The sequence below is a fragment of the Equus caballus genome, chromosome 5 (assembly GCF_041296265.1).
Source record: "Equus caballus isolate H_3958 breed thoroughbred chromosome 5, TB-T2T, whole genome shotgun sequence".
NCBI classification, from domain to species: Eukaryota; Metazoa; Chordata; class Mammalia; order Perissodactyla; family Equidae; genus Equus; species Equus caballus.
The window spans coordinates 42,127,501-42,185,343 of record NC_091688.1 but is presented as its reverse complement, the minus strand read 5'-3'; the positions used below and the strand labels follow the sequence as shown (position 1 = coordinate 42,185,343).

The window sequence follows — 57,843 nt, the reverse complement described above, 5'->3', positions numbered from 1 at the left end:
TAAGGGGTGCGGGGGGGCCGCTTTGAAAGTCAATGAGAGGAAAAGGGGGGTAGCTCCAAATTCTTTCTTCCTTCTCAACACCCTTCCCTAGATTTCCCTTGCTCTCTTACAAAGTCGTTATCCTGCTGGTTGCAGAGCCTGCCTAGAAGTGAAAGAATCCGTCATGGTTGGGACAAACTCCTTAGTTGCTGGAGAGGAAGTTAAGTCCGTGCGTCCCCGTGTCTTTATCTCCACTCAACTCTGGGGAATTCAATACTAGAAGGAGCTTGATAAAACATTTTGTCCATCCTTCTAATGTTAGATCAGTCAAGAAACAAGCAGGACCGAGGAAGGGGCGAGGTGACTTTCAGAGGGCAGTACTGGTAGTCCACGTCTGAACCAGCGGTGACGGAGTGTCTCGTACTGGTTCGCTTGTGCGCATGGGCTGCCCTCTGGCGACTTTATCGGTGCCATACAGCATCAAACTCTCGAGATGCCTTATTGGACTGCGTTGGTCCAATCAGGAGAATCGGCTTAGGAGGCAGGTGATCACTGGAAAATGGAAATTTGGCCCGCCCACTACCCGCACAGGAAACAGGTGGGGTAAAGAGAAAGCCTGTCGAATTTGGGAGGACTGTCCGCCCCGCCTCCCGGCCGCCGCACGTCTTGCTTACCGTCATTTTACGACAGTGTCCGGATCACAGGCTTGCTTTCCGGCGGCGGGGTCTGATCGTCTGCTTAGTTTCCGACAACGCCGTGCAGGCCTGCCCCCAGGTGTGAATGGGCCTCAGGTGGGGTTCAAAGGTTCGAGTCCCAATACGGGAATGAGCCTCTTTGACCTCTTTCGGGGATTTTTCGGCTTTTCTCGACCTCGGAGGTGAGAGTGCGCCCGGGTCGGACAAGGAGGGTGGTCTTTTGAGGGGAGTTTGACCCCTAACACACAATTTTTGGAAAAACATCCTCTTTCCCACTCCTTCAACTCCTGCGGAGAAGACACGACATTGAGCACTCACCCTGCGACAGTAGCCAAGGCGGTCGTTAAGAGGAGGAGAAAGGGCAGCTTAAGCCTTTCTCCGATCTGGGGTGATGCAACAGGGGCCCAGGCGGGGAAGACAATGGGGCTCTGGGGAAGACGACAGTGAGTAAGTGAGCAGGACCTTGGGAGAGAGGGGAGGGCCTGGGGAACACTGAAGAAAAGCCGAGGGAAGGTGTTTAGGGGAGCTGCAAGCTGAGGACTGACTGATAAAAACAAACAAAACAAAAACCCGATGGCCAGTCCTCTAACCCTCGCCTCAGCTTCCCAGCCTCCTACTCGTGTCCCACTTTGCCACCCATGAGTTGATTTTATGGTTTAAGTAGTTCTGAAATCTTGGTGGCCAATCTGCCTCCACCCCTAGCTACAGAGATCCCTTTTTTGGAGGGATGACTCGAGATGAAGATGAAGAGGATGAGGAAGAGGAAGAAGAAGGAGCCACGTGGGGCTCGAGGTTTGAGGGTCCCCAGCCCCCCGAGGAATTTGGCTTCGGTTTCAGCTTCAGCCCAGGAGGAGGGATGCGGTTCCATGACAACTTCGGCTTTGATGACCTAGTACGGGATTTCAATAACATCTTCAGCGAGATGGGGGCCTGGACCTTGCCTTCGCGCCCTCCTGGTGTGTTGCTGCCCCTGAGGGAGAACTTAAGGTTTCTGCTGGGTTGGTGGTTGAAATAAGGAGCCTGCAGAGAGTAGATGGGGGATGGGAAGTGTGAGAAGACTAATAATTTCAGGAGGTTTAAAAGAGCCCAAGTCCTTTCCCACCCCCAGCATCCACCTGCCACCTTTCTGCAGAACTTCCAGGTCCTGAGTCAGAGACACCTGGTGAGAGACGGCAGGAGGGACGGACACTTCGAGACTCAATGCTTAAGTATCCAGATAGCCACCAGCCCAGGATCTTTGGGGGGGTCTTGGAGAGTGATGTAAGAACTGAATCTGCCAAACCAGCACCAGACTGGGGCTCCCAGAGACCTCCCCGTAGGGTGAGTACATCTGAGTCTGAAGTGAGAGCCTATGGGAGACAACTAACGGAGTCCAAAGACTGGCATCCTTGTTGGAATCTAATGGACTTGGGTTGGAAACCTAGGCCCCCTGCTTAGTGTATTTATTTGTTTTCTTTTTTTTAATTAATTAATTAATTTTTTTTTTCCCTTTTTCTCCCCAAAGCTCCCTGGTACATAGTTGTATATTTTTAGTTGTGGGTCCTTCTAGTTGTGGAATGTGGGATGCCGCTTCAGCATGGCTTGATGAGCAGTGCTAGGTCTGTGCCCAGGATCCGAACCGGCGAAACCCTGGGCTGCCTAAGGGGAACATGCAAACTTAACCACTTGGCCATGGGACCAGTCCTATTTGTGTTCTGTTTTGTTTTTGTTTTTGTTTTTGTTTTTCGAGGAAGATTAGCCTACTGCCAATCCTCCTCTTTTTGCTGAGGAAAACTGGCCCTGAGCTAACATCTATGCCCATCTTCCTCTACTTTATATGTGGGACGCCTACCACAGCATGGCTTTTGTCAAGCGGTGCCGTGTCCGCCCCTGGGATCCGAACTGGCGAACCCCAGGGCGCCGGCAAGCGGAACGTGTGAACTTAACCCTGTGCTACCGGGCCGGCCCATTTTTTATATTAAGCTTGTTGCAGGGTTTTCTTTGGGAGAAAATGGGAATTCTGTTTTTTCTAAAACAAAAAAAAAAAAGGACAAAAACACTAGTCTATATGCTTGTGTGACAAGGCAGGATTGTTGGGGGAGGACAGAAAAGCATCAGTTCAGGTAGAAGGACATAAACAGCTAGGAAGGAAGAAGGAACGAGTAAATAAAGCTATCCTGAATGGGATTCTCTGTCCTGAGGAAAGGTAGTTTTGGAACTTGGCAGTAGTTTTGGTTCTTTGACCCCTCAAGTTTCAGATTGAAAGGAGTCATTTTACCTACTTTGGGTTCTTCTGCAGTTTGATGATATGTGGCCTGTGACCCCCCACTCTAGAGCCAAAGAGGACAATGGTGAGTCTGGAGGGAGTGGGCATTCACCAGACCTCTGGTCTCCTGAAGTTCCCTCTGTGCTTCCTCCCTGAAGTTTCTTCCTTGTCCTCTTCTTTCTCTTGGACTCTTCTTTCCTGTGTCCTCTCTCTGCACTTCTAGATCTTGATTCCCAGGTTTCCCAGGAGGGCCTTGGCCCAGTTCTGCAGCCCCAGCCTAAATCTTATTTCAAGAGCATCTCTGTGACCAAGATCACTAAGCCAGATGGGGTGAGTTGGGAGAGAGGGGTAAAGGGAACTGTGGCCAGACGATGCTCTGGAAAGAGGGATCTATATAAAGAAACCAGTGAACTCACTTTTAGTGATGTTAGGGATATGGTGGGGGCTTCTCCTTGTAGACAGTGGAGGAGCGCCGGACTGTGGTGGACAGTGAAGGCCGGACAGAGACCACAGTAACCCATCAAGAAGCAGATGGCAATCCTAGAGATGGTAAGTGTAGAGTGAGAATGAAAGGGGTTCATCCTTTAATTCCTTGGGAAAGGGAAACTTTTACTCTTCTGCCCTTTAATATTATTTCTCTCCTTTGCCTCTGCCCAGTCTCTCTTGTTTAGCCTACATGTATCACTTTCTTCCTTAGATCCAGAATCACCAACACCTCCAGCCCTGGATGATACCTTTTCCTTCCTGGATTTATTCCTAGGACGTTGGTTCCGGTCCCGGTAGCCTTGTTAAATCTCAGAGACCTTCAGGTTCTTTCACCTCCCACCCTTTGCTCACCATCAATGAGCTTAGCTTCTCCTCCTGCCACCTCAGGACCTTGGATGTGTGGAACAGTGAATTGGGGGTATGTCAGTATGTCACTCACCCAAACTGACCAATAAAACCTTTATTTATGCTAATTCCTTAGTCTTGGTTTTGTTAAGGCTGTTCCACTTTCTGGCACCATCCAGGGCTTCCCAAATTAGCTAGGCCCACAACTTTCTCCTTATTTCTGAATTTTTTGTTCCACTTTCAAAACCTGGTTTGATAAGTACAGGTCAGGTACCCAAAGAAAATGATTTTCCTAATATCCTGAGGAGATGATAGAGCTAGAGATAATTCCAGGAAAATTTCTAGACAGGTATGCATCATATTACAAAAAAAAAGGATGCGTGTGAAAGCGTAGGAGATGACTATTTCCCTAGATGTGGGATCACTGTGATTGATAGTTCATGAGATCATTTGAGAAAGTAGATGGGCAAATATTTCTTCCTTTATTGGCTATGTTTTTAATTTATTTATTTTTTAAGATGTTATTTTTCCTTTTTCTCCCCAAAGCCCCCCAGTACATACTTGTGTTATTTTAGTTGTGGGTCCTTCTAGTTGTGGCATGTGGTATGCCGCCTCAGCATGGCTTCACGAGCAGTGCCATCTCACGCCCAGGATCCGAACTGGCAAAACCCTGGGCTGCCAAAGCGGAGTGCACAAACTTAACCACTCGGCCACGGGGCTGGCCCCTGTTTTTATTTTTTTATGTAAGAAAATATAACTAGCACAAACATTTCTGGGTCTTTTTCTCATTAAAGTTTAGCACTGTGGTTTATAGTGGCAGATCTTACAAGTTTATTTACCTCTGTTCCCTCCGGAAACTCCAGAAAAATAACAATAAAGAGATTTTTCTAAAGGGGCATCTCACAAGAACAAAGGAGAGGAGATACAGTAATGATGTTTTGTCTTTTTATTCTCTTTTATGTTTTGATGAACAGGAGATGATTTATTATAGCCAAATTTATCTTTTCCTTTGTGGTTAGTGCTCTTTATATCTTTTAGAAATCTCCCCTAACCCAAGGTTAAAAGGATACTCCCTTTTATTATCCTCTGTGAGTTTTATAGTTTTGCTTTTACATTTAGGTTTCTTAATCCACCTGGAATTTATCTTCCTTTATGGTGTGAATCAGGGGACTTGTTTCATTTTTTTCCATTTGGAAAAAATGCATATATATACAAAGACACATACATGTACATATACACACACACACACATATCTCACACATATAATATATATATGCAAATATGTATATGTGCCTGTACTGGGTCTTTCTACTGTCTTTTGTTAATCTATTTGTCTGTCTTTGTGCCCATATTACACTTTTTTTTTTTTATGGTGAGGAAGATTGCCCCTGAGCTAACCTCTATTGCCAATCTTCCTCTTTTACCTTGAGGAAGATTGTCACTGAGCCAACATCTGTGCCAATCTTCCTCTATTTTGTATGTGGGATGCCACCACGGCATGGCTTGATGAACAGTGTATAGGTCCATGCCCAGGATCCAAAAATGCGAACCCTGGGCTGCCAAAGTGGAGCATGCAAACTTAACCACTACACTGGGCCAGCCCCCCCATATTACACTTTTAAATGCTATAGTTGTATTTAGTAGAACAAGTCCTCCCACCTGTTTTTTTGTTCTCTAACTCTTCTACTATAAAGAATACAATTGAGTTTTCCAGTCAACTTTTTTCAGTCAGCGCTGGTGGTCTAATGGTTAAGATTTGGCATTCTCACCACTGTGGCTCAGATGTTTCCTGGTCAGGAAGACACATCACCCATCTGTTGGTTGTCATACTGTGGCTGCTGTATGTTGTGATGCTCAAAGCTATGCCACCAGTCAAATACCACTTGGGTCACTCATGGTGGACAGGTTTCAGCAGAGTTTCCAAACTAAGACAGACTAGGAAGAAGGACCTGGCTGCCCACTTCTGAAAAAATTGGCCATGAAAACCCTATGAATAGCAGCGGAGCATCATCTGATACAATGCCAGAAGGTGAGTGAATGGTGCAAAAAGACCAGGCAGGGTTCCACTCTGCTGTACACAGGGTTGCTAGGAGTTGGAATTGACTTGATGGTGCTAACAACAAAATCAGCTTTTTAGAGTACCATCATAAACACAGATGGAGCCAGAGATTACCAGACATCTCTGGACAGCATCCAACATGAAGGATGATGACTGATACAAACAAAAGAAGCAACTTGGAAGAAAGAGACTATACAGAAAGATGGAAATTTAGCAAGAAAACAATATCCTTAGAAATATGAGATGATATATCCATAAAACCAGAACAGTATGCTACAAAAGAGGAATAAACAAAATAAGAATGAACTTTGGGGAGTTAAAAAAATGCAATGGCAGAAATGAAAAGATATAAAAAGGTTTGGATGACAAAGTTGAGGAAATCTCCAAAGAAGTAGACCAAATAACAGAGATAGAAAATAGAAGGAAAAAAGATGAGAAAACTGGAGTAGTAGAAATCATCAATGAAATGTCAAGAAAAGAGCCCAGAAGTGAAGAATGCTGCTTTGTAACGTGAAAGGACCCACTACATGCTTGACAGCAAGGATGAAAATAAACCCACTCCAAGGCACATCATATGAAATTTCAGAACCATAGGGACAAAGGAGAATCTAATTGATTCAGAGAAAGAGAAAAAACAAAAATCACATACAGAGGATCAGGAATCAGAATGTTCTCCACTTTAACAGCAACACTGGAATTAAAAGACAATGGAGAACCAGCCCTGATGGCCTAGTAGTTAAAGTCTGGCATTCTCACTGCTTCAGTGGCCTGGGTTCTGATCCTGGGCATGGAACCACACCGCTCATCTGTCAGTAGCCATGTTGTGGCAGTGGCTCACATAGAAGAACTAGAAGGACCTACAACTAGAATATACAACTGTGCACTGGGGCTTTGGGGAGGAAAATATGGGGAAGATGGGCAGCAGATGTTAGCTCAGGGTGAATCTTCCCAAGAGAAAAAAAAAGACAATGGAGCATTACTTTTAAAATACTGAAGGAGGGGCTGGCCCCATGGCCGAGTGGTTGGGTTCGCACGCTCTGCTGCAGGCAGCCCGGTGTTTCGTCAGCTCGAATCCTGGGCTTGGACATGGCACTGCTCATTGAGCCACGCTGAGGCAACATCCCACATGCCACAACTAGAAGGACCCACAACTAAGAATATACAACTATGTACCAGGGGGCTTTGGGGAGAAAAAGGAAAAAAAATAAAGTCTTTAAAATACTGAAGGAAAATTATTTCCAACCTAGAATTGTCTGCCCAATTAAACTATTATTAAATGTAGGAGTATAATAGACACTTTCAGACATGAAATGAGTCCAAAAAAGAGGTATCTATAAAAACCTATACCAAATGTCATATTTAATGCTGAAAGACTGATGCTTTCCCTCTAAGATTAGGAACAAAGCCAGGTTATCTGCTCTTACCACTTCTATTCAACATTGTACTGAAGGTTCTAGATAATCCAATAAGGCCAGAAAATGGAATGGAAAGGAAAAAGTAAAACTGTATTTACAGATGCCATGATCTTGTATGTAGGAAAAAATCCTTAGGAATCAACAACAAAAAATTACTTTTTGTGTGTTCTTGGGAGATCTACCTGTAGGGAAGTGAAGAAAGCAGGATTGAACAGAGGGAGTGGCTGACACAATGTGGTTGCACCTGAGTCCTCAACTGATCTTAGGATTCTAGAGAGTTCTGTGAGTATAGCAAGGTTTCAAGATATTAGATCAATATGCAAAAAAAAAAAAAAAAAAAAAAAAAATTTATTTCTACATATTGGCAACAAACAGACTGAAAATGAAATTAAGAATTCCATTCATAATAGCATAATAAAGAATAAAATACTTAATTTTGACAGAAGAAGTGCAAGAGCTGAACATTTTTGAAAACTACAAAAATTGCTGGGATAATTTAAATAAAAGGAGATATACCATGTTCATGAATTGGAACATTTAATATTGTTAAGATAGTAATTCTACCCAAATTTATCTATAGATTTAATGCAATTCCTATCAAAATTCTAGTAATTTTTTTTTTTTTTTTTGGTAAAAATTGACATGCAGTTTCTCCTCAGTGTGGAACCCTGTTCTGGAAGGTAGACCAGATAGATCAATTTTAAAAGTTTATTGGGACCTGACTGCTATGGCCCCTTCAGACTCTTCTGTAGGCCTCATGAAATCACCCACTATTGAAGGAGTAAAATCCATGCCAGTTTCAGCTGTTCTGAAATTGACCTGCAGAACTTCCAGAGAATGCTCGAGGGCCATTTGGGGGTTCTCCTGTTCTTGGGTTTATCATATAACGTGTTGCTTTTCTCTACTCTCTGCTTCTTGCAGAAACACTGATGCTGTACAGGTCTTAGGGCTTTTCATGTCCCTACCCACTGTACTACAGGGTTTGAAAGTATACTTTGTCACCTAGCTTTATTGTAAGTGTTTTTAATGTTTTTCATTTTGCTATCTGTTCTGTCTTTTTATGTGGAAATTCAAGAAAATCCAAAAACTGGGTTTTCATTGCTGCTGCTGTCTTCCCAGAATTCCCACCAACACTACCTTTTTTACACACACAAAATTGTAACGCTACGTAATATCCTGTAGTTAAATTTATTGATAATATATACACGTAATAATTACATATATGTACATATACTCAAACTTTCTTTTTTTTTTTTTTTGAGGAAGATTAGCCCTGAGTTAACTGCTGCCAAGCCTCCTCTTTTTGCTCAGGAAGACTGGCCCTGAGCTAACATCCATGCCCATCTTCCTCTACTTTATATGTGGGATGCCTACCACAGCATGGCTTTTGCCAAGCGGTGCCATGTCAGAACCCAGGATCCGAACCGGTGAACCCTGGGCTGCTGAGAAGTGGAACGTGCTAACTTAACCGCTGTGCCACTGGGCTGGCACCCTCAAACTTTCTATAAAGGAGAAATAAAAGGAAAGTAATAAAATAGTATATTTTTTAATATGTGCTCAGGCACAACTAGAATCCATAATGAAATATCCTGACCGATATAGATATGTCCCATAGCCTCCCAAATTTCATGAAAATGAAGTTAGTTAACATGTTTTTCTGAAATAGTGAATGGCCCTGAAAGTTCCAAACAAAATAAGGTACTGCCTTCTCTCATTTACATGATGGTTGCATGCCTAGAAAATTCAAGATACATTAAAACTGCTAAAAAGTACTTGTGTTTATGTATAAAACAGAGATTCTGAGCTCACATCATTATAAAGTTTTTCACCAATGTACACATCTGGTAGGACATTCTAAAGTCACATAAGACAGAACAAGTCTTTGTTGTGTGTCTTGCGAGATATTTGACATATCTAGCCCCTGGCCACTAAATATTGAGAACTTCCCCTACCATGATTGTGGAACAATAACAAAAATCCTGCCTCCAAAAATTTTCAAAATGCTCTCTAGGGGATAGTACCATTCCTGGTTGATGACCTCTGGTCTAATAGAAGTCCTTCCACCTAGAAACATGACTGTATGGTATAAGGATGATGACCACATATTTCTTTAGAAACTATAAAAATAAAACTAACCGTTCTTTACAGTAATAGAAGAAAGAGAGAGAGAGAGGAGGGATATGGTGACTTTTGATATTCAGCCTGAAAGGCTCAAGGAGGGTGGCTAATGAGAGGAAGTGTGTAGGGTTGGGAAAACTGTCTTAGATTGGGTCCCCTTGGAAACAGACTCTGATAAAGAGAGTTTCATGCAGAAGGTTTATTTGGGAGTGTTCTTGAGAGAGCTACCTGTAGGGAAATGAAGAAAGCAGGATTGAACAGAGGGAGTGGCTGACACAATGTGGTTGCACCTGAGTACTCAACTGATCCTAGGATTCTAGAAAGTTTTGGAATGGAGATCATTCTTTCAAGTTGTCCCAAATTAAGGCAAAGGGGCCAGGACTTGTATCCCTGAACCAACCGATCATTGATAGTTTGACGTGGCTGAGGTAATTTCCAGTCAGGGAGGCAGCTGTAAGCCATCAGCAACTGCTCTTCCTAGCAGCTGGGAAATAGGCTCATGACCCGAAAGAGAGGATCTGGGTGAAGCACTGTGGTGTCTACTATAGTTTACCACTTGCACTGTTCAAATCCATACTTCTTATGGCTAGTTTACCTAGTTGGGGGAAAGCTTCTATAGGATTCTGATTGGTATTATTTCTTGGGGGAACTGTAAGAGAAGGTTTAGTGGTTTACTGTTTAGAAGGTTTACTGCTGCAATTGGTTTTGAGGCTCTGATGGATTCTTACCCGCTCCTGCACCACTAGTTCTAGATTGTCCTCGCCTTTGGAGAGCACCTCTACTGGTCTAGGCAACTGGATACTAGGATGACCCAGACCTCGACCTGACTGTCCCCTTGGTTACCGTGCCTTTCTCAGGCTGTGGCTGCTATACTTTTCTGTTTACTGTTAAAACTGAACATGGGAGCAGCAATAGTAAATGAATGCAAAAATAGTCTTCCTGCCTCCCATGTATAGCTACAGTCCTTCCCCCTCCATCACAGTCAATTACTCCTGCCAGTATGACAACATTTTCTTGCCTACTTGTCTCTTGCTACACAGACTCCAAAGTTCAAGGGGAATTCTTTTTTTTTTTTTTTTTTTTTTTTGAGGAAGATTAGCCCTGAGCTAACTGCTGCCAACCCTCCTCTTTTTGCTGAGGAAGACTGGCTCTGAGCTAACATCCCTGCCCATCTTGCTCTACTTTATACGTGAGATGCCTCCACAACGTGGCGTGCCAAGCGGTGCCATGTCTGCACCCAGGATCCAAACCGGCGAACCCCATGCCGCCGAAGCGGAACGTGCGCACTTAACTGCTGCACCACTGGGCCGGCCCTCAAGGAGAATTCTTACTGTGACCCCTGGAGGAAGCATTACACCTCTTGTTTCCAGGACCCCTAGACCTTAAAACCAAGTTCCCCACGTAGGGGCTGGCCCCATGGCTGAGCGGTTAAGTTGGTGTGCTCTGCTTCGGCGGCTCAGGGTTTCACTGGTTTGGACCCTGGGCACGGACATGGCACCACTCATCAGGCCATGCTGAGGTGGCGTCCCACTAGCACAACCAGAAGGACCTACAACTAGAATATACAACCATGTCCTGGGGGGCTTTGGGGAGAAGAAGGGGAAAAAAAAGAAGAAGAAGATTGGCAACAGATGTTAGGTCAGGTGCCAATCTTTCAAAAAAAAAAAAAAAATTCCCCATGTAGTTCACTAGGAGTGAAGATAAGTGATGGCTACTTGATTTCTATCCTAGATGTGTATAATTAATTCCTAGATCCATATAATCTACCTGTTGGGAACACAGAATCATACAGTGGTCATTGATTTAGGGTATATATGATGTTCTGAAGGGTAGTGCCCCATCCTGGGTTTCATCTTGAAGCTGGCACCTCATCTGTGAAGCCACAGAACTGCTCTATGAGACTGGTGGCCTCTGAGTAGGGCAGTATAAGACCAGTGGATCCTTTGGTCATGTGCCACCTGTCACTCCCCCTTTAATGTGGATCCCTTGTTGATGGATCAAGTACTCTGTAAGTCCTTGGAGAATGGTATTAGCGAAGACCCTATGGTCAGGAAAGGCAAACGTATACTCAGAGTATGTGTCAATCCCAGTTAAAAGTGATGGAATCTAGTGTTCCCCAACTTGACCCTAAGTGACTGCTTGTTTTCCTCAAGGGATAGCACCATATCAGGGACTTAGTATTTGTTAATGGCAGTTGGCCATTGGCAGCAGCAGTAGCTAGTTCAGCCTTACTGAGTAGGAGCTCCTGTTGTGGGGCCCATGAATAGCCTCTATTCCTACCACCAGTTACTCCATTCAGTATATCCATTGTTCAGAACTGGGGTGGCTGATGACAGGCAGTGGCTGAGTCATTCTGCCTCCTTGGTTGTTCACTACCTCATCTGTGATGAATCCTTTCTGGTGGGCAGTAATGTATGATACAAAGATCTTTACACTTCAAGACTACCCACAAAGGTCCATCCACATCTCATCCTCGGACCTTCTTGTCCCTGATCTCCCACTCTTTGTCTTTTCAAGCCCCTGACCAACCAGCTAGGCCATTTGCCACTGCCCATATGATTGTATAGTCTCACCTTCTCTTTCCGCACAAAGTGGTTGACCAGATGTACTGTTCAAATCTGTCCACTGGGAGGATTTCCTCTCACCACTGTCTTTCAGGGCCTCTCCTGACTGGGACTGTAAAGCATCAGCAATTTTTGGCTTTTACTCACATACCATGCAAATCATCTGTGAACCAAGCTTAGACTTTTTCCTTCTCTGATCTCTCATCACAAGAGATCCCTTCCATAGACTGAATGCATCCCTCCAAATTCCTATGTTGAAACCTAATCTCCAATGTGATGATATTTGGAGGGTGGGGCCTTTGGGAGGTGATTAGGTCATGAGGCAAGAGCCCTCATGAATCAGATTAGTTTCCTTATAAAAGAGACCTCAGATCCCCCTTGTCCCCTTTGCCATATGAAGATGCAACTGTCTATGAACCAGCAAGTGGGCCCTCACCAGACACTGAATCTGCCGGCAACTTGGTCTTGGACTTCCCAGCCTGCAGAGCTGTGAGAGAGAAATTTCTGATGTTTATAAGCCACCCAGTCTATGGTATTTTGCTATAGCAGTCTGAATGGACTAAGACAATCCCCAATAGCGTCATAGGTGTGAGCTGAGAGAGATGCAAATACAACACTGCCGAATGATATGAGAGTCTGTACCACTTGCTTTTCAGCTTGCTTGTGCCCTCTGACCTTGCATATGCCTGATCCCAAAGATGCCACTTCCATTTTACAATGTGTTCTTGCTGGGCTCACCCTTCCTAATGGCATGGAGGATCTGATAGAGTCCACCTTGTGATGGGAAGTTGTGGTTACTTGGTCACTTGGACTGTAGTCAGGTTCTCTGTCTCTGTTTGAATCCAGTAGCACTCCAGGAGCTGTTTTTCAAATGGTATGTATTTCTCTGCTGCAGATAGCTTGGCCTTGCTCCAGGGTCCTAGGGGTCTATCTTAGGATTCTCCTCTTAGAGCTTGCCAAACCACACACAGCATCTTTTCCTACCTAACACAGATATGCTAGTCCCATAGGGTCTGCTGGGTCATGTGGCTGCAGAGGCCTCTTCTCTCTCCTTTTGGATCCACTCAAAGTTGACAGACCTCTGTGTCAGCTGGTAAATTGGTTAGAGTTGTATTCTAAAATGTGAAATGTATTGCTCTAGAATCCTAAGAAGATTGGTACTGTACTTCTTTGTTAGTGGTGGGAAGTGTGAGAAGCAGTAATTGGTCATTTACTTTGGAGAGGATATCCCAGCATGTCCCAGACCACTGGACCTCTAAAAACTTCACCACTGTGGCAGTTTCCTGAGTCTTTGTAGGGTTTATTTCCCACTCTCTGAATACATGTATCTTTCCAGGGTCTCCAATGTACTTGCCACTTCTTGCTCTTCTGGTCTGATTAGCACGATGTTATGGATGTAGTGGACCAATGTAATGTTCTTCAAAATGTCCAGATAGTCAAGGTCCCTTCAGATTTTATTATGATAGAGGGCCAGAGAGTTAACATAGTCCTGGGGCAAGACCATAAGTATATATTGTCCGTCCCATGTGGATGCAAACTGCTTCTGATCCTCCTTTCCTCTCTGATTGGGATGGAAAATAAAGTGTTTACCAGATTAATGGCTGCATATCATCAATCAGAGGCTATATTAAACTACTCTACAAAGTTACCTTTTGGGACACAGTAACTGCAATCAGAGTTACAATTTGGTTAAGTTTATGGTAGACCACTGCCATCTGCCATCATCTATCCAGTTGGTTTTTTTTTTTTTTTGAGGAAGATTAGCCCTGAGCTAACTGCTGCCAATCCTCCTCTTTTTGCTGAGGAAGACTGGCCCTGAGCTAACATCCATGCCCATCTTCCTGTACTTTATATGTGGAACGCCTACCACAGCATGGCTTGACAAGTGGTGCCATGTCTGCACCTGGGATCCGAACTGGTGAACCCCGGGCTGCCGAGAAGTGGAACGTGCGAACTTAACCGCTGCACCACTGGACCGGCCCCCTATCCAGTTTTTGTAGGAGCCAAACTGGTGGTATGACAGGGGCCACATCTGTATATTTTTTAAAAAATGATTATTATTTTTTTATTGATTTATAACATTGTGTAATTTCAGGTGTACATTGTTATATATCAGATTCTGGATAGACTGCATTGTGCTCACCACCAATAGTCTAGTTTTTATCCATCACTGTACATATGTGCCCTTTTACCCCTTTTGCCCAACCCCCAAGCCCTTTGCCCTCTGGTAACCACTAATTTGTTCTCTTTATCCATGCATTTGTTTATCTTCCACATATGAGTGAAATCATACAGTGTTTGTCTTTCTCTGTATGGCTTATTTCACTTAGCATAATACCCTCATGGTCCATCCATGTTGTTGCAAATGGGACAATTTTGTCTTTTTTTATGGCTGAGTAGTATTCCATGGTATATTTATACTACATCTTCTTTATCCATTCATCAGTTGACGGGCACTTGGGTTGCTTCCACATCTTGTCTAATGTGAATAATGCTGCAAGGAACATAGAGGTGCATAAATCTCTTTGTATTGTTGATTTCATGTTCTTTGGATAAATGCCCAGTAGTGGGATAGCTGGGAGTATGGTATTACTATTTTTAATTTTTGAGAAACCTCCGTATTGTTTTCCATAGTGGCTGCACCAGTTTGCATTCTTGTCAGCACTGTTTGAGTGTTCCCTTTTCTCTACATCCTCTCCAACACTTGTTTTTTTTTTTTTGAGGAAGATTAGCCCTGAGCTAACGTCTGCTGCCAATCCTCCTCTTTTTGCTGAGGAAGACTGGCCCTGAGCTAACATCCATGCCCATCTTCCTCTACTTTATACACAGGACGCCTACCACAGCAGGGCTGGCCAAGCGGTACCATGTCTGCACCCTGGATCCGAACCGGTGAACCCAGGGCTGCTGAGAAGTGGAACGTGCGAACTTAACTGCTGCACCACTGGGCCAGCCCCTCTCCTGTGTTCTTTAAGTCTTTGGGGGTAGCACTAATCTCTTCCATTTTCCTAGGGTATGGTAATATTTTTATTTATTATCTTGGTGCGGGGAAGTTTCAGGCCTACAGTTGGCCTTCATCACTTACTCCCCCTATCAAGAAACTAGTGTGAGTGTTCTGCAACTTCAAAGTGTTAACCTGGAAGAAAACACTTAACAGTAAGAGGTTCAAGGAAAGGTGAAGTTTATTTCATCCAGTTATAGCCTGCAGGCTGGGGAAGCACCAACCCAAGGAGGTCTTAAATGGGTGTTCCAAAGGGGAAGGGTAGGGGTAATATTATATAGGCTGAAACCACAGGATGTTGGCGTCAGTCCAAATTCTATAGTAACCATTGATGAAAAACAGGGTCTGCAGACATAGTCTGGTGGTCTAACCATTGGCGTCATTCTATCTCTGTCTTTATCTTTTTTTTTTTTTTTTTTTAGATTTTATTTTTTTCTTTTTCTCCCCAAAGCCCTCCGGTACATAGTTGTGTATTCTTCGTTGTGGGTTCTTCTAGTTGTGGCATGTGGGACGCTGCCTCAGCGTGGTCTGATGAGCAGTGCCATGTCCGCGCCCAGGATTCGAACCAACGAAACACTGGGCCGCCTGCAGCAGAGCGCGCGAACTTAACCACTCGGCCACGGGGCCAGCCCTCTGTCTTTATCTTAATCAGCATAACAGGGACATTAGTAAAAGGTCAGTAGCAAAACAAAATATTACAAATTAGGGATCAATGGTTATATATCCATTGCTCAAGTTTCCATTTCTCCTGAGAAACTGACGTGGGTCAACAGAAAAGAATTTAGGCCTCAGTTAGCAAGAGAGAGTCCATTGTCTTTTGTAACATTTAGGAAAAGGATGTCCATATCAGTTATATGATAGAGTATTGGGTGGATCACTGGGTGGATCCATGGTCTCAGTGAATATACTTTGAAACAGACCTGAGCCAGGAATCAATTTATTATCTGGACCCCATATGATCCTACTCTTTTTTTTTTTTTTTTTTTTTTTTTGAGGAAGATTAGCCCTGAGCTAACTACTGCCAATCCTCCTCTTTTTGCTCAGGAAGACTGGCCCTGAGCTAACATCCATGCCCATCTTCCTCTACTTTATATGTGGGATGCCTACCACAGCATGGCTTGCCAAGCGGTGCCATGTCTGCACCTGGGATCCGAATCGGCGAACCCCGGGCCACTGAGAAGCAGAATGTGCAAACTTAACAGCTGCGCCACCGGGCCGGCCCCTAAATATATTCTTTTTATTTTTATTTTATTTTTTTGAGGAAGATTAGCCCTGAGCTAACATCTGCTGCCAATCTTCCTCTTTCTGTTGAGGAAGACTGGCCCTGAGCTAACATCCGTGCCCATCTTCCTCTACTTTATATGTGGGATGCCTACCACAGCATGGCTTGCCAAGTGGTGCCATGTCCGCACCCAGGATCCGAACTGGCGAACCCCGGGCTGCCAAAGCGGGCTCCTACTTTTAACAAGAGGCTGTGGTAAACTTTGGGTTGTCAGCTATCAATGTTAATTTAGATCCTTTGTCCAAAAATCCTCAAAAGTTCTGAGTATTCTCCCTTTTCTTCATAATGGTTATCAACATAAATGACTTGTTTTGGCATTTTTACTTTCCTAAGAGTGGGCCATTATTTTCCCCAAGCCTCTTAGAACCATCCTATAAGTGTATTCACCCCATATCCCAGGCATCTTGCCAAGAGGTTAAATCCTGTATCACAGGAGAGTGCTCCCATATCAATAAATTCTTCCATATCTAACTTTTTGTTGCACCTCCCTTAATGCAGAGCTCTCAGTATCCAGTTCTATGTATAATGCTACCAAATTCTGCAGGTACGCATGAGCCAGATCCCTGAAGCTCCTTTAGCATATATTCCCTCTCTTTTCTTAGTAGGCCAACATCCTTTTTGGGACTCTGCCAGAATTCGTTCCCTATTGGTCCTGTTGCTAGGAAAGCAGGTGGAGATAGATCCTTTAGGGGTGAGTGCTGTCTTGTAAAGCACCTGCCTCCTTTGAAGCCTTTGTGTGATCTTTATGCAAGCCGGGAATGGGCCAATTCTGCAGGCTCAGAGGGTTCAGAGGAATCTGGGGATTCAAGATTCTCAGTTTCATCTAACCAGATCTCCCTAACTCAAGTGTCAGGATCCTACCCTTGTTGTTTCAGGACCCTAAACTTGGCATAGGAAATCTACTGGGGTTGAGAATTCAACCTTCTCTAAAACTCTGCTACTCATACAATTAAGATTTGAGCTGGTCCTCCTCTCTGATGCCCGCTGGATGCAAGAGATTAAAGGTTTCCTTAAATGCTGTCAAGGGGGCCTGATGGCTTTCAGAGTCTGACTTGATTTGGTGATCAGTTCTATGGAGCTTATAGTTAGCATTTCCCGCACACCTCTCAAGCGCCAGAGATATTGCACTAGTGCGTATCCTTTCAAACACTAACCCCTTCCAATTGATCCCTGCTGACAACTTTAATAATTGTATCACTTCAGCAAGCTAGAGACTATCCATACTCCACCTACTACCATGATAGTGTTCTTTTTGTCAGCTAGCAGGCAAATAATCTATCACCCAAATCCCATTTTAGAGTTTGCTTGCTAGAACCACTCCTGACACCAAGTGTCTTAAATTGAATTCCCTGGAAAAAGACTAAGATGAAATGATACATGAACAAGGCTTATTGGGGAGTGTTAGTGCTTTCAGGAGATACACATGTAAGGAAGTGAGGAAGACAGGACTGGGCAGAGGAGGAAACTGACACACAAGATATAACAGAGGCCTCAGCTGATTCTATGGGGAAATTTGGAGCTGGAATGGCCCTTGAGAGTTGTCTCAAACTGAGGCAAAGAGGCCAGGTCTTCATATCTCTGCATCAGCCAGTCGCTGACATGGGCCCTAGGGTAGGGCACGTAACCTTGGGTGAGGCAGTTTCCTGCCATGGAAGGCATTGCCTTGAGGGAAACAGCTGTGTGCTATCAGCGTCTGATATTCCCAGCAGCTGGGGAATGGGTACATTGGCCCCAAGGAGGGGATCTGGGTAGAGCACTATAGTATCCACTAAACCCAGTAAAGAAGTATCGTTGCACATAGATATGCCCAGGACTGTGCTAGAGCCCATGGGGTTACATGGCCCAACCCTTGAGACAGTATAACTATAAACTATAGACAGTATGTTAAAAATGTGTATATTGTCTGTTTCCACCTACTAGAATATAAGTTCTAAGAGGGCAGGGACCGTGTTTTGTTTACCACTGTTTCCCCAGCATCTAGCACTTGATTCATAGTTGAATGAATCTAACTGGAGGCCTGAGATATGAAGAAGTAAGAAGTGGCTACGTGTTACGCAGAATAAGAGCAGCAAGCATCCAGAGGCGGGGAGATGGGGCTCAGCATGAGTGTGAAGCTCTCATCTGGAGCCATGGCAAGAGACACAAAGACTCTAATCAAGGTGAGACTCTGCATGAGGGAAGTATAACCATTCAAAGTGTGGGTTTTATTCTTGTAGTCTATGGTTTCCAGCCCAGTCTCTTTGGATGCCTATTGAGTTTTCCAAGCATCGGAATGGTTTGAGGAAAGGTTTCACATTCCATATGAGGGGCACTGTGGAGTATCAGATGGAGAGTCAGAAGACCTGGATTTGAGTTCAGACTCAGCCATTAACTAGCTGTGTGGCCTTGGGGAGTTCTAAGGCTCTTTCAATACCCTCAACGTTTAGAGTAGGGAGCAGTAATACTACTTTACGCAATTGTCTTGAGGACCAAGAGAACTAATGTATCTGGAGCAGGGTACTTCCCTCAATCTGTCAGCATAGGGGGAGGCTATTCCTAGGAAGGACAGTGATGAAAGAAAAAGGAGACAGAGCCTGGGCAAACTCCAGGCTCTGGTCATGTACAGAGCCTGCCCTTGGACATTCTCCAATTATCTCTATCCTCCCTAGCGCACATACGTGCACAAACCCTGCACCAATTAGCTGCTCTTCAGGAGCTGAGCTAATTGGTTTTAAAGTCTTTTCCTTATCTTTTTCCCTGGCAGGCAACAGCAGTGTACTAGCAGTGTGCCTGTTCAGACGGAGGGAGCAGTGACCAGACACAGGTTGTCTTCACCATGGCCCACACTCAGCCTCTGGCCGAAGTCAAGGACTGGTTCCGGATCCGCAACCTCCTAGCCCGACAGTGCCTTGCAGAGTTTCTGGGTGTGTTTGTGCTTATGGTAAGCAGGGTAATTGGGGCAAGGAAAGGAGAGGTGGGCAAAAGTTTTGGCTCTTCTGGTGTCCTTTTCTCTTCCTCCCAGTGTCCTGCTTCTATTCAACTATCTGTCATTTCTCTTGTCCCAGCTCTTTTTTATTCCTCTCATACTCCCTCATTTTTATTCCTGTCCCTTTCCATCTCTCACCCTCCTTCTCTTTCTTTACTTTTCCTCCACTTTTCCCATTTCTTTTCCTTTCTCTCTTTCTGCTTTTCTCCCTTCTCTGCTCATCCCTGATGTCCATTCATCTCTCTTGGCTGCTCTCCTCGCCTTCCCATCTCTCTTTCCTGTTGGTCCACCGGGCTCCCTATCCCTGATTCCCTGTTCCTCATCTTCTCTCTCCCCAGCTCCTTACCCTGGGGGCTTCGGCCCAAACTGTCACCACTGGAGAAACCAAAGGCAACTTCTTCACTTTGTTTCTGGCTGCCTCTCTGGCTGTCGTAATAGCCATCTACGTGGGTGGAAATGTCTCAGGTGAGGAGAGTGGGGTCTGGTCATCAGAGCGGGTAGGATGTGCATGTGAGTGTGGGTATATGATAATGGGGAAAAGGCATATCTTTGGTGACTCACGGACATTATCTCCTTGAGTTTGACCAGTGCCCTGGACTGAGATATGCCGTTGTCCCTATCCAGCCCCTCCCCATTTGTATCTCTCCATCTCCCTTGTCACATTAATCCTCTGCTCACCTAGACAGATTTATGTGGCGAGGCATTAGGGTAAGTGCGAACTTCTGTGTCCCCCACCTGAAATCCTCTGGGGTTCATCTTTTCTCAGGACCTCAGCTGCTTGTCTCTCAGACACATACTGAATCAGTGTGCCTGGCTGGAGCCTTGAGATACAAACACTGTAGTGGAAAGAGCAGACAGACCCAGGCTCAAACCTTGGCCTCTCTGTGTGACCTTGACAAATTGCTTAACCTCCTTGAGCCTCAACTTCCTAGTCTATATGATGGGAATAGTAATATCTGCCTTAAGAGTTGCAAGGAGGAGTAGCAGTGTTATCTGATGAGAGTGCCTGGCAGTGACACTTAATGCATGTTGGTCTTCTTTTCTTGATCCTTGAAGGGGCCCACCTGAATCCAGCTTTCTCCCTGGCCATGTGTCTCCTGGGACGACTCCCCTGGGCCAAGCTCCCCATTTACTCCTTGGTGCAGCTGCTGTCTGCTTTCTGTGCCTCTGGAGTCACGTATGCTCTCTACTACGGTAACAGAGGGAACAGGATGGGGGGCACCAGTATGTGGGCAGGGGTGCCTCAGAACAGTTTTGAATGACCAAAGATGGAAATCCTGGGTGGCCCTCTACCCCACAGATGCCCTACAGAACTATACAGGTGGGAATCTGACAGTGACTGGCCCCAAGGAGACAGCCTCCATCTTTGCCACCTACCCTGCCCCCTATCTGTCCCTGAACAATGGCTTTTTGGATCAGGTAGGTGTGAGGGGGAGAGCTGCGAGAGCCCCAATCTTTCCCTTGTTCCCTGGGACCCCAGCCAATGGTTCAGGCTCTGGGTGCAATGTGGGGTTGTGTCCATCTTTGCACCACCACCCACCTCAGCCGTCTGTGTTGGACAGTCAGATGACATGGGGTGGTGGCCTGGAGTCTTTGGGTGAGAGAGGGCAGATGGAGTATCCGGCAGCTAATGGGAGCCCCTCTGCCTCTGTCAACTCCAAGGTTCTGGGCACCGGGATCCTGATTGTGGGGCTGTTGGCCATCCTGGACAAACGGAACAAGGGAGTGCCTGCAGGTCTGGAGCCCATAGCAGTGGGGCTGCTGGTCCTGGTCATTACGCTAACCATGGGCGCCAACTGTGGGTCCCCACTCAATCCTGCCCGGGACCTGGGCCCACGGCTTTTCACCTACGTGGCTGGCTGGGGCCCTGAAGTCTTCAGGTGGGAGATGGCTTCCTCTGGTGCTGTCCTTCTACTCACCTCTCTCTGCTAAGGGCTCTGTCCCTGGCTCCCCAGCTCTCTCCTCCTAAATAGGTCTCTTGGCTTCTTAGGACAGTGTCCCTCTTCTAAGCCCCAGTTCTCTCTTTCTCTTTTGCCTCCTTTTCTCCTTCCCCCCTTTTCACTGAAACCTAAGTAAGATTTCACTAAAGTAAGATTTGGAGGTTGTGTTCATCATCTTACCTCTTTGGGGTATTAATGACCTCGTCGGCAAAATGGGTATTCAGATAATTTCCTAAGACAAGCTCTCTGGGGTCTCCTTCTCTCTAAGTGCTATGGTTTAGTGCCAAGACACCCTAGCTCTTCCTGGTGTCTATCACCCTGGGCATTGCTTTGGGGAATGCTCTTGTTACTGCGCCCAGTCCTTTGGGGGAAGGCTAGGGGAGTCACCCCTGATATCTTTTTGTGCTTCTTTTGCAGTGCTGGTAATGGCTGGTGGTGGGTGCCTGTGGTGGCCCCTCTGGTGGGGGCAACACTTGGCACAGCCACATACCATCTGCTGGTGGCTCTGCACCACCCTGAGGACTCAGAGCCAGTTCAGGATCTAGAGTTTGCCCAACATAAAACTTCAGACTTGGAAACTCCTGCCTCAGCTCAGATGCCGGAGTGTAAGCTATGATTCTGACATGACAGCCCTCATCTCCCTCATGGATACTGGACCAGGCCAGAGACCCAGGCCTGGTGACAAGACATTCTTTCTCTTTATCAATACACGAGGCTCTAGGCAGCTTTTCTGTTCTTAGCTAGGTATCGCTTCCTCCTAACCTGAGGAGGATGCCTAGACAGGGAGAACTGGAGGAGGATAAGGTCCCGGGACCCAGGCTCTTCCTCCTCTTACCCCACAAAGCAGGTTTTCGGACCCTGAGGGCTTCCCGGGACGTAGTTCCTCAAAATAACCGCCAGAGGGTGCGCAGCCTGGAAGCCGGATTGGGAAGGCTAAGGGAATCCGCAGGGTAGTGGGGGCCTATCATCCAGTGGAGGGCATAACCTTGGGGGTTCCTCCAAAGCTTGCTTCCCACTGCCTGACTCCTAGCTCTCGTAACCTCAGCGCCGCCCGCCTTTACCCTCACTGGGGCGCCTCTCCTAGATTCAGCCATCCCCGGATAGTAGTTAGGAGTGGGGAAACTGTGTCCTCCAAGGGGGCGTGGTGGGTGGGGGAAGAAGAGAGTGCCGGCAGGGGAACGCAGCCATGGAAGCGCCTAGAGACATAGAGAGCGAGGCGGAGAAACTGAGGCATAACCCAATACTTAGACGTTTCAGGCTGTGTCATTCACGGAGAGGGTGAAATACAAGGAGATGAGCCAGGGCGAGGAGGGAAGGCGAAGAAACAGAGGGCTCCGAGGGGAATGAGTGTATGGTTAAGGGAAAGCTGGCGCTGAGGAAAATTCTCCTTGTTCACCGCTTCCTCAGCTCTCACGCCCCTCCCTTAAGGAGTCGCTCTTTTAGCAGAGGAGGCAGCGTTCTCCTGTTTCCTTTCTTCCAAATAAAAAAACATCTCGGAGCTATCTAGCCTCCTATTTTTTTTTTTTTTTTATGCGGGATGGATGTGGGAGTGGGTGGGGCGGGGGACAAGGCCTCGCAGCGCTAAACCTCGGAAGGGTTAAGACCCTCCCCCTGCCCCGCACAAAGATGGCGCTCCCGCCTTCCCTCCCCTCATCCTTCCCCAAAACCCCCTCCCGCCCCCCGCCCTCTCCCGCCACCTCCGTCACTTCCGCCCCGCCGTGGCCGAAACTGACACAAAGTAGCGAGCCGAGGCCCCGGGGGGAGCGGGGCTGCAGCTGGGGGGGCGGGAGCCCGTGGGGAGCCGAGCAGAGCGCCCCCCGCCCCAGCCCCCGGCATGGGCAGGACAGGGCCGCCGGGGCGGGCGCCGAGCGCTGAGCGCTGAGGTGAGGCGAGACGAGGCGGGGGCAGCCCCGGGGCGCGGGCCGGGAGGGCAGAGGGAGATGCCGCTGCGGACGCGGACTCGGGGCTGGCGGGGCCGGGGCCGGGGGTGAGGGTGTGGGCAGGAGAGGACACGGGACAGAGTTGGGAGGTGCGGTGAGACCGAGGAGGAGGAGGAGTGATGATTGGAGAAGAGAGGGCGTCGGGGTGCCTGAGGATGGGGGAGGTCGGGAGGTCGTCCGCAGGATGGGAGGGCGGGTTGCTGAAGGGGCGCGGGAATGTCGAGGAGAAGCTTATGGAGCAGCGGAGAGGGGAGAACCGGCTAGAGAGTTGTCGGGGTGAGACGAGTAACCGGGGTCCGAGGGTTTGGGTAATTGGAGGAGGGAGTCTGGGGCCGGTAGGATTTGTCTCTGTAGGGTGGAGGTCTGCGTGCGTAAGGAGAAGCAAGGGTGGAAGGAGAGGTGGTGGCTCTGGGAGCTCAGAGCTGGGGAGTGAGTCCTGTGTTCTGTCCTTAGCGATGGAAGGCGGCCAGGAGTGGTCTTGGTGGCAAGTGAGCTGGGGGCCTTGGATTCCATTCCCTTATGTTTCCCTGACCTGCCCACAAATATCCCTGCCAGCCTCCTCTGAAAGAAGGGGTCCGTCTTCCCCGGTGGGAAGGTAGCAGGACCAGGCCTAGAGGAGGAGCCGTTTTCTTCCATGGAGCATTGCCTTCTTCCCAGAGCTGGCTATTTTTATCCCAAATGTGGCTGCAGAGGGGGCTGGGGCAGGGTGACGGGGCAGGGCGACGTGGCTGATGGGCCTGACGGCTCAGAAAACCTAGGCTCTCTGAAACTGTGAAGAAGTGAGAGAGGGTCCCTGTTCCCAGGTCTCCCCCTCACTTTCTCTCCCTGTTGGGGGCCCCCAGAGGGGCTGAGGTCTGCGGCCAAGCCAGCTTTCTGTCTCCCCAGGGTCTTAGAGGTAAAACAACTTTCCTGGTTGGTGTCCAGACTCCTGACTCCTAAAAGCATGTGTGGCTCCTTCATTAACTCTTTCGTAGGACTCAAATCTAGATCTTCAGGCTGATAGTGTTTCTTGATTTGACTCCCTGCTGAGGGCGGGGTTGGCTATGGAACTTGTGATGCCCACCCTTGCATCCTCTCCTTTAACCTCTCCCTTCACACCCCACCCTCTCATGACTCATACTCTAGACTGGGTGGAGACCCTGGCTGGGGGCCCTGGAGGAGGGCTTGGCGTCTCTAAAATGTGGATGAGGTTTTTCTTCCTGAGCCAGGCACCCTTGGCTGCCAGGTTGGGGAGGGTCAGGGAGGAAAAGGACTTCTGGATATCAGTTTTGTCTGATCTGGGGTTTGGGAAGGGAGTCTGAGTTAGTGAAGGGAGCACTGGTGTGGGTGACAGGGCCGTGGCCAGAGTCTGTAATTATAGAGGTTGGGCAGACAGGCAATTAGTATCTCTTGGGACTGACAGGCTGGCGGGGTGTGCCCAGTAGGTCGGAGACAGGGGAACCAAGGAGGAGGAAGGCTTTCCACCCAGACAAAGAAAGAGGAGGTAACAAGAGGACCCAGGACCTAGCTGACAGTTTCCTTTGAGCCATACTGGGGAATAGAGATGAGGCTCTATGACCCTGTCTCAGAGGCCAGACCTTTTTTACCTTTTTAGGTGAAAGGAAGGACATGGGAAGAAGGAAGGAAGCAGAGGCCCATCTGACTGATGCTCCCTGAGCCTGCACCTAGTACCACACTGACTGAACTAGGCTTGGGGTGGGAGAGAGAGAATAGTTCAGAGGAGGGTAGGGAAGACCCCTCTGCTGGCCCTTACGGGTTGCTGACCCAGACTGAGAGGAAGTGGTCTGGGGACTGTCTCTGCAGGAAGTGAAGGCCATGCCTCTAATGTGAGCTCCCCTGGAGGAGGTGATAATGGAAGTCCCAGTAATGAGGGGATGGGAGGATTATCAGCATTTTGAGAAGGGTAGAGCCTGCCCACCCTGTTTCCTGATGCTCTGCCAGGTGTTTCCTGGCTCATGTTCCCTCAACCCAACCCTTTGGTGGAAATTCTGCTTTCCAGTAAACACAGACACCACTCATTGCCACCAGGAGGGCACATGAGGGCAGCCATTGTCCCTGGGATGGGTACCTTGAGAGCTGTGCCCCTCCTGTCAATAACAGGCCTCTTCTCTCTGCCTCCTTCCTTTCCCTGCAGTTCTTGGCTTCTGTAAACTGTCAGTCCCCTGTCCCCTTGTTATCCAAGGCAGAGGCATGGGGGGAGGTGGTAGAGAAGTCCCCTCTTCTTTCTCAGGGACCCATCAGGGCAGTAAGAGCAGAGTGTTGGTGTGGAGTTGGTGGGGAATGCTGGGGGCAGGGCAGAGTCAGAACTGGAGAAGAGAACCTTCAGGAGGAGTCTGAAGAGGGGAATGAGGGGCCGGCCCCATGGCTGAGTGGTTAAGTTTGCACGCTCCAGGGTTCACTGGTTTGGATGCTGGGCGCAGACCTAGCACTGCTCATCAGGCCGTACTGAGGTGGCATCCCATATAGCAGAACCAGAAGGACCTACAACTAGAATATACAACTATGTACTGGGGGGCTTTGGGGAGAAGAAAAAAAAAAGGAAGATGGGCAACAGATGTTAGCTCAGGTGCCAATCTTTAATTTAAAAAAAAGCGGGGGGGGGGGGGTGAAGGCTTACCCTCAGCTTCCTGACCTCATGCATATGTCACCTTCCTGCAGGGTCTCCCATGGGATTGCTGGGACCTTACTGGGTGAGATGGCACTGTGTGCAAAAAAGCGCCCCCCAGGTAAGACAGGCAGGAGGGGGGATCCCTGGGACCATCAAGAGTGGGTGTTGCTATAGCTCAGGGAGCAAAGGGAAGAGGGACGACTAGTAATGATTCTGAAGGAGGGCAGATTGCAACCCGTACCCATCCTGAGGGGAGCCTAGGAAACCGAATTATTCCCCTGATCCCTGAGCTGGGTTCTCCTCCGGCAGGGTGCTGAGTACCTGCCCCCACCCCAAACACATGGACTCTTATCTTGGGGCACCTGGAGCTCCTAGTCTCTGGTCTGGGGAGCTGTTCCCATCTTCTCCCCTCCGTCCTCACACCTCGTCTCTTCTCCTTTCTCCCCTCATTTTTCCATCCAGCCAAGTCCTCCTCGTTTTTCCTGAGGGCGGGGTGGGGGTGGAGGTGGGGGGTGGGATGAAAGCGGTTGCCCCCGACAACGCTGGCAGTCCCCTCACCCGCATTGGCCGGGCCGGGGGAGGCGGGGCTCCGCGCTGGCTTTCGCCTACGCGGCGCGCTGGCAGGCGGCTGCCCCTGCAGTCCGGGGAGCGGGCGGGGGCGGAGCCCCGGGCGTGCGCACCGCGTTCGGGGCCACTCAGCGCGTGCCGGCGTCCGTGGGGGGCGTTGGGGGCGGCGGCGGCGGCGCAGCTGAGCGCGCGGCGTCCCTGGCTGCGGGCGGCCGCGAGGATGGCCCGGGCTGCAGGTGGGGCGCGCGCCCGACGGCCGGGGCTCCCCTCTGAGCGGCCGCAGCTCCTGCGCCTCCCACGGGGGCCGCCCCATCGGCGCCACTGAGGCAAAGGACAGACAGACAGTCCACCCTCTCCCGCTCAAACCGGGATCATGACGGTCCCCAAGGAGATGCCCGAGAAGTGGGCCCGGGCCGGGGCACCTCCTTCCTGGAGCCGAAAGAAGCCCTCTTGGGGGACAGGTAACGGGAGACAGCTCCTGGCAGCTCTCCCGAGCCCATAATTTCGCCCCCTCCCACCTTCACGCTCGCTTGTCCTCAGCCTCCCCCACCTTCCCTGATTCTCTCCTTTCCGGACCCAGAGATCCTGGCTCCGAAGGGTCCGGTCCTACCTTTCCCTTTGCATGGTCTTTGGTGACTGCGCAGGGGGCTCAACCTCAGGGGTCCCCTCTGGGGAAGTTTCTGGGAGTAAAGTGACCACACAGGGAAGGAGCGCTCTAGGTAGTCAGAGGATGCTGTGATCTGAGGTTTTGTTACTGCAGTGTGCTCTGCAGGGGTCTTGGAGGGGATGGTGAGGGAAGGGGTCTGGCATGCTGCCTTTGGCTCCCGGACAGGTTTAAGGCATGTTTACAGCCTAATCAAGATACCCGTTTTTCAGCCTGAGGTCATCGTGACCCCTGGAGATGGGCTGAAGAACCCTTCATAGGTCACCCTCGTGTTCTGGGACCTGAACTTGGTACCTACAGTCCCAGACCTGCAGAGGTTCAGTATAGATGTAGCTTATTTGTCACTCAGCAACAAATGTGTTGTTCAGGGAGAATGTGTGCAGATGGCACAAGAAATGTTACAGTTAGAGAGCAACTGTTTCAATTACATCCCATTCCTCTTTCCTGCGTCTCTGTCTCAGTCTGCATGACCCATATGCATGACCCCATCCCCCCTTCTACTTGAAGACCAGCTTTGAAATAAGGTGATGTCATTGTGAGCCAGTAAGAAGCTGCTGCTGGTGACATGTGACAAGCAGAGGCTCCTGTAGGGTGGACTGCACGTGGGGCTGCGATGTTGCAGCAGAGCAGTTTCAGGGCACCATGATCCTCTGTCTTGCCACCCACCCCACCCCCCAGGTTAGGGGGAGGGCAGTACCATGGCTAGATCTGCAGGAGTTCCCAGGGGGAGGAAGCTTTGTGTCTTCAGCTGCTGTTCCTTGGGGGATTCCCAGGACCATTAATGCCTGAGGCATTAATTAAAGAGATAGGAGAGAGGAGCTGAGTGCCCCCAGTGGAACACCTTGATGGTGTTTGGTGAGGAAAGTAGAATGCGTCCTGTCCTGTGAACATAATGCCTGCAGAGCCGAGTGGTCAGGCTGGTGGTGAGAGGTGGACCAGAGGGAAGAATTTAGTGAGACCTCAAGGTGTGGCACTAACTCCTTAAAACTGTACACTGTGGAAAGAACCAAGGCCCCCAGTGGAAATTCCACAAGGTGGGGTGGACTTGACAAGGTGTTGGGCCAGCCCTCAGTTTGCTCCTCCTGACTGCAGCATCATTCTATTGCAGAAGAAGAAAGGAGGGCGCGGGCCAATGACCGAGAATACAATGAGAAATTCCAGTATGCGGTAAGTGGCTCTAAACTACCTATTCCCTCCTCCTGAGTCAGAAAGGAGAAAGGTGCAGAAACGTCCTAGGTTGGGACTGAAGGCTGACTGGGAGAGGGTTTGGGGGAGGGGAGGGCAGCCTCCTCACCACTCTCCATCTGCCACTGTGCTGAATTTTTCATGCCTTCACCTGTCAGTGAAGCAGGATACATTGACCCCATGAGACTCCCTTCTCTCCTCCTTTTTCCCCCCCTCACCTGTAGTTGCTGGCTTTTGGGGGGCAGAGGTTTAGGGAAGTGGAGATGGAGGAGGCGGCCTCAATCTGATTCTGGGTTGGAGTTGGAGGCTGCCTCATTATCTTCTCTCCCACTGCCATAGAGTAACTGCATCAAGACCTCCAAGTACAATATTCTCACCTTCCTGCCTGTCAACCTCTTTGAGCAGTTCCAGGAAGTTGCCAATACCTACTTCCTGTTCCTTCTCATTCTGCAGGTAAGTGACCTGGAGCAGACCCTTTGCAACTCACAAAGCTGAATAAAGTCAAGGAAGAGAAAGATCGAGGGGAAAAGAGGGCATAGGATGGGGCCTCAGAGGCATGCCTTTCTCTTTCCTCTTTTCAGTTGATCCCACAGATCTCGTCCCTGTCCTGGTTCACCACCATTGTGCCTTTGGTTCTTGTCCTCACCATCACAGCTGTTAAAGATGCCACTGATGACTACGTGAGTTGTTTTCATTCTTCTACCTTTTCCCCACCCCCAACTTGCCCACTTCCACTCAGCACAATTCCTTGGAGACTTTACCATCCCTTACCTGGTCCAGCTAGATCTGTGATATCTTGGCTGGAAGTAGAAAGGGGGTGTCAGGGAGAGAGTAGATTTGTGAACAAGTGTATACAAGGTGGTACCCAGCATGCTGTGCATTCCACTGATCATCTAAGTCCCTTGGGGTGGCAGAAGGTGCCTTACCTTTCTTAGTTCTCTTCTTTTCAGTTCCGCCACAAGAGTGATAACCAGGTGAATAACCGTCAGTCTCAGGTGCTGATCAATGGAATGTGAGTGCCTGTTGGAGACTGAGGGCCTTGGAGAGGAAAGGGGTCCCCTGGGAACTTCTAGCTACTGACAGCCTCTTTTCTGTCTTCTCGTTGCCTCAGCCTCCAGCAAGAGCAGTGGATGAATGTCTGTGTTGGTGATATCATCAAGCTCGAAAATAACCAATTTGTGGCGGTAAGGGACATGATACCCCCTAGACCCGCAGGGCTCTTCCTTTTCTTGGGCAGAAAGGGATCAGTCTTTTCCTGATTCATTACTGCCTCTTAAGCACCCGTGGAAGGAAACTTTCTTGAGTGGAGGGCTTCTTTGTCATCTTAATGTACCTGGGACTAACTCCTTTCTAGCCATTCACATGCTTGGGATTAAGCAAATCCGGAATGCTTAGTGGAAGGAGGCATAATCAGAATCCATCGGGGGTGGAGGATTGGTCTTTGGGCTTCTCATTAGTTTTCTCTCCAGGCGGATCTCCTCCTCCTTTCCAGCAGTGAACCCCATGGGCTGTGTTACATAGAGACGGCAGAACTCGATGGGTAAGTTGCATGCTCAGTGTCACACCTCTCCTTCTGCCTCCTTAGAGGTAAAAAGCATGTTTCTGAAAGAGGTTCCCAGGTCTGGGATCTATACCTTTTGGAAACTTTAGGAGTAAGAAAGGCTTTGGGTGTGTAGAAGTATTACCTACCCAGTAATGCATGGGAGCAGTGGTGCCCCATGGTCAGGTGCCCCCAGATAGAATCTAGAGGAAAGAAAGGGAACTAGGACTCAGGGACACTGTTCTTCCAGAGAGACCAACATGAAAGTGCGTCAGGCGATTCCAGTCACCTCGGAATTGGGAGACATCAGTAAGCTTGCCAAGTTTGATGGTGAGTAATTTTGGAGAGGAAACTTTCAGATAGAGGAGGTGGGTTGGGTTTTGGGGTTTAAACTGCACCTTTTCCTTTTGGCTTCTTGCTGCTGTGATTATGCAGCTCCCTGGACTTTTTTGGGGCCTGGGGGTGGGGGGTTGCTCCTGGCATCAGGAATGCCAGGTGGCTACCACTTAACTTTTGAATTGATGATTGTCATTTGAAGAGATCGTCATAGCTGATCACTCTCTCCTTGCTTTGCATGTGAGAGAAATTCAGCTTTTTCTTATTTCTTAGGCTTATTCAGCTCAGAATAATAATATATGGTCCTTCTAACAAGACAAACTGTATAGTGTGTATAAGGAGAAGCCCTCCTGCCCTCCAATTCTACCCTCCTTAGGTAGCCAGGCTGTCTGTTTAGTGTGTATTCATCCACACTTTTTTTTATGTTTTGTTTTAAAGATTTTATTTTTTTTCCTTTTTCTCCCCAAAGCCCCCTGGTACATAGTTGTATATTCTTCGTTGTGGGTCCTTCTAGTTGTGGCATGTGGGACGCTGCCTCAGCATGGCTTGATGAGGAGTGCCATGTCCGCGTACAGGATTCGAACCAATGAAACACTGGGCCGCCTGCAGCAGAGCGCGTGAACTTAACCACTTGGCCACAGGGCCAGCCCCTCTTTATGTTTATAAACAGATGTGAAATCAGTCAATGGGATTATACTGTACCAAAATCTCTGCAACCTGCCTTTCTTTACCTATTAAATTCATCATATCACATCACTGTACAGTCATGCGCTGCACAACAATGTTTTGTTCAATGACAGACCGCATATATGACAGTGGTCCCCTAAGCTGAGCACCACATAGCCAGGTGTGTAGTAGACTATACCATCTAGGTTTGTGTAAGTACACTCTATGATGTTCACTCAATGATGAAATCACCTAATGACACATTTCTTGGAATTTATCCCTGTTGTTAAGCAATGCATGACTGTATAAAGAAATTTTACCTCATTAATAACTGCGTGATGTTTCTTAAAATTGATGTATCATGATTTATTCAACTATTCCCTGACCATTCAGTTGTTTCCAGTCTCTTGCTATTCAAATAATGCTTCAGTAAAAATTGTTGTGACCTATGCTCGTATTTTTGTAGAATAGAGTCCCAAAAGTGGGATTGCTGGCTCCAAGGATATGTCCACTTTTAATATTAATTCATGCTGCCTCATTCCTTTCAGTTCACACTCCCACCAGTAGTGTGTGGATGGGCCCATGTCCTAACACCATCCCCCTCAGTTGCTGTCTCATGGTCAAGCTATAGACTGGACCTTGAGCAATGACACTCTTGTCTTCCATTCAGGTGAAGTGATCTGCGAACCTCCCAACAACAAGCTGGACAAATTCAGTGGAACTCTCTACTGGAAGGAGAACAAGTTCCCCCTGAGCAACCAGAACATGCTGCTGCGGGGCTGCGTGCTGCGAAACACCGAGTGGTGCTTCGGGCTAGTCATCTTTGCAGGTGAGCCTCCTAGGGTCCAAAGAAAGGAGGATGAGAGTTGGTGACTCAGCCCTCCCTCGGGAATGTAGGGGGAGGCTGAGTGGGCTGGTACAATATGGAAGATAAAAACCCTCCAGCCCTGAATACAGGCCTCTTGTCCAGCCACTGTCTCTATTTCAACCCAGTGTCCTGTAGTCTGGAGACCAGGGTAAAAGCCCAGAGGCAGATTTTTTTACTTGACTTTCCCAGCCTTTCCTATCCTTTTCTAGGTCCTGACACTAAGCTGATGCAGAACAGTGGCAGGACAAAGTTCAAGAGAACAAGTATTGATCGCCTAATGAATACACTGGTGCTCTGGGTAAGGCTTCCCACATGTGGTTCCCTGTCCCCACCCTCTGGTTCTCCCTGGGCGGCTCCTTTGTTCTCCCCTTGTCTCCTCCCTGGTCAGTAGTCAGGCTTCAGGTTTTGTCTTTAAAGCTGCTGGCAGGTCAGCCACTCAGAGACAGTGTTTATGTCAGGCTCCTTTTAGACTTGGGATATGTTATTTAAAAAACCTTAGGAACGTGCATGTATCAACAACTTAAGAAGGCTGAAACAAGTCTTCCCTTCTCTGGATTCCAGTTATGATGATGACTTAGTGCAGCATGTGACCTTCTGTTTGCTTTTGCCAGGGACAAGGAGGCCTTCATGGGGATGGTGCAGGAATTAAAAGAAAAATTTCCATTTGGAGGATGGATAACGGGGTCTTTTCCCTTGACTTCTAAGAGTGAAGGATCCCAGAGGAGAAGTTTCTGTTTTGGTTTTTGGCAATTCCTGAATCCTTCTCTTGTTTGGCTAGAAATTTGAGCTCCTTGTCGGGTTCTCCTCCCCTTCTTGTGCCCCCACTGCCTGCTGCCCGCCCCCCACACGCCAGCTTGGGTAGGCTGGGGCCAGCCTCTGGTGAGAGTTTCCGCCCTGGCCTTAAAGGGTTTGTAGAAACCCAGCCTAAGGGAGAGAGGTTAAGTCTATCACGCAAGCTCACATCGCCCCCTGGTGGTCCTTGAGCACCAGGCTAGTTCCTGTTTTGTTTCAAAGCATCAAGAGTGGCGGCAGCTTTGGAAATAGATGTCTGAGATGAGACGATGGTCTCAAATTTTTTCTTTTCACCACCAAAACTTTCTTATGAACCTTCTTCAAGGACTCCAAGCTTTGTAAGTTTTTTAACTACCAAGAAATCTACATTTATAAAGATACAATTTGTTTCCCTAGTTAAAATTTTTCTTTGGCCATCTGTAGGAGATAATGAACATTACAGAAACTTGGCGTTTTTGTTAGCTTGTGGAGGCTTAGCTCAGGTAAATGGGTGATTTCCAGTAAGTTGCTTTGGTATGTTGAAAGTAGCTCACTCCATTCTTACCTCTTCTAAGGGTTCTAGCATGTCATATTGGGAGCTACGCAACTACTTCAGCTTCCCCGTCATACAGATGAGAAAAATGTTCAGAGAGAAAGCCACATGATGGTTGATGGCAGGCTACAACTTGTCACCAGTTCCACGTACTTCCCACTAGAACATGCCACCATCTTAAAGATGCCTGAGCTTTTGAGGGCTCGGGGTACAAGTGGTGACCTTCAGGGATGCACTTGATTTTGAGGGGCTCCTAAGTGGCAGCCTAGCCTCTGCTTTTTTTTTTTTTTTTAAAGATTTTATTTTTTCCTTTTTCTCCCCAAAGCCCCCTGGTACATAGTTGTATATTCTTCATTGTGGGTCCTTCTAGTTGTGGCACGTGGGACATCGCCTCAGCGTGGTTTGATGAGCAGTGCCATGTCCACGCCCAGGATTTGAACCAACGAAACACTGGGCCGCCTGCAGCGGAGCGCGCCAACTTAACCACTCAGCCACGGGGCCAGCTCCTAGCCTCTGCTTCTTATTCCTCCTCAGATTTTTGGATTCCTGGTCTGCATGGGGGTGATCCTGGCCATTGGCAATGCCATCTGGGAGCACGAGGTTGGGATGCGCTTCCAGGTCTACTTGCCTTGGGATGAGGCAGTGGACAGTGCCTTTTTCTCTGGCTTCCTCTCCTTCTGGTCCTACATCATCATCCTCAACACCGTCGTGCCCATATCTCTCTATGTCAGGTATGCGCTTTCTCTGCCCCAGGGTCTCTCCAGGGAGCTTGGGTGGTCCCTTGGCAAACTTTTCTATGATGATGAAGTCCCTGAGAAAGAACTTGAAGTCCTCTTCTTCCTGTACTCTGAACATATCTGTTTATCTCTGTGTGCAGACGAAACTTCACCACAGTTTCCTGGCACTTTGGACTGTATCAGAACAAAGACTGTATTGATTTATTCAGCATATATTTATTGCCTGCTGACTTTGTGCAGAGAAGCATGCCAGGTGCTGTGGCACATACAAAGATATATTAGGAATGGATCTCCTTCCCTCTAGGAGCTTCATTCTAGTAGAAGAAGAAAAATCTAAAGACGTTATGAAACAAAAAGGGAACAAATGCTGTAGGAGTCATTCTCCTCCAGTCTTACGTGTGAAGCAAGGGGACAGAGATGTGTAATATGGTCTCTGCCTTCAAAAGCAGCAGACTGGTAGGGAAGGGGAGATACAAACAGTGTAAGATGCTGAGATACCATGTGGGAGGCACAAAGTGCCGTGAGAGAAGAGCATTGCACTTCATGCACTTAATTAGGGAGGACATCTCTGAAGAGGTGGCTGTTGAACTGGGCTTTGAGCGGTTGCTGGGATGGGTGAAGGTGAGCCTGGAGGTGAGGGCTGGAACAAAGGCGTGGAGATAGGAACCTCGGAAAGGTCATGGGACAGTTTGTCAGGAGCTTGGACCATGAGTGGGGGGCTATAAGACAGAGAGCTGGAAACATAAGCTTGTTCCTGATGAAGAGTCTTGGATCTTTGCCTATGGACTTTATACTAGTAAACCATTAAAAGAGTCTTTAAAAAATTCTAAAGAATGCTTTAGGATGTGTTGACTGGAAGTGGTGTGCAACATGAATAGGATCAAGGATACGTCTAGGATGTTTGAGGTAAAGAGAATGTTAACAAGGACTGGGCCAGTGAGAATGGACAGGAAGAGGGGGATGCTAGAGAAGGAAGGAAGAACGCCCAGAAGAAAGAAATTTTCTTTTGTATTCAGTGCCTTGCACTTGAGATAAGGGAACCTGTGACATTTTTAAGGAAATGCTTTATGGAGATGCTCAGAACTCTTCCCTATGCCATTTTTTGTACACACGGATTCCCCAGCTAGTCTTCTAAGTCTCTCCCCTAGCCCCTGAATCTTAGTGCTAATGGCAGTGAGTAGAAGATAGTTTCTGTACTGAGGGCATACAGTTTGGGTTTTCATAGAGCACTGAGAGGAGACTCAGGCCAGCCCTGGTGGCCTAGTGGTTAAGTTTGGCAAGCTCCATTTTGGTGGCCCAGGTTCATTTCCTGGATGTGGACCTATATACCACTCGTCTGTCAGTGGTCATGCTGTAGCAGTGGCTTACGTGCAAAAAGAGAAGATAGGCAACAGATGTTAGCTCAGGGCGAATATTCCTCAGCAAAAAAACATGGAGACTCAGAAGGTTCATGATTTAGTTCTGTCTACTCATTAGCACATGACCTCAGACAACTCCACAATCACTTGGGGTCTCAGTTTTCTCATGTAAAATGGGAATAATAATACCTGTTCCACCTTCTTCATAGGGACATCTTGATGTAAGATACTAGATTGGAAAATACATTTTAAAAATTAAATTACTATGCCAATATTGGGTGGTAGCATGTCCATCATTATCATTGCAACTCTGTTCTTCATTAGTATTTAAATAATTTCTTGTTTACAGTCTGATTGTTTTTCCATCTTTGAGCTTTACTGTCCATGTTTTGTATCCAAGATCACTCGAAGCCCATGGTAGCTGCCTAAGAAAGTTGTTTTTCTCAGTCTCAATAGTGTGTGTGTTTGGGGGAAGGTGGGAGGAGGTGTTTGATCAGTTGAGCGGGGAGAAGGCTATGAAGACATTTCCAGTCAACACATTTTTACCTGATAAATGGATCCTGCTAGCAGCCTCAGTCGAGCTGGAGGCAGGGTTCCAGATGTGGCCCCATTGCTTGGCCCTACTGGACCTAAATACAAAGCGCTTTCTGGAAACGCTGAGAGATCCCAAAGGTCACGCCTAGCAAAAAAGAGATGTGGACAGACTTCAGGATGTAGAAAGCACTGTGTCGTTATAAACTCGCATTATTTCCCAGGTTCTGGAGGCCCCACTCTGTCTGGAGTCTGCATCTCGGTTTGCCTCGTGTGCTTCCTGAAAGCGTCAAGTCAGGGTTGTGGAGCCCTGAGCCCAGGTGGAAGGAGGGTGCTCTGCCTGGGTTAGGGCAGGGAGGAGTAGGCTTCAGAGCCTTCTGGTTTCCTTCCCCACAGCCCCTCTCTGAGGTGGCATCTGTGTTGCTGTGGCATACGCAGCACCCTCATTATTTCTCTTTTTTTTTCTCTCTTTCTCTCTTATACTTTCTCTTGTTTTCTCTGCATGGTTTCTGTATTATTAGTCTTGAGGTAAGAACTGGCTGAGTGCCTTGTCTGCAGTCTTTCTTCCTCCTCTGCCCGTGCTGTCTGCCCCGCCTGCCCAGGCCCTGTGCACCTTTTTGTCTGGAGAGCATCAGAGGGTCGGGTCGGGGAGTTCCGTTGCCGGCTATGCGTGGCTGGCTCCACCTTCAGGTTCTCCTTGCCCTTCTCCACCCAGATGTCTGCTCTGTTCTCGTTTCTCCCCAGCTGGAGGGCCTGCGGCGAAGGCCCATGTGGGTGGGCATCCTCTCTCCTTCCTGCCCCAAGCCTTACCTCTTGTCCCCTGTGCAGTGTGGAGGTCATCCGCCTGGGCCACAGCTACTTCATCAACTGGGATAAGAAGATGTTCTGCATGAAGAAGCGGACGCCCGCAGAGGCCCGTACCACCACCCTGAACGAGGAGCTGGGCCAGGTGGAGTACATCTTCTCTGACAAGACAGGCACGCTCACTCAGAACATCATGGTCTTCAACAAGTGCTCCATCAATGGCCACAGCTATGGTATGGCAATGCTTCTGGGGACTGGGGGCTCGCATCTCGCCTGGAAGGAGAGTGGTACTAGGACTCCCACAGTTGTCTTGACATTTGGGTTTTACTTCTTTCCTACTTGGGTGTGCAGGGCCTTGAATGGGTCCACTCTGTATCCTGTGTCAGGAAGCAGATGCTGACAGTGCTTCCCCTATCCTCTGTTGACGCCCTCACCCTGGTCTCAGCTCCAGGCAGTAGGGGAGCTCCTTGGCTGTTTGAAGTGAAGCCCAAGACACTGGTCTCTGAGCATCCTGGTCAGGTTGGACCTTGGCTGCCTCGGTGGAGTGCTAGACTCTCCCCCTCACTGTTCAGGGCCTCTGTGAGTCTCTGGAATGTGACCATTGTCTTTCCAGTGTGGCTGAGCTGCAGTGGCCTTGTCGCTGAGCTCCTGGGATGGCTTGGGGCCTGGTGTGTGGTGTCTGACTTTTATGCAGAGTGAGCCCTTCTCATAACTGTTTTCTGTACTAACCCAGGCCCGTGGCCAGTGTGTGAGGCTTTGTCTGTTGTGTAGGACTAAAGAGCCAAAGGTACCGCAGGAGGCCTGGGAGCCCTGCACGGAGGAGTATAGGATTGGAGCTGCCCTGGGAAAGCTGGTGGGGGGTCGTGAGGACAAGGATAGGGAACAGTGGTTGCCGTGACTTTTAGTCCTGGAGTTCTAAAGATCCAGGGTACCTGTTGCCTCCTGTCCCTTGAGTCAGCAGTGTGAATCTGTGTGGCATTTGCTCAAGAATCAGGGTTGCAGGTTCCAGGTGCCTGTGGGGGTTCTGACTGGAGCCTTCTCCCCCTGCTCTGAGAGATCTCCAGCTCTGACATTGCTTCTCCTTCTGTTCTGGCTGTATGTAGGTGATGTGTTTGATGTCCTGGGACACAAGGCTGAATTGGGAGAGGTAAGGTCCAGCCTCTGTAGTTATTCTATATGACAGTTAAGCATAGGGTACCTGACCAGTAATGATATAGTTAGGAGTGGTGTGTTGTTTGGTCAGGAAATGGAAGTTACTTGGAGAAATGGGTGTTTTAAGGAAGAATTGGTAGCAGAAGTGGGAATTTTGAGGTCCACAGTGGACAGGATCTTGGGCCTTCCTACCAGGAGTTGGAAGGGCAGGGAACAGTAGGGTGGGGACAGCCCTTCCCTGGAATGCAGCCTGGCGGCCCCCATTTCCTACTTGCCCTCTTACCTGCTTCAGAGGCCTGAACCTGTCGACTTCTCCTTCAATCCTCTGGCTGACAAGAAGTTCTTATTTTGGGACCCCACCCTCTTGGAAGCTGTCAAGATGGGGGACCCCCACACGCATGAGTTTTTCCGCCTCCTTTCCCTTTGTCATACCGTCATGTCAGAAGAAAAGAACGAAGGTGAGCCAAGGAGCTGGCTTGGGCTGTCCCCTGCCTGACTTGTGCCTTCGAGCTCGGGCTCTACTCTGTTGCTGGGCTGGGGCTTCCTGGGTGGGACACGTGGCTGACAGTGCTGCCACTAAACACCACACGTGTTCTTCCTCCCCGCCAGGGGAGCTGTACTACAAAGCCCAGTCCCCGGACGAGGGGGCCCTGGTCACTGCAGCCAGAAACTTTGGTTTTATATTTCGCTCTCGTACCCCCAAAACCATCACTGTCCACGAGATGGGCACAGCCATCACCTACCAGTTGCTGGCCATCCTAGACTTCAACAATATCCGCAAGCGGATGTCGGTCATAGGTGAGGCCTGGACTAGCTGCTGGGGGCTTCGGGGGAAGCACACAAGCCTGGAATGGGTGAGGGATACTGGGTGCACCTTGTTGATGTGTTAAAGGTGGGGGTCTTTGCCTGCCTGAAGTTTTCTGGGACTTTCTCCCCCTGTCTCACTCACAGTGCGGAATCCAGAGGGGAAGATCCGGCTCTACTGCAAAGGGGCTGACACTATCCTGCTGGACAGACTCCACCACTCCACCCAAGAGCTGCTTAACACCACCACTGACCACCTGAATGTAGGTGTGAGGGGAGGAGGGGCCTTGTGATTCTGCTACTTTTGGTGTTGTGGGAGGGCGTGAGGGGTGACTTTCTTGACTCTGCTTCCAGGAATACGCAGGGGAAGGGCTGAGGACCCTGGTACTGGCCTACAAGGATCTGGATGAAGAGTACTATGAGGAGTGGGCTGAGAGACGACTCCAAGCCAGCCTGGCCCAGGACAGCCGGGAGGACAGGCTGGCCACCGTCTATGAGGAGGTTGAGAGCGACATGATGGTATAGGCTGCAGAATGGGCTGAGGGTGGACAAGGAGGGCTCATGCCCAGGGCTCTCGTGCCAGGGACCCTTGTGGTACTTTCAGCTGCTGGGTGCAACGGCCATTGAAGACAAACTTCAGCAAGGGGTTCCGGAGACTATCGCCCTCCTGACGCTGGCCAACATCAAGATTTGGGTGCTAACCGGAGACAAACAAGGTGAGAGCCCAGGAGAGCAGAGGAAATTGCATCTGGACGGTAGCCCTGTCGGGTCCTTGCATGAGCCTAGGACATCAGGCAGGAGAGTGCACTGACCTTGTTCGGGGCCTGTCCGTAGCTCCTGCGTTCTCTCTTGGTAGAGACGGCCGTGAACATTGGCTATTCCTGCAAGATGCTGACGGACGACATGACAGAGGTGTTCATAGTCACTGGCCACACCGTCCTGGAAGTGCGGGAGGAACTCAGGTAAACAGAGACCTGAGGCAGGCAGATGTTCTGCACTGTGCACATGGGTTGGGCAGGATTTCCTGGGCCCTGATGGGTCCAGGGGTGGCTTGAATCACTATTGCTGTCCTGGAAGACCACGGTTTCATTTCCACCTTCACAGGAAAGCCCGGGAGAAGATGATGGACTCGTCCCGCGCTGTAGGCAACGGCTTCACCTACCAGGAGAAAGTTTCTTCTTCCAAGCTTACATCTGTCCTGGAAGCTGTTGCTGGGGAGTACGCCCTGGTGATCAATGGGCACAGCCTAGTAAGTGTCACGATCCTTCACTTGTGCAGTATCTCTCCAGCGAGCACTTCTCTCCATACAGCTTTTATATCTTTTTCTCATTTCCCTTGACTTGAGAGGGGCTGTGGTCTTTAAGGGGACTGGGAGGAGCTGACTCCCAGATCTCTCCTGGGGAAGACTGGGGTTCTCTCCGGACTCTCTGTGTTCCAGGCCCATGCGTTAGAGGCAGACATGGAGCTGGAGTTTTTGGAAACAGCCTGTGCCTGCAAAGCTGTCATCTGCTGCCGGGTGACCCCTTTGCAGAAGGCACAAGTGGTGGAACTGGTTAAGAAGTACAAGAAGGCTGTGACACTTGCTATTGGGGATGGAGCCAATGATGTCAGCATGATCAAAAGTGAGTGTGGACTGTGTAGGCGTGTAGGCTTGGGGGAAGGTGGGGAGAAGGCCCATGAGGTCTCGGGACTAGGGAGAATGATGAGGTATGGGGCCTCTAACTTGTTGAGATTCTGAAGCATGTGACCATCTTCACCCTCTTGTCATCTCTTGTCTCTGCAGCAGCCCACATTGGTGTGGGCATCAGTGGTCAGGAAGGGATCCAGGCTGTCCTGGCCTCTGATTACTCCTTCTCCCAGTTCAAGTTCCTGCAGCGCCTCCTGCTGGTGCACGGGCGCTGGTCCTACCTGCGCATGTGCAAGTTCCTCTGCTATTTCTTCTACAAGAACTTTGCTTTCACCATGGTCCACTTCTGGTTCGGCTTCTTCTGTGGCTTCTCAGCCCAGGTAGTAAGCTCCCAGTCCACTGGTTTGCCTATCTGTAAGCTACTCAAGAGCAGAGATTGTATCTGTCCTGTTCATTGCTCAGGCCCCTGGGGCCTAGGTATTGTCTGGTACATGTATTAAAAAAATACTTGTTGAGGCCAGCCCTGTGGCATAGTGGTTAAGATTGCATACTCCGCTTCAGTGGCCCGGGGTTCACAGGTTTGGATCCCGGGCACAGACCTACAACCGCTTGTCAAGCCACACTGTGGCAGCATCCCACATAAAATAGACAAAGATTGGCACACATATTAGTTCAGTGACAGTCTTCCTCAAGCAAAAAGAGGAAGATTGGCAACAGATGTTAGCTCAGGGCCACTCTTCCTCACAAAAAGACAAACAGACAGACAAAAAAATTTGTTGAAGGAGTAGAGAGGGAGCCCCAGAAAATTCCTTAGGGCTCCATGTATGCCACATTGGCTGTCTTCCTCGGCTTGATTTGTAGTGAAGAATGACTGTATGTTCACTCCTCTGTTGCTCTCTGTTCTCTCTCCAGACCGTCTATGACCAGTATTTCATCACCCTTTATAACATCGTGTACACATCCCTCCCAGTCCTGGCTATGGGGGTCTTTGATCAGGTATGGGGGAGTTTGATGGTCAAGCAGGATGGGGAGAAGGACCTTGCTGCGAAGGAGTCACACTGATATTGGTGGGTGTGTGACACTTGTACCCACTGCCTGTGGTCCCTGGGTATGGCTGGTTCTTTCTCTCGGCTTCAGCTGACCTGTAACTCCTCTGGGTTGCTGAACAAAGGTTAATTGGGGGCAGCTGGCTTGAGGTTGGATTTAGCTATCAAAGAATTTGAAAATGAAGAAGCAGGGACAAGGTCTGCCCTTGGCTATCCTGAGTCAAAATGGCAGCTTCTGAGGCCTGGTATGCCACTTGGCTCTCCCCACACAGGATGTCCCAGAGCAGCGGAGCATGGAGTACCCTAAGCTATATGAGCCAGGCCAGCTGAACCTCCTCTTCAACAAGCGGGAGTTTTTCATCTGCATCGCCCAGGGCATCTACACCTCCGTGCTCATGTTCTTCATCCCCTATGGGGTGTTTGCTGAGGCCACTCGGGATGATGGCACTCAGCTGGCTGACTACCAGTCCTTTGCAGTCACTGTGGCTACTTCGCTGGTCATCGTGGTCAGTGTGCAGGTATGAGGCAGACCAGGAGCTGCTCTTCCCCCTGGAAGAAGTGAGCCTCCTTTTCCTGGGGTTGCCCTGGGTACTAGTGGGACGGGGGACGGGGTTTTTTGGGGATGGTCCTTTTGCCTGTGACAATTGCTTTTTGCAGATTGGGCTGGATACAGGCTACTGGACAGCCATCAACCACTTCTTCATCTGGGGCAGCCTAGCTGTTTACTTTGCCATCCTCTTTGCCATGCACAGCAATGGGCTCTTCGACATGTTTCCGAACCAGTTCCGGTTTGTGGGTGAGTTCCTGTGGCTTCCTCTTGAATCAGTGAGAAATCACACCTGTTCTGGGACTAACAGGGTACGTAGCCAGTTTGCACATCATGAGCATTTATTGGACACTCCTCGTGCCGGGTATTCTGCAAGGTGCTGGGGGGATAGCTAGCTGTATCTGACCCAGGCCCTGCCCTCAGAGAACTTCCATATCCATGAAAGTGAACAATAGCCCTGCCAGGCCCTGGAAGGTCAGGGCTCCAAGGGAGGACAAGGGGTAGCAGGCTTCATGGTCAGCAAAATGATGCTTGTGGGACGGTCAGGGAGAGTCCCACAGAGGCGGCTGCTGTGAGTAGAGCCGGGATTAGGGAGTCAGATTCCAAGTCAGAGAGCTGGCAGTGTGGAAAGGCCACTTGTTTCTAGGGAATGGAGAGTGCTCCACCAGGGTGGGGTGAGAATACGCATTGAGAAGCAGTGGAAGAGAGGCTGGAAAGGTGGGGCCTTGGAGGGATCAGGATGCTGGGCTGTCAGGTCAAAGAGTCTTTTTTTTTTTTTGAGGAGAGAGTAGAGAGTGGCATCAAAGGATTACTTTGGAAAAATGAATCTGGCAGTGATGGCCAGTGGGGAAGTACTGTGGTGATTGAGCACAAGACTGTTCAGAACTGGGGCCAAGGTGGCCCTGGTGTGTGCAGAGAGGGGCTGGTTGGGAGGCATGAGGTGATAGACACATTTTCAGATCTTGACATTTGCTTTAGATCTGTTCACTCATTCATCCAGTGGCCATTCAGTCAGCACCTGCTCTGTGTCACCCACCACTCTGGCTGCTGGGGATGTAGCAGTGAACAAAACAGGCAAAATCCTTGCCTTCTTGGATTTCCTATTTTAGTGAGACAGTTTACAAGTTAACAGATAGAATGTTTGGAACTAATAAGTCCTATAAGAATCATCAAGCAGGGTAGAGAGGAGCAAGAGTTGTCAGCAATGACCTCTTGAGGAAGGGACGTTGGCACAGAGAAATCTGCATAAAGGGAAGGAGCAAGCCATGTGGCTCTCTGGGAAGGAACAATCCAGGAAGAGCAAACAGTGACACAGAAGCGTTAGCTGGGGGCTTGCAAGGAAGAGTGTGTGTGTATCTAGGAAGTGAGGTTAGAGGGTAGGGCTGGGGTGGGGAGAGGTGAGGGAGATGATGAGAATTGGTCCAGATCATGTAAGCCCTTTTGGCAGAGTAAAAACTTTAAATATTAATCTAAACATGATAGGAAGCTGTTGCAGGGTTTTGAGCAGGGAAATGTTGTAAACTGATTTATGTTTTTAAAGGATCACTCTTGCTGTTTTGTGGATAACAAAGTGTAGGGGGCAAAGGTGGAAACGGGGAGACCAGTTAGGAGGTTGTAGCAGTAATCCAGGTAAGAATGATGGTGGCTTAGAATAGAGTGAGAAGTGGAATTCCATAGGTATTTTGAAAAGTGGAGCCCACAGATCGGATAAGGGGTCAGAGAGAGAGGAATCAAGGTTGACCTCAGAGCTTTTAGTTGGAGCAACTGAGTGGGTGGTGGTATTTCCTGTGCTGGGGAAGACATAGAGCAGATTGGGGTGGAGGAAATGTGACTCACTTTTGGCCATGTAAAATTGAGATGCCGGCTAGATATTCAACAGAGATGTCAAATGAGGCAGTTAAAGAAATGGGTCTGAAGTTCTGGGGAGAGTTTGGAGCTAGACTCAGCTTTGGAGGTGTATGCTGTGGAGCAGGGAGGAGAGGGAAGCCAGGGACGACTTAGGTTTTGAGACTGGGGAAGTGGGCTGTCAGAGATAGAAATGGGGAACTTGGGGCTGCCCTTCTGTCCATTTTGTGACTCCCAAGGCCTCGGACTCCTCTGCATTCCCAGGTAATGCTCAGAACACCCTGGCCCAGCCCACGGTGTGGCTGACCATCGTGCTCACCACGGTCGTCTGCATCATGCCTGTGGTTGCCTTTCGATTCCTCAAGCTGAACCTGAAGCCTGACCTCTCTGACACGGTGAGAAGCTGGGCTGTCTGCTTTGGGGGACGGAGACAGTGTGTCAGAAAGCCTTCTGGCTTAAACGCTTATGCGCTGCAGTTTGTGGGCTGCAGGTCTGTTAAGTATGTCGGTGGTGGTGTCTGCTCTTCCTCTGAACAGACATCTCTGTGCCATGGAGGTTCCCATGGCCACCCTGTCCTGGGTGCTCTGGGTCCCTTCTCCGTGGTGGTGTTTGACACTGCCACACTGATGGAGGCCCCTTCATTTGTGCTTCCCCTGCCAGGTCCGCTACACCCAGCTGGTGCGGAAGAAGCAGAAGGCCCAGCACCGCTGCATGCGGCGTGTGGGTCGCACAGGTTCCCGGCGCTCCGGCTATGCCTTCTCCCACCAGGAGGGCTTCGGGGAGCTCATTATGTCTGGGAAAAATATGCGGCTCAGCTCGCTTGCACTCTCCAGCTTTACCACTCGCTCTAGCTCCAGCTGGATTGAGAGCCTGCGCAGGAAAAAGAGTGATAGCGCCAGCAGCCCCAGTGGAGGGGCCGACAAGCCCCTCAAGGGTTGAAGGCTGCGACTGGGACACCCCATGCTGGTTATCAGAGCACGCAGGGCTGGCCGGCCACTGAGAGGACAGCATCTAAGAACTGCGGGTCCTCATCCCTTGCCTCTCCCATATCCCCTAGTAGACTCTGTCCTACTGGTACAAGGAATGGCTGGGGCATCCCCAGCTATGGGAGAGTGGAGGGGGCAGGCCCTAAGGGCAGAGTAGGGGCTGGGGCATCATCAAAAACAAGCCCCAGTAGGGGACCAGATGTGGAACCAAAAATAGAAGAAAAAACTCTTGGAGATTGGGTCTGCCCCTGCCCTGCCTGGGAGTCCACAGGGAGACTATAATCTCTGTATTTTTTTATTCCCACTCCCCAGAGGGGCCCTAGAGCCCCTGTTCCTGAATTACACAAGAATGTATCATGCCGGGAAGCCAGAGACCTGCTGGGGCCTCTGGGCCCCTTGCATCGTGTATGTCTCTCCTTGATTTGTGTTTGTGTCCATTTGGTTTTGTCTTTTTTATTTGGCAAGTGGAGGAGTCCACTATGTAATTTTCATGTTATGGTTGATGTCTTAACTGTCCTGGGGAAGAGGAGGCTGGCATGCAGGGGTGCCCCAACCTGGCTGGATTTGGAGTAGTTTGGGAGGAGCCACAGGTCACAGGTGGCCCTCCAGTGGCTGGTGTCCATGAGGGATAGAGAGGCTGACCAGAGTGGGAGGTCTCTGTCAGCAGAGGGTGTTGGGAGAGGATAAGGAAGGTTTCATCCTATCTCCTTCCTCACCTTGAGAGTGAGATGCTACCCCTTCCTCCAGCACACACATATATCAACTCCCGGATTCTATAATTCCTGCTAGTATTTCCCAGGGCTGGAGTCTGGGAACGTGATCCCATGGTTCTCAGTGACCTAAAGCTGGGTATGAAATTTAGTCTGAAGAAAAGTTTTCTTTTGAATTTAGACCCAAGTTCATTAGCAGAGTCCCTTCTGACTTCCCTTCTCCTTCCTCATTGGCATTTTCCTACATTACACCCTGGACCTGAGGTGGGCCCGAAAGGGGAAGCTGAGCATCCAGAGGCAAGGCTGAAAGGGGGAAGCTGGCCTCTGCTTCACCCTTCTGGTAAACAAGGGGTCCCACCCCCTCCAGGGCTAGCATCTGGAAAGATGTGGTAGAGTCTCTGTACTGGGGCGGGGGGACGGGGCGCAGGAGGAGTGCAAAACTGGGCTCGGGCCAGGAGACTAAGCTCAGTATCTGGCTTGATCTGGACAGGACTCAGTTGGAGCCTTGGCATGCGTGTCCTTCCTCTCTGTTATCCACACCTAGGAAGCTATTATTCAAATTAGGCATTTCCCAAGTTAATTGCTACCAAATCAGTCTTGGGAAGAATCTTTTCCTCATCTTTGGTAGTGGAGGGGGGTACTCAGGAATGGTGTGGAGCTGGGAGTGGGGTATGGAGATCTTAAACATTCAATGTGGGAGCCCCGAGGGAACTGGAGGTAGGCTGTGATGAGGTGGGGTGGGGTGGGCAGGGAATAGTGGGAGGGGAAAGCTTGACAGGGAAATCCCTTTTGGCCACACAGTTTACAAACCTACCATCATGTGTTTGTGTGTCTCTTAAGGTGAGAGTCTGATTTTTATACCAAAGAGGAAATGATTTTTTTTCATATTGGTTTGTCTATAATATAAATATAAATATATATATATATATACAGTTATATATATTATTTTTTTGGTTCTCTCTCGTTTTTTAGGGAGGGAGGAAAGTACCAAGTTGCATTGAGCTGTAATTAAGGAACATTCTGTATAATTTATGACACATTTCTATACTTGCAAAAATTATATCATTTTATGGATATAAGAGAAAAATGTCTTTTTATAAAATTCCAATTTCTGAGAAGTGTGTAACTTGTCTCTTTTCTGATGTTTAACCAAGACTGGTGGTAAAACTAAAGAGAGAGAAACTTTTTAAAATGGAATTGAGTGGTTAGATCTGGGCCGAGGTGGAGAAAACAGAATAACTGGTGGGATATAGCACCTCCTCTGTTTGCACACCTCCCAGGATCCAAGTTTTAGCTGGAAGATGGGGCAGTGGGTGGGGCTGAGGCAGACCAGGGGGACTTTGTGTTCAGCTGATGGCTGGGTGCTTAGGACCTTGAACTGTTTGCCTTTCCAAACACAAGCCAAACTCTCATTCCTAACTCCTGCCAGATGGGTGGGTATGTGTGAGGAAAGCACCAGGTAAATATTGTAAGTTGCCTTTTTTTTTTTTACCCCCACCCTGTGCTTTTTCGTTGGCACTGGCCTCATAGCCTCACATCTTCCTGGCTTTTCACAGAAGTGAATGTCAAGGAGCCCAAGTATTTCAGACCAGGACTGCAGGAATTTAAGGTTAGCAGATGAGGTGAACTTTCCTCCAGGGAAGGGAGAGTGGGATGAGGACCGGTGTCCAGGAGAGCTCAGGGCTGGGGGTTGGTGCTGATACCCATCCAACACCCCCCCACCCAGGCTGGTTTCCTCCTCTGACCTAACCAGTCTTTTCTGTCATGGTGACAATCCTTCCTCTTCCTCCCCTTCTTCCTTCTAAAAAATATAAAGTTCCAACTAGGAGCTAAGCTTGGAGAGAAGACTCAAAGATAAGATCAGTCCCTCTTAAGGAGAAATAGTCCAGGCCAGGGATAGCACCACAGACCCCAGGACACAACCTGGTACCTGTCTCCACACAAGAAGAGCCTGCCCAGGTGCAAACCAGCCTTTCACCAGTGTTTTTCTGGAACCCTGAGCCTTAGGCAGCAAGTGGCATCTGGCCTCAGTGCCCCTGCCCCCATGGCATAGAAACAGGACTTAATCCCTTGAGGCAGGTTAGGCTCCCAACTTTCCCGTCCCTGCCATCTTTCACCCAGACCAAAAGGCTGATGCCCTCCTTGCCCTGCGACAGACCCTCAGCGTTTCACTCAGCACTGCCTGGGCTTCTGTTCCCACTTTTCCCCTCACTGCTGACCTGCAAGAGAGGTGTCAGAGGACAGACAAAATACTGCTATTCAACCATGGAGAAAATGTTCTCCCCTGCTCCTGCTCCAATGAGCCCAGGATCTCCCCTTACCCAGGATCCCGTTATATATATCTGAGCAGTAGGACCAGCATTATTTTTACTCTCATTGCCACATGCAGACGTTTTTTTCTTCCGTCTTTGTATAAACATGCGTCCTTTGAGTCTCTTGTCACTTAGATCCCCTGTTTGCCCCTGATTTCCTACTTCCTGGCACGCACAGGACTTGGGCACCTCTTACTGTCTTCCCATCCCTCGTCCCACCATCACCCTACTGCTTTCTCAGACTGTGTGGATGAGAAGCCTGTCTGATGCCCTAGCGTTGTTCTTCCTTGGCCACCTCATTTCTGAGGGCACCCAACTCCCCCCACCACAGCAGCACACTCCCTGTGCTCACTCCGTATCCCGCTCTCATCGGGATAGCTCCACCTTGGACATTTCACAATCCAGTGTCTGACTGTCCACATCCTTCAGTTCTTCCACCTTTCACCTGTGCTCCCAACATGCACCATCACCTCCTGCCTTTTCTCCTGATCACTCACCTCCTTTACATGGGCTCTAACTTGCTTCCCAACCCAGCTCAGAGCCTACAGTGTGGTCTTATCCACTTTGCCCAGCAACACTCCAATGCTGGATCAACCTGACGTCTCCTATGGCGAGCTGTAAGCTTGAAAGGAGAACGCCACACAACCATGGGGAATAGAGGAGCTGTGAGTTCACATCCTCCCACCTCCCCAGGCCCGTCAGCAGGTGAGGCAATGCTGTGACTCTCCAGTTACTTTCATTCTCCCTCCCCTCACTGACTACTCCTAACTCTTCCCTCTTCCCTCAAATCCTTCCCACCACCTCCCACCCTACCCTCAGCAGATGGTTCTGCCTCCTACTTCACAGAGGAAAATAACTTCTTCAGCTTTCCCTATCACCTACAAGTTTCCCTCCGCTGAGACAGGCCTCACGCCCCCCTCTGCCTGTGCTCTGGCTCCTCCCTCCTCCACCTCAGCACGTTCCACTGTCCTCCATCCATTGTCCTCTCTTTATCTTCCCTTTACCTGCCTCTCCTCTTCTTCACTCTACGCCCCGAAGTCTGGCTTCTTCTTTACCCATCCCTGAAATGCATTCTCTAAAATCACCTTTGACCTTCATGTGGCCAAGTCCAGTGCACATTTCCAGATCTGATCTTACATGTAATCTCTTAGTCATCTGATATAGTTGGCCACTTCTTCCTTGAAACTCTGCCCTCCATTGGCCTTGGTTTTTTAATCCCATCTCGGTTTCGCCACTGCCTCTGGCTGCTCTTTCTCAGTCTCCTTTCCTAGAGCTCCTTTTGCTCTTCCCTGCCAGGGTTCCATCTTGGCTCTGAGCTCTTCTGGTCAGAATGGATTGTAGGTCTGACCAGTATCTGGTCAGCCAAGGTCCCTGAATGGCCCCATCCAAATCCATGTTTTAAATGAGATTTGGGAGAGTCACCATTGTTTGCCTCCAGATTGGACTTCTTTCCCTCACCCCCACACTTTAGACCTCTGTATTCAACTATCCTTTGGACCTCTCCACTTGGATGGAGAGGTCCACCAGCCCCTCACAGTCAATATGTCCCAAATTGAAAGTCATTTTCCCCAATACCTGCTCCTCCTGCATCCTCTATTTTAGTGAATGGCACACTATCTCCCCTGTCACTAAAGCCAGACACACAAGTCCTGCAGAAAACCCCACAACACCTGCTCTTTTGCCACTACATTCCATATCACATATTTTATCCTCCTTTACGTGGAGCATGAAATGAATTAAACTGCAACCTCCTGAGCCACTATTTCCCAGTCATTGCACCCCAGGCAGGGTCATGACAGCCATATTTCTGCCCCTAAGGAGGAGCCATTTAGGTTTGGAATTCAAAACACGAAGAAATTCTCCTGCCAGAAAAGCCCAATAATACCACCTTCCTTGATCCTGCGGGAGAAATGGGGAGAGACCAGAGTGCTCAAGTGAGACAGGCAGGCACCTGCAACATCCCCCTGTCACCACCTGCTAGAGCACAGGGAAGGGAGTCACTCTCATCAGGACCCAGAACTATGGACTGTGGTCTCCACTCAGGAGGCAGCAGCTGTTAAGACGCACTACGAGCTGGAGCTGAAGGGAGGAGCTGTTCTCAGAACAAAGTCGGGAAGACTACACCCATGTTTTTAACACTGTATGGAGGAGAGTTTGGGTTTGGAGAGCTACATCCTAACGTCAGGGAGGCAGTGGCTCTGACTGTGTCCAGTGAAAAGAAAAACTGTGTCTAGGCTTCAGTGCAAATTCCCCTCTGGGGCTTTAGTGTCCTATCTTGAAGGACTCTGTCCTGACCCCAATGAGAAACACTGACCTGGACCTGTCTGACCTTCCCAACACTTCTGGAAGATTTCCAGTTCTCCGTAAATTGCGGTGAGCTGCTCTGTAGAAGCAGCTGCTGAGCCAGCTGAGGAGGGTGTAGCTTTCATCTTGTTGGGTTGAGAAAGACAGGTGTTTTCCCAAACGTTTCATAAAGCCTAGAATCTGTATTAAAAAAAAAAAAGTTATGGGTGTTTCCCCTTAAGAAATGAGTGTTTCTGGACTGCGAACATGGGAGTTCCCCTGGGCCAGGACAGCCTGGGTTCTGCTTGGGCTGGAGATCCTGCAGAAATTTTCCATCGCGCTGTGACTGCAGGAATGGGAGGCCTGAGCCACCCTGGAAGGGCCCCGCTTCTGTGTCCCCCAGGGCCCAGCTGGGACTTGATTGGGCCCAGTATTGGGAAGGGCAGAGAGGATGCCAGGTTTACCTGAGGGCCTGCAGGAGGTGAGGAGGAAGCTACAGGTGGAAGGAGAAGACCACGTCCCTTGCCCCTTTCTCCGCGCGTGCTCTCCCCTCGTCCACTCGGCAGACCCCTTCCCGGGCACCTACCGCCTTGCATGTGGCGCTTCTGGGAAGCCCCTGGGGGCCGGGCAGTTGTGCCCTGGGCTCCTGGTTAGGCAGCCATGCTGGTGCCGGGAGAGAGGCCGGGGGCGCGAGCCTCGGATTCCGCACCTGCCAGCCCCCGGGCTTGGCAGGGTGCAGGAGACCGGCCCCACGGCTCCATGGCGGGCAGGAAGGGGCAGCTGCCCACGCTGGGGAAGCGGCTTCCACTGCACCTGGAGAACTGCTGGGGCCGGAGGGGAAAACACGGGAGCCTGGGCCTGGAGGGTGTGGGTCTTTACTGGAGGGGAAGGGACGGCTCCTAGAAATGCAGAAAGTCTGTTCTGTGGAGATAGAAAGGAGACGAGAAGCGTCGCGGGGAACCTCCTCAGCCACCGATGATGGCCCTTCTTGAGGTCCAGCCCCACACCAAGAAGAGAAAGAGACAGCCCTTGACTCTGTCTTTGGAACTACAATAGTGGAACGGGCCAACTTGTCCCATCAGATTTTCTGCAATATCTGGACGGTGTTGGCTCAGGGCCCCTTTGAAAGCTGTGCAATGGAATGTTCATGTGCATTTACAAAGTGCATGTGGTTGAACAGGCTCCTCAGCTGTTCCTCCAGGGATTCCTAAGGCAGGCCTGCAGGGAACATGTACAGGTCCTGAGGCAAGTAACAAATGGAGGCCCACAGATCACTGGTCTAAGTGCTGAGGAGTGAAGAGATCAGGCTAACAGACTGTTAAGGTGTGTTCTATCCTCCTACCTTGACAGGTGCATCTTCATAACAACTGGGATGGCCAGGTTTGGATTTAGAACTTGCCACCCAGGGCTCCCCAACCCTCCACCTGCCCCCTTTTCTTCCCACACCACTCCCCGCCCCCATTCTGCACGGTAAGGGGCCTTGCATGCACACAAGTGGAGACCCCAGCTCACAAGTCCAAGCTCCATCCGCACCCCTGTGAACAGTGTTCCTGGCCACCCATCAGGGGCCAGGTGTGCACACTGGCAGAGGCCTGCAGAGACCCAGGAAAAGTGGGCTTGGGGCTATTTAGGCTGAAAATGCCAGAGTCTAAAACAGTGCTTCTGGTGAATGGCCAGCTTTTTAAGTTTCCAATCTAGGATGAACTGATACTTTTGGGAAAGACCATGTATTTTACTAGTATTAATACTAGCAATACAATGTATTATACTAGCATTGTGTTATGCAATACTAGTAATGTACTATACTAGCAATACAGCGAATTATACTGAAATAATGTATTATACTGGAAAATGATCAGGAGCTTGGATGTTGCAGCAAAGTCAAATTGTGATAAAAGCTCCTAAATGCTTGCTTTCAATTTCTGTACTTAGTGCATTATGGACCAGTAACAAGCAGTTTGCTGACTGGCAGTAGTCAGAAGACCACACTTTGAGTAGCACTGGTCTAGAATGAGTCGATGCGGACTCCAGGTAGGCAAGACCCTAGGCCCCTCTGACTCGTCATTTCATGGGAGGGAAGGTCAGAGCAGTGCCATGGTGGTGGTGGTGAGGGGGTTGCTGTAGGTCAGCCCAGAGCAGTAGCCTTTCTTGCCTGAGTCTAAGAGTGGTATAAGGGTGGCTGTGGCTTTAGGAATATAGACCCTTGAACTGTGTGAAATTCCAGCATAATTTATCAGGAAGTCCAAAATTGCTTATGCAATATCATGGCATTAGACCTCCACTCGGGCCATTGGCCAAAGATAGACAAGAGAATCAAAGAGAGAATACATATTCATAAACAAGAATATGTGTTATGTTGGCGTTGGCCCAGTGGCACAGCGGTTAAGTTCGCACGTTCTGCTTCAGTGGCCTGAGGTTCGCCTGTTCAGATCCCGGAAGCAGACCTACATACCACTTGTGAAACCATGCTGTAGCAGTCATCCCACATAAAAAGCAGAGGAAGATGGGCACGGATGTTAGCTCAGGGCCGATCTTCCTCAGCAAAAAAAACAGAGGAGGCTTGGCAGCAGATGTTAGCTCAGGGCTAATCTTCCTCAAAAAAAAAAATTCCCTCACTGTGTGCAGATCATGATTCTTCATTGGTAGACGTGCCCACTGGGAAGAAAAAGACATTGCAGGAGAATGGAGATGGGCTTGCAAACACAAGGGTTGTTTTCCTTTGGAACAAACAGCCACTCCTCAAGTTCTGGCACATAAGGAAAATATGTTTCTCAAATTAAAAGAAGCTTTATTTTGACTATAGAAACTAGTAAGTAGTTCTATAAATCTGAATTTAATGGTGCTCAAGAATTCTGAGAAAAGAAATAAATTATGCTTTAAGTGTGCTGACACTTTAAGAAAGTTTTAGGGGGGCGGCCCGGTGGCGCATCGGTTAAGTGCGCATGTTCCGCTTCTCGGCAGCCCGGGGTTCGCCGGTTCGGATCCCAGGTGTGGACATGGCATCATTTGGCAAGCCATGCTGTGGTAGGCATCCCACATATAAAGTAGAGGAAGATGGGCGTGGATGTTAGCTCAGGGCCAGGCTTCCTCAGCAAAAAAGAGGAGGACTGGTAGTAGTTAGCTCAGGGCTAATCTTCCTCAAAAACAAAACAAAACAAAACAAAAACTGCGTACCCAGGAGAAAGAAGCAAATTAGGGATGACGTAGTTAGGTAGATCAATCTATGATGTCATTTAAGTTACAACCCAATTTCTGAAGAATTGACAGCAATTGTCCTTATTTTACAAATTTTTGCAAAATTGAAAATGCAGCTCTAGAGGCAGTTCAGATCCCACCTATTCCCTTTCACCAACCCCAAAAACCTCCTCTATTTATCTCAAAACGTTTGCAACCTCTCTGGGAACTATAATCTAGAACATCACCAATTCCTAAGACTGAAGGAGAAAAAAAGGGGCAAATGATTATAGAGGCATCTTTGCCCCAAATCTAGCATTTTAAGTGTCTTCTCCACAAATAGTAGTAGAAAAAACCTTGAGCCATCTAAGCAGATAAACTTAAGTTAAACAAAATTATAAACTTAAAAAAAGATAAACTTAAGTAAACAAAATTTGGATCCAACTATTCTTTATAACTAGTGAGTTTTGTATTGTACCTGATTCATGGCTGAAATTTTTTTTAATCTCCTTTTTTAAGATTTTTCATTTTTTATTTATTTTTTATTTATTTATTTTTCCTTTTTCTTCCCAAAGTCTCCCAGTACATAGTTGTGTATTCTCAGTTGTGGGTCCTTCCAGTTGTGGCATGTGGGATGCCGCCTCAGCATGGCTTGATGAGCAGTGCCATGTCCGTGCCCAGGATTCGAACCGGCGAAACCCTGGGCCGCTGCAGCAGAGCATGTGAACTTAACCACTCGGCTACGGGGCTGGCCTGAAATTTTTAAAATAAAAGCTTATAAGATCTCTATTTGTGTCTATCTATGTATATGTATGTATCTACGTTATATATGTGTCATATTTTTCTACCTCTAGATGGTATTATCAAAATTCATTTCTAAAGAGCTCTATTTAATTACCTTAAAGTAAGTGCTTATATAAATTCTTTCCTTTTTTTTTTTTTAAAGATTTTATTTTTCCTTTTTCTCCCCAAAGCCCCCTGGTACATAGTTGTGTATTTCTAGTTGTGGGTCCTTCTAGTTGTGGCATGTGGGATGCCGCCTCAGCATGGCTTGATGAGCGGTGCCGTGTCCGAGCCCAGGATCTGAACCGGTGAAACCCTGGGCCACCGAAGCAGAGCGTGTGAACTTAACCCCAAATTATTCCTAAATATAATAAAAACTAACCCAAATGTTTTCAAGTTAATGTGATATGAAATAATCTTTGGTAAATAAAAACTTGCTTAAGTTTGTTGATTTAATTAAAACAGGCATGCCCTCAGAGTTATCAGCATTAGATATTATGCAAACAAGCAACTTTTATACTACCTGGGTTATTAATGACATAAGCTCATGTTATCTCTGCTACAAAATTTGTCAGCCCAGAGATAACTTAAGATAATGGCTAACTGGTTGAATGTCTCCTGGAATTTTCATGAGTAATCTAAGGTACGATCGTTAGGAACAAACGGATTACATAGATGTTAATGAGATAAGGATTTTTAGATGCAATAATTATGTTTTATGGTATGAGTACTTAAAAAAATAATTTCAAAACCTTTTGGTAACTTGAAACTTTAGAGTTTTGCTAAGTTAAATTAAATTATGGGAAATTCATTGAATATCCAGATCATTTCCAGATAAGATAAAATAGTAAGACATTAATTGCTAAAAATAGATTTGTCTAATTTTGGCTTCTTATTGCAGAAAAACTAAAAGATGTTTAGATCTATTAGTAAGCATGTCTTGTGCCACATTAAAAAATGTATGCTATGAGTGGGGCCAGCCCGGTGGCATAGTGGTGAAGTTCGCACACTCTGCTTCAGCAGCCTGGAGTTTGCTGGTTCGGATCCTGGGCACAGACCTACACATCTCTCATCAAGTCATGCTGTGGTGGCATCCCACATACAAAATAGAGGGAGATTGGCACAATGTTAACTCCCTGTGACAATCTTCCTCAAGCAAAAAGAGGAAGATGGGCAACAGCTGTTAGCTGAGGCCCAATCTTCCTCACCAAAAATAAATAAATAAATAAGTAAATAAATGCTATGAGAAAATGTATGTTTTCAGTAAAAGAAGGTATAAAGAGTGGAGGTATTTTTGTTAAGAAAGTAAATTTGTCCTAAAGTAAAACTAGTTATGGGAAAGAAGAAAGGACAGATTCTGAGTGTAAAAAGAAAGTTATACAAGCTTTGTGGAAGAGAAAGCCTGAAGAAAGAGTTTTATGCATGCTTGGGCTGGCTAAGATTTGAATGGATTTAATTGGGTAAGAGAGTTTAGGTGTCAAGCGTAAGCTGTTGCAAGTTGGAATTTGGTTTTCTCTCTTTTGTAAGAATAAGGTTAGGCTTTTAGTCTACTCTTGATAAAAAGATTATGAAAGGTTTTTCTTTATTTTTGAATAACCTGCCTAAAAGGCACGGATTTTATGTTTGTTGGTTGGTTTGTTTTGAGGAAGAGTAACCCTGAGGTAACATCTGTGCCCGTCTTCCGACGCCTGCCACAGCATGGCTTGATGAGCGGTGCGTAGGTCCGCGTCTGGGATCCGAACCTGTGAACCCCCGAGCCGCTGAAACAGAGAGTGCGAACTGTACCGATATGCTACCAGGCCAGCCTGGGATTTTGTGTTTTACCAAATAATTTCTGCAGCTGGCCCGTGGCTGAGTGGTTGAGTTTGCGTGCTCCGCTTCGGTGGCCCAGGGTTTCGCCAGTTCGAATCCTGGGCGTGGACATGGCACGGCTCATCAGGCCATGCTGAGGCAGCATCCCACATGCCACAACTAGAAGGACCCACAACTAAAAATACACAACTATGTACCAGGGGGTTTTGAGGAGAAAAAGGAAAAATAAAATCTAAAAAAAAAAAAGAGGGATATTATTCCCACTACTGGGTATTTATCCGAAGAACATGAAATCAACAATTCAAAGAGATTTATCCACCCCTATGTTCATCGCAGCATTATTCACAATAGCCAAGATGTGGAAGTAACCCAAGTACCCATCAGTGGATGAATGGACAAAGATGTATGAAATACTGCTCAGCCATAAAAAAAGACAAAATTGTGCCATTTGCAACAAAATGGATGGACCTTGACGATATTGCGCTAAGTGAGATAAGCCAGGCAGAGAAAGACAAACACAGTATGATTTCATTCATATGTGGAAGATCAGCAAACATGTGGATAAGGAGAACAGATTAGTGGTTACCAGAGGGGAAGAGGGTGGAGGGGAGGGTGAAAGGGGCAAAGGGGCACATATGTATGGTGATGGAAAAAACTAGACTATTGGGGCCAGCCTGGGGTGCAGAGGTTAAGTGCGCACACTCCACTTTGGCGGCCCAGGGTTCGCCGGTTCAGATCCAGGTGAGACATGGCACTGCTTGTCAAGCCATGCTGTGGCAGGCATCCCATGTAAAAAGCAGAGGAAGATGGGCACGGGTGTTAGCTCAGGGCCAGTCTTCCTCCGCAAAAAGAGGAGGATTGGCAGCAGATGTTAGCTCAGGGCTAATCTCCCCCCCCTCAAAAAAAAGAGAAAAAGAAAAAAAAACTAGACCATTAGTGGTGAATGTGATGCAGTGTATACAGAAACTGATATATAATAATGTATGCCTGAAACAACACAGTGTTATAAGCCAATATGACTTCAATAAAACAATTAAATAAAAACAAACAAATAAATAACACTATATTTATAATCCTCCCCCCCAAAAAAAAGAGAGAGTGGGGTATCAAACTAATTAGGCTTGTCTGATATGTTAAATTACTTGGGAAGCATTGTTAAATAAGAAATAACATTGTCTTCTTTATGTTTTGTCTTTATAAGTATATGTTACAAGAGTTCCAGACCGTATGTGAAATTCCTAGTAATCTAATATGTCTTGGTATAAGATATTGTCTGTCATTAAAATTGAGGCTCACGGTAAACATCAGGAAAGTGCCTCAGCTGACTTTCATGCAAAAACTGCAACAAGAGAATCTATAAAGATTATGATACATGTGCATGAAGTCCATTCTGCTTCAGCAAAAACAGTTTAACCCCTCATTGCCAGACTTTGGCCATCCTGATGTCCTTATAACATGGCAACAATCTGTTCCTGAATCAGAAAAGTTAAGATAGGTAAACAATGGCTGTAAATTAATCAAACAGTCAGGGCTACGGGAAATCCAAGACAGCCACTTGGCTCTTCCTAGCTCCCTGGCAAACCCCATTTTTCAGTTTTACGTTCTTTCACCCACCGTCATGCATTAAGAAAAACTATTTCAGGGGCCTGCCAGGCGATGCTTTGGTTAAGTGGGCAAGTTCTGCTTTGGCAGCCCGGGGTTCACCGGTTCGGATCTCGGGTGTGGACATGGCACCGCTTGGCACGCCATGCTGTGGTAGGCATCCCACGTGTAAAGTAGAGGAAGATGGGCATGGATGTTAGCTCAGGGCCAGGCTTCCTCAGCAAAAAGAGGAGGATTGGCAGCAGTTAGCTCAGGGCTAATCTTCCTCAAAAAAAAAGCAAGTTATCCCTGACCATAGGTAAACTGAAAAATTCTACTTCTTGCACCTTGGCTCAACAACGATCCCTGGATTCCCTAGTGAGGGCTGTGTTAGATAACTGAATGGTACTTGATTACATTCTTACGGAACAGGGAGGCATCTGTGCCACAGCCAACACCTCCTGCTGTACCTAGATCAACTCTTCTGGTGAAGTTGAGTTGGAACTCGGAAAAATTATACAAATAGCACAGGATCTCTCTAGTCCAATGTTTTTTAGTGATGCGCTCTGGCTCCCTGTAGATGTTTTCAGCTGGCTTCCTTCAGGCATAGGTGCATGGATGAGATCAGGACTTCAAAATTTTTTATGCTCATTATTGGAATTTTGCTATGTGTACTTGTACTTAAACTTCTTATGCTACTATTCACTCAGATCTGCTCCCAGTTATACTAATGATTATTGTCCTGATTTGCACAATCTTTGTAGCCTTCAAGCTACTATTGATTTGCATTTCTTGACACTGCATGTCTGTCTCTGCTACTAGAGTAATGATTACTTAGGGACCTGAGATGATTAACCAATCTTACAACGCTGAATAAACAAAGGACTTGATACTTTTCCTAGTTAGGGACTATGCCTAAGACTCATTTCCTGATGGCCTCCTTATTGATCAGATGTGGCCAA

The 57,843-nt window shown here is 48.3% G+C and overlaps 3 protein-coding genes across 10 annotated transcripts; all 3 read left to right on the top strand.

Annotated features, from left to right (window-relative positions):
• The first annotated feature begins 426 nt into the window (after nucleotides 1-426).
• HAX1 (HCLS1 associated protein X-1) lies at nucleotides 427-3,878 on the top strand. 6 transcript variants are annotated; one of them, XM_070268176.1, is made up of 8 exons: nucleotides 715-856; nucleotides 973-1,121; nucleotides 1,377-1,630; nucleotides 1,807-1,994; nucleotides 2,953-3,004; nucleotides 3,143-3,249; nucleotides 3,378-3,468; nucleotides 3,680-3,878. In XM_070268176.1, the coding sequence occupies exons 2-8, from the start codon at nucleotides 1,066-1,068 to the stop codon at nucleotides 3,700-3,702; spliced, it is 771 nt and encodes a 256-aa protein (XP_070124277.1). In that variant the 5' UTR covers nucleotides 715-856; nucleotides 973-1,065; the 3' UTR covers nucleotides 3,703-3,878. The 6 variants fall into 6 exon arrangements, with proteins under 6 accessions (XP_014595295.1, XP_005610134.2, XP_005610135.2 ...); XM_014739808.3 differs by having other exon boundaries at nucleotides 3,617-3,878; XM_014739809.3 differs by lacking the exon at nucleotides 973-1,121 and having other exon boundaries at nucleotides 427-753; nucleotides 3,617-3,878.
• Nucleotides 3,879-18,160: 14,282 nt separating this feature from the next.
• On the top strand, nucleotides 18,161-21,707 carry AQP10 (aquaporin 10). 2 transcript variants are annotated; one of them, XM_001493985.5, is made up of 7 exons: nucleotides 18,161-18,345; nucleotides 18,930-19,106; nucleotides 19,490-19,616; nucleotides 20,208-20,345; nucleotides 20,452-20,570; nucleotides 20,814-21,031; nucleotides 21,509-21,707. In XM_001493985.5, exons 2-7 carry the CDS (start codon nucleotides 19,002-19,004, stop codon nucleotides 21,705-21,707), a joined length of 906 nt encoding a protein of 301 aa, XP_001494035.1. In that variant the 5' UTR covers nucleotides 18,161-18,345; nucleotides 18,930-19,001. The 2 variants fall into 2 exon arrangements, with proteins under 2 accessions (XP_001494035.1, XP_023496861.1); XM_023641093.2 differs by lacking the exon at nucleotides 21,509-21,707 and having other exon boundaries at nucleotides 20,452-21,211.
• Nucleotides 21,708-22,835: 1,128 nt separating this feature from the next.
• ATP8B2 (ATPase phospholipid transporting 8B2) lies at nucleotides 22,836-45,850 on the top strand. 2 transcript variants are annotated; one of them, XM_023641091.2, is made up of 28 exons: nucleotides 22,836-22,974; nucleotides 25,690-25,757; nucleotides 27,979-28,037; nucleotides 28,395-28,508; nucleotides 28,637-28,735; nucleotides 29,006-29,067; nucleotides 29,167-29,239; nucleotides 29,525-29,595; nucleotides 29,846-29,925; nucleotides 31,268-31,426; nucleotides 31,675-31,763; nucleotides 33,324-33,520; nucleotides 36,244-36,452; nucleotides 37,323-37,366; nucleotides 37,664-37,829; nucleotides 37,981-38,169; nucleotides 38,323-38,438; nucleotides 38,530-38,694; nucleotides 38,780-38,891; nucleotides 39,032-39,137; nucleotides 39,280-39,424; nucleotides 39,614-39,797; nucleotides 39,959-40,182; nucleotides 40,715-40,798; nucleotides 41,121-41,366; nucleotides 41,506-41,644; nucleotides 43,505-43,635; nucleotides 43,901-45,850. In XM_023641091.2, the coding sequence occupies exons 2-28, from the start codon at nucleotides 25,727-25,729 to the stop codon at nucleotides 44,177-44,179; spliced, it is 3,573 nt and encodes a 1,190-aa protein (XP_023496859.1). In that variant the 5' UTR covers nucleotides 22,836-22,974; nucleotides 25,690-25,726; the 3' UTR covers nucleotides 44,180-45,850. The 2 variants fall into 2 exon arrangements, with proteins under 2 accessions (XP_023496859.1, XP_023496858.1); XM_023641090.2 differs by lacking the exons at nucleotides 22,836-22,974; nucleotides 25,690-25,757 and adding an exon at nucleotides 26,366-26,667.
• Nucleotides 45,851-57,843: the final 11,993 nt, after the last annotated feature.

Coding starts and splice junctions, on each gene's coding strand:
- HAX1 (XM_014739808.3), top strand. CDS start 1,066: ATGCAACAGGGGCCCAGGCGGGGAAGACAATGGGGCTCTGGGGAAGAC. Junction 1,631..1,806: donor CTTGCCTTCGCGCCCTCCTG/GTGTGTTGCTGC, acceptor ACCTTTCTGCAG/AACTTCCAGGTCCTGAGTCA. Junction 1,995..2,952: donor CCCAGAGACCTCCCCGTAGG/GTGAGTACATCT, acceptor GTTCTTCTGCAG/TTTGATGATATGTGGCCTGT.
- AQP10 (XM_023641093.2), top strand. CDS start 19,002: ATGGCCCACACTCAGCCTCTGGCCGAAGTCAAGGACTGGTTCCGGATC. Junction 19,617..20,207: donor CGTGGGTGGAAATGTCTCAG/GTGAGGAGAGTG, acceptor TGATCCTTGAAG/GGGCCCACCTGAATCCAGCT. Junction 20,346..20,451: donor CACGTATGCTCTCTACTACG/GTAACAGAGGGA, acceptor TCTACCCCACAG/ATGCCCTACAGAACTATACA.
- ATP8B2 (XM_023641090.2), top strand. CDS start 26,580: ATGACGGTCCCCAAGGAGATGCCCGAGAAGTGGGCCCGGGCCGGGGCA. Junction 28,509..28,636: donor TGTTCCTTCTCATTCTGCAG/GTAAGTGACCTG, acceptor TCCTCTTTTCAG/TTGATCCCACAGATCTCGTC. Junction 37,830..37,980: donor GTCAGAAGAAAAGAACGAAG/GTGAGCCAAGGA, acceptor CCTCCCCGCCAG/GGGAGCTGTACTACAAAGCC.